Below are 72,089 nucleotides of genomic sequence, written 5' to 3' on the forward strand. Positions count from 1 at the left end.
ATATTGATTTCATGACAACTATCCTCAGGCAAATATTCCTGGATATATACAATGACATGAGTAAACTCCCATTTTAGAATCATTGCCTTCCTTGATCTGACTTATTGCCAAAAGTATAGAAAATCCATGACATTGAGTAAGAGGCCTTTATCAAGTTATAAGTGAGAGAGTTTGGTGTAACAGTGGTTGAACATGCCAAATCAATCCACAACATACTGCCATTCCCCAGCTGTAACCTACATATGCATCAAACCAAAATCCAGTATCATAGCCACATGATAAACATAAAGATGAGGTTAAAAGGGTTGTATCATTTTGCCAGATAGCTTCATCCCCAAAAAGATAAACATTCTTGTTTTGTTTGTGAATATTTGCTGTATTGCCAGGCCTAAACCAACCTCTTAAACTTATCAAATTATTGTCATAGATATGAAAATATTGATTGAAACAGAATAATCCATTCAAGCCTCCATCATCATCCAGGATCACTGTTATTATTCAGATTATTTTATCTTATTTTCCTCTAGAATTTTTTGAAAATCAGCATTTGATCAATAGACTTGTCAAAAGTTTATTTTGATCCTATTGTTTACGCGTGTAATTGCATTTTTATTGAAATTATGACAGGAAAACCCTTAATCAAATTGTGTCTTTGGTATCTAATAATAATATTAACAATAATAATAATTTTACATATGCAATATGTACACAATAATAATGTGCAAACAAACAAGAAAAATAGCAAAAAATGTCAATTTTTTTCTAATACCCTGTATATAAAAACCACATATGACCACAACTCCAAATGTGCAATTGTCACTGCATCTAAACATGAAACATTACAAAAGGTAGAAACATATAATATACAATATGTTCTGAAGCTGCTACTGGTGCAGTTAACTTTGCTTTAGGCTCCCATATACAGTACTGCTTACCCTAATCACCTCATACAAGATGTTACTTACTTTACTTTAAACAAATTAGAGAGTGAAACAGAGACTGATACTGGCTGAAATGTATAGTAAATATTTTATTTTGAACTTTTATGCTGAACTACAAACTGAACTGTGCGATCGCACACAGGGATCTGGTTTACTGTGTGTAAAACTGCACAGATTCTCATGTGTCATCCCACACTTTGCCACTGTCAGGAGAAAAACATAACAAACAACAACGACAACCACACACAAACACACACAAAATAGGATAATTTAGGTTTTGACATACACAATTTTTTAGGATGAAATATCTTCTATATTCATGTCATGCTTTATACACCTTCGTTGTAATATAAATTAATCAAATTAAGTCAGAGAGTAATAATATATGTAGTAGATGTCAAGCAGGACCACAGCAGCAGCCACGATCCATCGGAACCTGTTGGATGAGAGAGCACAGAAACTCCAGGGAAGAAGTTTAGTTAGTAACACGCATGAACTGCATTACTAAGACATGTATGCTTACAGATGGTGAGGGAGAGGGGGAGAGTTTTTAGTAAAAGGAGATGTGACTGCATCTTCAACCAATACTGAGCCTGCATAACCCTGAAAGAGACAGACAGAGAGGGGGGGGGGCACTAACCCCCAGCAGTCTGGTCCTATGACAGCATAACTAAGGGCTGACCTGAAGCAGCCCTAACTATAAGCTCTAAAAAGAAGTAAAGTCTTATGCCTACTCTTAAAAGTGTTGACCATGTCCACCTCCAAAACTCATAATGGACTTTGGAGGTGGACTGCTATCAAGCTCCTCACAGAAGAGCAGCTTGGCAGCTAAAAGCTCCCAATTTACTTTAGTCCAAATACATGAATTCAAACTGAGGTGATAACTATTTATCAACAATATGAATGTCTGTTCCCGTCCAACAAAGTTGTTACTACATACCATATCGAGCAGGGCTTTCACTTGACTTTAACTTCTTCTTTTTCCTGAAAAACACGATATAAACAAAAAGTTAATTAAGAAAGACATGCAAGTTGCATTCAAAAAGGAGCTTATAAACATTTATGTACTATTGAATGGCTCAATATATTATACAATTAGTTTACAAAAACATAAGAACCACTACAATGCTTGTACTGCCAGCATCGAGTGCATGTCAGCAAAGCAACACTGCTTACATTGTGGCTCACATGCAAAACTAACTGAAGCAGATGTTACTGAATGGGAAGGAGCACCTCCACATCAATCACTCCTTCTGAGCATGATGTCAGGAGGACTTTAAAGAACGTAAACATCAGGAAGGCAGCACAACCAGGTCGTATCAGGTGGTATGTTCTTATTTAATGTCCTACTTGGAGCGAAATCCAGACTCAATGGCTGAATTAGCGTAGATTCATCAAATACAAAAGCTTATGGATAGTCAGTCAGGCACAGTTCAAATCCGGGAAGTCCAAAGACGCAAACAAATCTGCACACAGCAGGCTAAATTACTTACATTTACAACTCTCCTGTCTACTATCTCTTCATATTTGAAAATCTTCTGTGTACGTTGTTTTCGGCATTCTGAAAAATAACAAATGAAATATTTACATGAGGTCTGTAAAACTGGAGATAATGCAAAAATTAAGAAAAAGACATCTTAACAAACTTAACGAACCTGTCATGTGTTTCGTACATTTACAATACCATAACGTCTAACCTTTCCTTGTCCTTTTTTTGTTTGGGACATCAGAGGTGTATGCCGTAGAAATTGAGGGAGATGTAGGAAGCGGAGATGGAGAGGAGGATGCAGGAGGAAGCGGAGATGGAGAGGAGGATGCAGGAGGAAGCACAGACGAAGAGGAGGATGCAGGAGGAAGCAGAGATGGAGAGGAGGATGCAGGAGGAAGCAGAGATGAAGAGGAGGATGCAGGAGGCTGACAGAGGGAAGATGTTGGTACAGGCTCTAAATGAAGAATAAATTCCTCGTTTAGAGCCTCTGGGTCTGGGACTGGTCCAGCATCGACACTGTCAGCAGAGGATGGTCCAGCTGCTGGTGTAGAACTTTTAGCAGGAGGTGAAGCTTGTAATTCTGCAAAATTTTAAATACTAAACATTCATTAAAATGGGTTGAAAAAATGTACAGTACACATAAACACATAATTTATGTGTAGCAATAGTTAATATTAGAAATATCGAAAATGTTGTTTTTGGATTGTTTCATATATTTTATGTATATGAAATTTACCCCCCAAAAAAGGAAAAACTGGGTTAAAAAGCAAATATGTTTGTCCACTGAATTATTCATAAAATACATTAAATACCTCTAACTGTCATGAACAGGCTGTGTGCAAACGTAAAACTCAAAGATCACTGCTTTATTGCAGGCTTAACGATGATACAGAATACAACACTACACTGGGAATGATAAACTGAGACACAAGGAAACACAGGGAAACACACACACAGCTCCAGGGATGAGACATTGACGACTAAGCACGGAGAACACGAGGCTTAAATTCAAAGGCAGTAACAAGGAAATGAGACACACAAGGAAGCACGGCTGGGAGCAATCAAACCTGACAAGACTGAGGGAAGCAAAACAGAATACATTAATTTGAGACACTGACCTTCAAAGTTAAACAGTAAGCGCACAGACTGAACACAGACACAGACTCAGGGGAAACACAGAGACATGGGAGCAGGGCAGGCAGAAACACAGAACAGAAGGAGCTCAAAATATAACCAGAACACAACCCCAAAGAACATGAAAAAAAACAAGAATTAACCTTAAGCACAAGATAATAACCAAAACCACAGAGTCACAGACTCAGGACCATGACACTAACATGTAGCTCGAACAAATGAATGTTTTATAGATAAGAGGTTTTGCACATAAACACAGAATATTTTGAATAGATACATTTGAAAAATTAAAGGAGAAAATGTCTCCTTGTTTAGAAGAAATTAAATGTTCAAATAATTCTAAAAAGTTAAGGGTGAACTGGGCTTTATGCCGAAGCAGAGCCAGAGTGATTTATAAGCCAGCTGTCCCATGCAGGTGATATGACCAATGATCAGACATAACATAGAAATTCTCTAACTGAATGTAAATGTCAAATTCATTACATGAAAAGATTATTTATGAAATGCATTAATTATTACACATTAGATTTAATAAATGGTGACAAATATTTGACTGTTAACTACACAAAAAGTAAACATATAAATGTCCAGAAGAGGTCACACCCCTAACTTTAAATGAACCAAGATAAATTATATTTTTGAAATGATTCTATATCAATATTTGAGCTTCATTTGAGGCACATGAATTTATCACAGTGTATGCCTTTAAAATAAACAACAAACAACTTTTTAAGATGTATCACGTTACCTGTTGGGTATTTTAATAACTACGGTTTATAAAATGTAAAACTTTAAACTGTGGAATAACTGAAACAGCCACAGTCATGCAGAGCGCAGAACAGCTTGAACGACGGTCATGTTTGTGGATTTAGTGTCTCAGACTGTTCAGAGGCGTTGGCAGGAGCTGTAAGAACACAAAGATAAAGCTGATATTTTCTATAATGCACAGTGATTGATGATTTCTGTTAGTAAACACACTAGTTTTCTAGCTAAACATGCAATACAGACTCAGGCAAGCAGGAATATGAATAGGGAAGTCACATTATCAAGAAGCATAAATATCACATGCTGTGCAGATTTTGGTGGAACATGAGGGAAAGTACCAAGAAAATAAATTTAACCGCAACAATCACGAGTTTTTGTTTTTAACCGAGAAATGATTGGCAGACACGTGACTAAAGGTCACATGACACAAAATCTCATCACTACTCCTTAAAAACATTAAGCATCACAGGAACACGAAGCTTGTTTTTTTGAAGTGTGCTTTTCATTCTAAATGCCAGCATTAATATGTTCTACGCTCTTCCACATGAGCAAACTCTTTTCCTTGAATGTAGTTCACAGGTAGAGATTTCAATAATTTGTGTTCTGAACAGCTATGAAGATCAGCAGCTCTGTACTTATCTGTTACACTGATGCTTCTCACATCATCAGTCAGGTGTCATATATTAATCTCTCTGTGGCTCTGAGACGTAAACTCTTATATATAAATGGTAAATGGCCTGTATTTATATAGCGCTTTACTAGTCTCTAAGGACCCCAAAGCGCTTTACATATCCAGTCATTCACCCATTCACACACAGATTCACACACTGGTGATGGCGAGCTACGTTGTAGCCACAGCCACCCTGGTAGCGTATACACGTATATGCTACTCTTTCAGGCTGTAGGTGTTTGGAACTAATGTTAAATGTGTCAGTATGGACTAAAACACAAATTCAAAAACTAAATATAATGTTTCTCCAACTGAGGTCACTCACTTTTCTTTCTTTTGTAAGCGACAACCGCCACAGCTGCAATAGCTGCAATGAGGACAATAGCTAGCACAACCGCTGTAGCTATAATGTGAGCGGGCTTCCCTGTTGAACAAAATGTGGAAACACTTTAGTAATCCCACACATTTTTGCTCTGTGTTATAAAGAACAAGTGAGGAATGAATCAGTAAGGACCTCATAGTTATAATAATGCATTGGATTTATATAGCGCTTTTCAAGGCACCCAAAGCGCTTTACAATGACATTATTCATTCACGCTCACATTCACACACTGGTGGAGGCAAGCTACGGTTGTAGCCACAGCTGCCCTGGGGCAGACTGACAGAAGCGAGGCTGCCATATCGCACCATCGGCCCCTCTTTACCCTACTGCCAACACCAGTAGGCGGTAGGGTAAAGTGTCTTGCCCAAGGACACAACGACCAGGGCAGAGAGGCCGGGAATCGAACCGGCGACCTTCCAGTTACAGGTGCCCTTCCCAACCCCCTGAGCCACATACGCCCCATATATAGTTGATGCATCTGACAAAACTAGAGATAACAGAAAACCATTAAAACTCAGTTTATACTCCAATGTACTTAACCCTCCTCTTGTGTTAGGGTCGGCACCGACCCATTTTAAATTTCAAATGCATAAGAAAAACACATACATTTGTTTATTGTATCAAGGCTTTTTGACTTTGTCAGGAACCTCTATTTCTACAAAATAAAACAAAAAAAAATCTTTTCACTAAATTATAAAATGCCCTAGTTGAAATTATGACCTTTGTGTTGTTAGGGTCAGTTTCGACCCAGGTATAATATTATGAGTATAAAGCAATAATTAAAGCCAAAACTGAAATCATAAGTGAACTATCAGCTAAAACACTGACACCAAGCTCCTCTCCTAATCATATGAGCTTTAGGGGATTCTTATTTTGCGTGTTTTTCCCAGTATACCTGCACAAAAACAAAACAAAATAAAGACGGCATGTCAAGACATGTGAGGTGAATTCACTCATTTGAGTGGCCATTTGACTTCCAGAGTGCACATTTACAATTTACAGCATACAAAAATGAGAAGAAGATTTACAGTGAGCCAAGTTCTGGATCATATTGTTGGTGAAAATGAAGGAGAGGACAGAGCAGCACAGCGATTCAGATGGGCAGGTTTCTAAGGAGGAAGACAATGTGGACTATCATCCAGAAGACACAGACACATCTGATCAGAGGTGGAGGTCGCTGGTGCTGAAGCTACTCCTGCTGAAAGATTCAAGTCCAAAAATGGTAAGATCTTTTGGAGCTCAGTACCTCATGAGCAGGGCAGCTGCTGCAAATGTCATCAAAATGACCCCTGGAATCACAAGCTTTGCTCTGACCAAAGTCAGTGACATCAAGAGATGTTTTGAGCAATTTCTGCCATTGCCACTAAAAGGAATCATCATTACTATGATAAACCTTTGAAGGAAAAAAAGTCCATGGCGACATGTGGAAAGATATTGATGAGGAATACCTGGATGTGTTCTTCTTCTTGCTGGAGTGTACAGATGCTGCAATGAGGCCACTGATAGTCTATGGGACGCATCGACAGGCAGAAATATTTTCTGGGCAATGATGTCACTTCACACATTTGATATCATTTTGATTCAAGAGACCTCAGGTTTGACAACAGAGAGACCAGACCGAGGTCTGACAAGCTTGCTCCAATCAGGGATGTCTGGGAGAGATGGGTGCAGCTTCTTCTGCTGATGTTCATCCCAGGACCAGAGGTCACAGTGGATGAACGCCTTGTCCACTTTTCGAGGAAAATGCCCCTTCTGGCAATACAGACCCAGTAAGCCAGGGAAATACGGCAGAAAAATCTGGGCAGCCTGTGATGCAAAAACCAACTATGCCTGGAATGTACAGATTTTCACAGTCAAAGCTGTGAGTGGCACCCCTGAGAAGAACCAGTGAAAATGTGTGGTCCTCAATATGAGCACTGGACTGCAGGATCACAATATCAGTTGTGATATTTTATTTTATTTATTTATTTATTTATTACCAGATATGACCTCGGACAGGAACTTCACAAAGGAAACTTCACAAAGACACAGCTGTATCATCAGGAAGAGATAAAAAGCCCACAATTACCCACGACTATAACCAAAACAAAGGAGGAGTGGACTTTTTCTTTTTTTCAGTTTATATTACAGTTTTTCACAGTTGCTTTGGTGCGTTTCTCAGAACACCATCAACATTTGCACAGCAGTTAGTGCATTTCCCAAAACAATTAGTGCAAACTGCAAAACCTAGTGGATAGCCTGCAAAAGCACGTCACATGCACAGAATTGATTATCCATACCGCAAAAGCAAGTATCCATGTCAATGAAACTGCCAGTGCCATCAAAATGAAAAGTCTTGACACCATCTGTATGAACAAGATAGTCAAATGGCATTGTCATGTTTCCACTATGACAGTTTATAATTTCAGTGTTTCCCATTGCAAAAACAATTGGTGACACCTGAAAATGCTGACGACAGCACTATGGCCTACCTGTACAGCCATCTGAAATGTGCAGTGAAGTCACTGTAGATGTTATGGGAGTCTTGGGAGTAACTGAGACACTGAATACGTACGTTTCACATTTCCATTGTGTAGAAGTGTTTGTAATCCTACAGAATTGTGCAAAAGAAAAATATGCTACAGTTACTTGTTCACTGTAGAATACATGTAAACATAAAATCACCCATTTGGTAGAGCTGTGCACTATTGTGAACAATAAACAGCACATGTAACAGTACAGTAAATCATTCTGGCACATCCAGACGTTCCTGTCTGTCTGGCCACATATTTTCATCTACATCACAACAGATGTTATCCCTCGCAATGCAGCGAGGAAAGTATCTCCTGGAGTGGCAAATCCATCCTCTGCAGGACTCTGCTGTGATGTCATCACAAGCTTTTGTAGATTCAGTATGCACCTTATGCCAATCCTGTCTGTTGGTTTACATTCTATATATACTTGTAGAGTAGGGGATACTGTAACGTGATTCACCTATGACTGGGTGGAAGAGGCTTTTCATTGGTTGCAAGTAAGAGTAACACACACCAATTTTCATTAGTGTGAGATAAGGTTCACCTGAGAAAAGTAATTTATGGAGATTTTCATGGAAACTCCTTAAAAATAGGGTTTTCAAAATGGGTGTACAAATTGTTTGACAAGATGTTCAACAATTTTGAGTGCACTGACACAAGCAATGAAATGAAGACTATTAGTTGTATGGACAATGACTATTCAGCCGGTACAAGTATAAATAATTGTGACATTCATGATCAAAGCAAGGAGATGGTGATGAATAGCAAGTCAAAAGTGACCATTCTTTAGATATTTGTACTTACTCAACTGCTTCATGTCCAAAGGCATTTGCCTTTGGACGAAATGAACATGAAACTGCCACAAGGTTGTGCCAAAACGACTACATGTTGTGGAGGTTGAACTAACTGTTGTGCAAAGTTTAATTCTGTTGTGAGAAATGCACCAAAGCAACTGAGAAAAACTGTAATGTGAACAATAAACAGCACATGTAACAGTACAGTAAATCATTCCGGCACATCCAGACGTTCCTGTCTGTCTGGCCACATATTTTCATCTACATCACAACAGATGTTATCCCTCGCAATGCAGCGAGGAAAGTATCTCCTGGAGTGGCAAATCCATCCTCTGCAGCACCCTGCTGTGATGTCGTCACATGCTGCATCCATGGCTGCTAGCAGGGCCATTTGCTCATGTGGATGCCGGTCATAAACTTTCCACCTCCAGGCAGAGAAAAACTCCTCTATTGGATTAAGGAATGGGGAATATGGAGGGAGATATTCAACCAGAATTCTGTCATGTGCTGCAAACCACTCTCTGACCTGATGGGAGTGGTGAAAACGGACATTATCCCAGACAACAACATACTTGCTGAGTTGGCCTCCACCTCTCTCATTCTCAGGGACTAGGTCCCTGTAAAGAGTGTCTAAAAATGTCAGGAGATGTTGGGTATTGTATGGACCAAGAAGGGGGATATGGGTGAGGACGCCGTTGTCTGAGATGGCTGCACACATGGTAATATTCCCTCCGCGCTGACCAGGGACTTCAGTGGTTGCCCTCTGTCCAATGCGATTTCTTCCACGCCTTCTGCCTTTGGCCAGATTGAAACCTGCCTCATCAACATATATGAATGTGTACAGTGTTTCCCTGGCTTCCAGCTCCAGTACACGCTTCAGAGAGAGACAGAAATGCAATGTCACAATATGCCTGTGTACAGTAACAAACAGTAATGCATGCATTTGGTAAAACACATTGTAGAGTATGTGCTGTGGAATTGCAAGTGTACTGCATGAAACTACGAAGTACTGTAAAACAGTTTGCAGTGCAGAACATAGAAGACCAGCTTTACCTGCACATACTGGTGACGGATCTCCTTCACCCTGTCACTGTTTCGTTCAAATGGCACTTTATACAATTGCTTCATGTGGATTTCATTCTTCTTGAGTACTCTGTCAATTGTTGAAATTGAAACAGATTCAATATTGCCAAATACCATGTAGTTCTCTATGACAGCGCTTTGTATTTCTCTCAGCTTTATTGCATTGTTTGCAATGACCATTGCACAAATGGCTTCTTCTTGCTGTGGGGTAAAAAGGGGCCCTCTTCCGCCTCCGCGAGGTTGTCTGACAATCCTATGTGGTGCAGAGTGGACTTTTCGTGAATTAGCAAATACAGTACAGTAACATGTGATGTGTCTGAGATGGCACAGTACAGTACAGTGAATTACTGTTTGCATACCTGTTTTCCCTACGGAATGTTTGAATGATTGAACTGACAGTAGTTCTTCCAATATTGGGTTGCACCCTTCGACCAGCCTCCTCCATGGTGAGGCCGTGATTGACAACATGGTCCACAATTGTAGCCCTTATTTCATTAGGAATCCGCCTATATCTGCCTCTTCTCCCTCTTCCCCTTCCCCTTCCTCCCCGCATCCTCACCCCTCTTCCACGGTGCTGACCTTCCATTTTGTGTCACAGAAGTGTAGAAATGGTACACACTAGCTCCTGCGCAGTTTATATATGCTTGCCAATTGGGGATTCACAGGATTCATCCATAATTGACAGTGGACAAGTTGTTTGTCATTGTAACAACTGAACTTTCACACGCCTCCTCATGAGTGACAGCTGTAATTCACCTGAGATCAATTGTTCAATTTCGGACCCATTTCCAGGAAAAATGATACAGAAAGGTATAGGATTTGTTTGACAGATGGCCAATATTTGGCATGTGATAACTAGTTCAACAATTTTATGTGTGATGACTCAAGCAATGGATGTATGACTATTAGTTTTATTGGGAACGACTATTCAGCATCCATAGGTATGATTACTTTTGACTGACATGACATAAGCAAATGGGAATGTCAGGAAGCAGCAGGGAAATGTATGGAAGCAACTGATTCATGTCCAAGATCATTTGCAGTTTGTTCAGAGAGGGGAGAAATTGCTACTATGATGTGCACAAATGACTGAGTGTTGTGGAGGTTGAACTAATAGTTATGAGAATTTCAATTCTGATCTGAGAAACGCACCAAAGCGACTGAGAAAAACTGTAATATGATTCACTTGAGGTTAATTTTACAATTTTTTTGTAATTGAAATCGAGGGGTATTGTGACAAAAAAAAGACCCAGAGGCCCACACCAAAGGTATTACAGTTTTTCTCCGTTGCTTTGGTGCATTTCTCACAACAGAATTAAACTTTGCACAACAGTTAGTTCAACCTCCACAACATGTAGTCGTTTTGGCACAACCTTGTGGCGGTTTCATGTTCATTTCGTCCAAAGGCAAATGCCTTTGGACATGAAGCAGTTGAGTAAGTACAAATATCTAAAGAATGGTCACTTTTGACTTGCTATTCATCACCATCTCCTTGCTTTGATCATGAATGTCACAATTATTTATACTTGTACCGGCTGAATAGTCATTGTCCATACAACTAATAGTCTTCATGTCATTGCTTGTGTCAGTGCACTCAAAATTGTTGAACATCTTGTCAAACAATTTGTACACCCATTTTGAAAACCCTATTTTTAAGGAGTTTCCATGAAAATCTCCATAAATTACTTTTCTCAGGTGAACCTTATCTCACACTAATGAAAATTGGTGTGTGTTACTCTTACTTGCAACCAATGAAAAGCCTCTTCTACCCAGTCATAGGTGAATCGCGTTACAGTATCCCCTACTCTACAAGTATATATATAATGTAAACCAACAGACAGGATTGGCATGAGGTGCATACTGAACCTACAAAAGCTTGTGATGACATCACAGCAGAGTCCTGCAGAGGGTGGACTCGACACTCCAGAAGATACTTTCCCCGATGCAACGATAGAGCTGACATTCGCTGTGATGTTGATGCAAATATGTGGGCAGACAGACGGGAGCGTCTAGATATCAATGATTGATATGCAGCAGTGTCTGTTTTTCAGGGTTTTTTTTGTTTCATAACTACTGCAGTGAGTTTATGTTTGCTGTAAAATGTTTGATTTACTGTATTTCCCCAGTTGCACAATGCTGTGCACAGTTTCAATTGAATATTATCAAGAGTGCATATGAAGTGTCTTGAGTTTCCTTTACAATTTATGGTTTTCAGACTTGACATGTCATTGGGAAGCACCTACAAAGAAATCTGTCACAATGAGAACATGTTCAAACCATTTGATTTTGTGACCAAAGGTGCTGGTGTACTGACTTGTAATTGTGACAGCCCAGACACTTTGATTGATATAAGTACTTGCTTTTGAAGCATTGACTCCTTATTTTGAGCAACTGACTTGCTTTTGAACAACTGACTTTTCTTTTTGATGAAGTGACTCACTTTTGCAAGTTATCCACCATGTTTTGCAGTTTGCACTAATTGTTTTGAGAAGAGCCTTAGTAGTGGTGCAGAGATCAATTCTGTTGTGAGAAATGCACCAAAGCAACTGAGAAAAACTGTATTGTTCACATTAGTGCACAGCTCTACCAAATGGGTGATTTTATGTTTACATGTATTCTACAGTGAACAAGTGACTGTAGCATATTTTTCTTTTTCTACAAACACTTCTACACAATGGAAATGTGAAACGTACGTATTCAGTGTCTCAGTTACTCCCAAGACTCCCATAACATCTACAGTGACTTCACTGCACATTTCAGATGGCTGTACAGGTAGGCCATAGTGCTGTCGTCAGCATTTTCAGGTGTCACCAATTGTTTTTGCAATGGGAAACACTGAAATTATAAACTGTCATAGTGGAAACATGACAATGCCATTTGACTATCTTGTTCATACAGATGGTGTCAAGACTTTTCATTTTGATGGCACTGGCAGTTTCATTGACATGGATACTTGCTTTTGCGGTATGGATAATCAATTCTGTGCATGTGACGTGCTTTTGCAGGCTATCCACTAGGTTTTGCAGTTTGCACTAATTGTTTTGGGAAATGCACTAACTGCTGTGCAAATGTTGATGGTGTTCTGAGAAACGCACCAAAGCGACTGAGAAAAACTGTAAAACCAACATTTTCATGGATAAGGAAGCCTAACAAGGTAACAAAGAGAGGAGAAACAAATTGGATGACAACTTATTGTTTTTAGTGTATTTTATAGCTGATTTAATTCACGGGTCAAAACCGACCCGTTAACATAAGAGATGATAACAAAAAGCTAACACAAGAGGAAGGTTAATCTTCTTGTGCACGCTGAAGATAAACCATACTGCATATAGTATTTCATTACTTTTGGCTTGCTTCAGTTATCTACCATTTGTGTTCCATTTTAAGTCATGTTACTGATTTGTTAGTCATTATTCTTTATGAATTGATAATAGAATTGTTTCATTGGATTCGTGAACGCCAGTGTGACAAAGGTAAGCTTATCCAGGATCATCTCAAGGAACTTAAAAATTTAATGTAAAACCCTTACATCATTATCAAGACTTGAAAACACTCAATTGATCGTATATGTTAAAAACAGCTTTTAACAGGAAGAAACCTCCAGCAGAGAACATTAGACAACAGATGTTGAAGATGGAGCTGCCACCAGAAGGAAAATGAAAATTGATGTAGTGAAAGAGGACATGCAAAGGGTTGATATTAAAATAAATAACTTCTCTGTAAAAATGATTCATAACCATTGCAGGATCCAGTCTTAGCTAGGGATGGGTATCGTTTAGGTTTTATCCGATACCGGTGCCAAACCGGTACTTTTGAAACGTTGACGGTGCTTAAACGGTGCTCAAACCGGTCCTTAAAGAATGGAGAACACAAAATTGGTCAGAAAACCTCTCATGTTTAGCTGTTTTTTTGTAAAAAGATAACAATGTAAGCCTTTTCTGCAGCTATAGGGCATATATGGTATCACTCTTGGCTGGAAGCAGTGCTTAAACAATGGAAAAAACACAAAATTGGTCCAAAAACCTCTCATGTTTAGCTGTTTTCCACTTTTTCTTTGGTCATTTTAGCCTTTTTGGCCAGGGTGAAGGGAGTACCTGCCGTCAAACAAGAAGACAGCCGCATGTAACTACGACGGTGTTTGCTAGTTCATCTTACATGCATTAATGTAATAACGTGGTTAGCCTACTCAACGTAAATTACACACGAACAACATTAAGCTACTCACGCAGAGAAGAACAGCTGCTGCTGCCATCATCATCCTCATCATTTCTGCTACACTGGCAGGGCTAGGGGCCAGGACTCTACTCTTCGGGTTTTTGGGGGATGTTGCTAACTCCGGTTCCGATAACAGGCACCACATCCGCAGTAGATGTGCTCGGTGTGAGGTCTCGCAGCAAGCTATCAAACACGGCGCATTTCTCGGCTTTTAAAAAAACGCTATGCGTCGCCAGGTGTTTCATCGGATTCGAGGTGTTACCTCCTTTGACAGTATCACAGTATCATCTTAAAGCACTTGTTGCAGGCTGCTGAGTTTGCATCTTTTGCTGCGAAGTACAGCCAGACTTTTGACCGCTTCGCCTTTTTAATCTGTAGCTCTGCTCTAAAAGAACGTACGTACCTGGGCCCGCCTACTATCCTCGGAAACGTAAAATGATTGGCTAGAATTGGCTCAGGAAAAAAAAAAAGCACCGAAATAATACCGTTTATGTCAGAACCGGTGCCATCATGGCACCGGACACCGGTACCCATCCCTAGTCTTAGCCCAGTTGGTCCTGATCAGTGTTTTGTCCAGTTTGGTGGTGATGTACTTGTTCGCACCAAAGAGCTGAAACACACAGTCGTACCTCTGCCAGTCTTCAGGTGTGACTGATGAAAGTTTCAGATCAATATTCAGCTGGAAGGTCCCATCATTGTTGGGGAGGATCTCTCCAGGATCCACACCTTCATGGAGCTCTTCTCCATCTTTCCTCCAGAACATCAAATCTCTGTCAGGGTAGAAACCTGTAATTTAAAGATAAGGAATCAAATAACAAAGAAAACTGAACCATTTATGCTTTTAAGCCAAAATGTGTCTGAGGTTTTTAAAGCTGAGTATGGAAACAGAATAACCGCACGAGGAGGAGATCGAGGATGAGCAAATAAGACGAAAGAAGTAATTGCTCCAATTGCAAAGTCAAATTGCTGCCCAAACTGCATGAGCTACTGTGCCTAAGTCCAAAGGATCTGATGTACAGAGGATTTCAGTCAACGTTTTGTAGCATGAGTCCACTATGTATTTATTATACGATCAAGATCAAGTCGAAATAAAGCTTGCCAAATTTGTATTAAGGGAAAGGAAAGCAGCTTTGCTACTTCTGTGGCTATTGTTAATTCTGGTTCTTCAACTCAAATAAAAATAATCAACCTCAGAAGCTAAGTACGGTATATTGTTTACAGTGTGAAGAGGCTCATAAATAGATTTTTCTAAAATTAAAGGAAAACCACATAGAGAAAAGCTTTAGCTTTTAACAAAACAAACATATATATCCTTTGAATGTATAAATGTTACATTGATTATGCCAGTTTTTTCAGTGATGTGATAAATAAAGGTTATGCAGAGAGAGTGCCGGAGCACCAACTGAAAGGAGAAAGGAGAAAAGTGTGCTACATCCCACACAATGGTATGTACAATCCCAAAAAGCAAACTTTGATAGTATTTGTGGTATTTGATTGTGGTGCAAGTTTGAAAGGGGTTTCATTCAAGGGTGAGCTGCTCCGGGGATCAGATTTGATGAATTCCTCGTTTGGAAACATTATAAGCCTTACACCTATAGCAGTGATGGCTCAGAGAGAGAGGGATAGATAGATAGATAGATAGATAGATAGATAGATAGATAGATAGATAGATAGATAGATAGATAGATAGATAGATAGATAGATAGATAGATAGATTTCAAACATATTTCAAACATGCAAATATAACTGAAATAACAATCTATATACAACTTCTTTTCCTGTGGTGGAAAAATGGTGACCTGACACAATAGCTTTTTTAATACAGAATGGTTGTCCATTTGTTTGGTACAATATCATCACATAGCTGTGTTTTCAGCAGAAGTGATAGATACCATCACGCACATTTTTTTTTTTTTTTTTTTTTTTTTTTGTGGATGACTGCTTAAAGTCTCTGCCATCAGAGGCAGGGGTCATTGCCTTAGTGAAAGACCTGATAGCTGTATGCCAGGGTTTCAATTAGAGAAATAGATTAGCAACAGCAGGTAAGTGCTGGAATCCACTGATGTGGATAAAAAGCCAAAGAGGTAAAAGAGCTGGATCTTGATAGAGGAAGTCTTCCTGTTGAGAGAACCTTGGGACTGCAGTGGTGTCAAGAAAGAGACAGTTTCAGGTTTAAGATGGCAGTCCAGGAGAGGCCATTCACAGATGGGGTATATTGACAGTCACAAGCTCTGTATGTGATGCTTTTGGATTCTTGGTGCCCTTCGTTTTAACAGCTAGGTTGATGCTGCAAAGCTTGTGTATACTGAATTATAGTTGGGATGATGAAATTCAACAAGTCTACCAGATGCAGTGGACTAGGTGGTTACAAGACCTAGAAAAACCCAGCACATTTAGAGTGGCAAGATGTTTTAAATCTAAAACATCTCATAAGTTCCAGTTACATGATTTTTCTGATGCTTGTGAAGATGGTTATGGCAAAGTTTCATACCTGAGACTACAAAATGATAAGGAAAAGATCCATCTATCTTTTGTCTTAGGGAAGTCATGAGTTGCTCCTTTAAAGCTTCTTCATTGATACAAAGCAGAACCCTGCTGATGTGACATCTCGTGGTGTGAAAGTTGAGCATCTTCTCTCATGTAACAAATGGACACAACCCAGACTTCTGCTACAGGTGGATTAAAGAATATGTACCATTGTTGCAAGAATGACCCTGGTGGTCTGACAAGTTTATGTATTCATAATGTTGCAGCCCTGTCATTACTGTCATTACATTAGAAGAATCAGTGCCATGCCCATATGCTTTTATCTGCACCTGCTCTATTTTGACTCTGAAAAAAAATAAAATAGGTAGATGTCTGTGCTGTCAGAGCAAGATGCATGTACACAAACATTCCAACCACTCACAAAGAGACACACTCAAACAAAAAAAAAATACTTTAACTATTCTTTAGCCTGTCTGTGAAGGTTCTCAGTCATCCAGGTCATCATAGTCTAAGGCTATGCACAAACTTGGAGTAATCAGGACCCTACACCACCGGGCAGAACATATTCCCTTAAAGCCTGAAGGGAAAAACGAAGGAACACACACATGTCAAGGAAGCACTCAAAACATGCGATTATCTTAATTGGGTGTTTATAAAGTCAGCAAAGAGGCACAGAAAAGAAGATCAGACACCAGTGAGGGAGGATAAGACGCAACAACATTGTCAGCCGGTGTATCAGAGAAACTCAGGAGAGTTTTCTCCAAGCACGACATCCCGGTGTACTTCAGACCCAGCAACACACTCAGACAGAAACTGGTTCACCCGAAAGACAAAACTCCAAAACACAAACTTAACAATGTGGTGTATGTCTCAGTTCCTAAAATGCACATGAACAAGAAAGGAGGCTTCAAGTGGAGCTATAATCAAAATGGCCATGGTGAGAGGTGGCCTCTTTTTCGGTTATTTTGTTGTTTCACTTATTTAAGATGATCAGACTTTGTGCTCTTCACTGTTTCTGTGTGTGACTGAAGGTATGATATCTTGTCACATTGCAGAGAGCCACTAAATATACTGCTCAAAAAACTAAACTTAAACTTCAATAACACAATGTAACTCCAAGTGTTCCTTTTATATTTTTGAGCAGTATATATAACATGGCATCTGAGATCAGAAAACATGGCAGTAGCTGGGCTAAAACAACACTGTTTTATAATTTAGTTGTTCTTAGGAAAGTGATATTATCCAAAATTCTGTTCGATTCAGTTCAAATATGATTATTAAGGTTCTAGTAAAAGTGACATAAGACTCTACAGCAGGTGTGTATGATCAAATATGAAGCATGTACAATGATATGTGTACTTTTGAATACTTACAAATGTGTGTACCCAAACCTGAACAAATAATGATAATTAACACACACATTTATAAGTTTAGCTTGACAAATCTCATCCCTGACACTTAAAAAAAACCCTGTGCATAAAAATGTCTATGAATATTCATAGCATAGTTTTCGCTAACTTACAGACCAGGCCAGTGCACAGATCACCTGATTATATCACCTGATTCATTTGAGCTTGGAAGGGATGACAAATATAAGCTGCGTTGAAGTGCTAATGGATATTGGATTTCCCCTGAATACCTGTGTGTTTTGGGTTTTTTTTTGTAAAAAAATTGCCCTTAGAGCTCATCACTTCTCAACTAGATCACATTAAGCTTTTAAATTTAATATTTGATAAAGGGGATCATAGCAGGTCGTTAGTCTGCTCTTGTAGGAGAATGGTGACATGAACATTAATGTGCCAGATACTTCAGAGGATGAGCGACAGTGATGTCTGTTCTCTCATCTAAACACTGACTGGTTTACCAGCACAAGAATGTCCACCCTGTAACAGCAGCTTTTTTAAACATATATTAACTTCCATATACTACTGTGTAGTGTATCTAATTGGTAAACGTACCTGCTCAAGTTGAAGGGGTGACGACTTATTGTATTTATTTAGAAAATGAAACATTCATTCCATTTGTCTTGATGCATGCTTAAAAAATCCAGGTCAGAAAATCCCAGGGAGTTGATTCTGTTCATCTGGACGTAGCGTTCTCAGGGAGAAACATTTCATCACTCATCCAAGTGACTTCTTCACTTGACTGCAGGTTTCCCCAACCTTTAAAGCAGCATAACAACCTTTGATCCTGGCATTTTACCATTCACAGAGTTTGGGAATGGCTGCAATCATTTATCTGTGATTATGACAGTTTGAAAAAAATAATTGTGGCTTATTGTTAGGCAATTATGCAAGTTTCGGTTGTTATTAAACTTTACTATTTATAAGTTTGGGGAAATCTGCAGTCAGCTGAGACTGAAGAAGTCACTTGGACGAGTGATGAAACGTTTCTCCAACTGAGAATGTTATGTCCAGATGAACAGAATCAGCTGTTTGCTTTATTTGAAAAAACAAACAAACATAAGAATACAGATAAAGGCCACTTATGCAGATACACATTTATAAATCATTTTATGTGTTCCTATGCATGTGGACTGGAGCACACATTTATGAGTACTGCTTTTAAACGTTTTAAATGTCTAAAAGCAACTTAAAGAAGTCCAAACTATTTTAATTAAAATAAAATATAGAATTAAAATGAAAAAAACACAAATAAATATATAAAATTAATAGGAACAAAATCTAATTGTAATGTTTCAACCAATTGTTGCCAAGTCCTTGTTCATAGGGGGTCATGTGATTCAGTGCATCTTCAATCTGGAGAATTTGCCAATTGAGCAAGTGAAAATTCTCCAGATCCAAGATGCACTGTCTAAAGACAAGTTCCTTTATCTCACTGAAATGTTACTCTGCAGCTGATTGTGTCTTATTTCAAAACATGGTAGGTGTGTTTTATCATGATTCATATAATACTGATGATGGTTTTTCTGGCTAATCGTTAGGCTAACACACTTACCTCTCATCTTTTCTTTCCTCACAAAACCGATAGATCCACCACTTCTTTGAAGTGTCTTCTGTCTATTTTGGTTCCTGCAACTGGTCCGTCGGGTTATTGTCTCCCCAGAAACACTTCCCTTGTGCTTTTGGAAATCTGTTTTTTCCTATTTCTGTTTTGTTTTTTCCTATTTCCGTTGTAACTGTATGTTTTTGATCATAGCCCAGGGGTGGTCAAGATCAAGATCATGTGACCTCACAAATCAAATCCAGCAAAATAAGGGCTAGTCATTTTCATAGAACTATATAATGAAATAATAAAATGACAAAATTTTATTTCCAAATGAGAGTCTGTTGCTTTCATCCTTCAGATATGTTGGTATCATTTGGAAAATACCACATGCTTTGTACATTTCCAATTTCTCAATAAAACTACACACTTCAGTTCTAACAAACGGTGATCATCACATACATATCCATCAATAAAGTTAGTTTTGCTTTGTAGAAGACTTGTGATACCGCTGCATCGATACCATGACTACATACTGAAGCAAAATAAAATCACAAATGCATGAAATGTACACACAGGAGCTGCATACAGATGTCTGACCATGCACTAATTTACAACAAGTGCAGCAGAATGTGATCATTAACTGTGCCTAATTGATTCACTGGTGTTTTTAACATATGTATTTGAAACACTGAGGTGACAGCAGCAACTGGAGGAAAGTCATACAGAGAGCGGAGTGAAGAACTTCTTAGGACAGTCAGCTTTGTGGATTTAGTCTCTCAGACTGCTCAGAGCCATCGTCAGGAGCTGGAAGATCAAAAGCATACAGTTTACACATATTTTAGCCTTTTCAAGGGTGTAATTTATAGTGATTGATTGAATGGCCCTTGCTTCCCAGCTATGAAAGTGAGAGGGAGATCAGTGCTGTTCAAGTGATCAGATCATGTGCAACAAAAAAGAACAAGTCTGTACTTTGTTTTCAATTAAATAATGCATATTATATCTCTAATAAATGTTCTACATTACTTACAGGATGCAGAACATTTGGCTGAAACAAACTAAAGTAAACCATATCTGTTGTAATTTGTTTTTAATTCGTTGTTTCTTGATTATGCAAATATTTTGTGTCAATTTCCTTTTTAATTTGATTATTTTCTTCTCACCTCATCATTCTACTGCCCTATAATCATTTTACTTGACATGAATTTGAACTAAACTTTAGATTTCTCACATTTTGTATTTATGTAGGTCAAGAATGTCACAGCTGTGACGATGGTGAAAGCTAGAACAATCACTGCAGCACCGATGAAGGTTCCCATGTCAGTGGGCTTTTCTGTTGAACAAAATATGACAAAACTTATAATACTGAACAAAAATGTGTGCAGTTACTAAAGAATAAGTGGAGAGAAAATCAAGGACCTGATAGTTGATGAGTCTGACATCTCTGAATGTCACACAAAGCCATCAAAACATCGTTACTTAAGCATTAGTTAGTCTTGTGCACTCTAAAGTAGTGATACACTATAATGCAAATGGTACTTCATTACTTTAACCCAGTATGAGATCCCAATTTGACTTATGCTATACTTGTAAAGAATTGTCTTTATTGATCAACATGAATGGCATTTAGGAATTAAATTTGACAACTAAACTGTTTAGTTAACAACTTCATAATATCAAACTGCAGTTTTCAAACCCTGCAGGATCCAGTCTTACCCCAGTTGGTCCTGATCGCCGTTTTGTCCAGTTTGGTGATGATGTACTCGTTCACACTAGAGAACTGAAGCACACAGTCATACCTCTGCCAGTCTTCAGGTGTGACTGATGAAAGTTTCAAATCAACACTCAACTGGAAGGTCCCATCATTGTTGGGGAGGATCTCTCCCGGATCCACACCTTCATGGATCTTCTCTCCATCTTTCCTCCAGAACATCATACCTCTGTCAGGATAGAAACCTGTAGCGTGGCAGCTGATGGCAGAGGAGGGAGTCTTCTGGAGGAGAGACACAGAAGGAAGAACTGGAGAGAGACTGGCAGTTGTCACATTCTTTTTTGAATTTTATTTTACTTTTAAAGCAAGAAATCCATATTAATTTTCTATTCTATTATGTTTCATCAGATTCTGTAATCCTACCTGCTGCCTGCAGAAAACTCCTGCCATACTGCAAATACTCCTTTAAAAACTCAGGGCACCAATGACCTAAAAAGTTTTTGTTTAATTTTAATCGATCTTTTTGAGCATCCCATCTCAGTTTGGTGAGGACAGCCTGTGGTTTTGGAGTGATCCATGTCAGTGTCTGCAGGTCTAGTGTTAGAAAATCTTCTCCATCATAACTGTACAGATTGAACCCATTAATCTCACCAGTCTCATCATCCCACTCACAGCCATTCATCCTCTGCATGATATGAACACCTGAAAAGAGAGAAAGTAACAGTAACTGTGGTAAAGCAGTAAGATGTCAGCACAGCATAGTGAAACTGCACCTTTGGGACAAGTCAACATTACAAAAGTAACAAGTGAAACAAATCAGTACCTTCAGTTTGGTTGAAACGTTGCCTCAAAGTCTCAATGGTAGTCTTGAAGAAGTCATGACTGTCCAGAGATTGCAAACTACCACTCCAGGTGCCAAGGATGATCCTCAAAGAATTTAATCCAGTCTTTCTTTAGCTCTGCTCCTCTTTCACTGTTGAAGTCACCTATCTTAACTTCATCAACAAATGCACCAGCCACAAATTCTGGGATACTCTGGACTCAGTAGCGGTTTTAGATACGGGCGACACGGGCGGTTGCCCGGGGCGGCATCGTGGCGGGGGGCGGCATCACGGGCATCGGCAAAAAAAAAAAAATGCTCGTACTCATGCTGCCCCAACGTCAGCCAGTGCATATTGGGAATGGCACAGGCACCGATCGGTTTTCTATCACTTATTTGCTGGGAGTAAGGGCGCCCTCCGTTTGCGAGGTGCGCCTGCTGCTTGCGGCACAGGGAGGAGAGGGCGGGGTGGCGGGGGATTCACTGTCTGGCTGGAACAGCATCTAATAACCAACTTGCAAAATAAAATAAAATAAAGACAAAACAACAACACGAAAATTCTATACGCGAAAAGTGAGCGCGAGAGCCCTCGGTGTGCCTGCTCACTGCTGAAGTCAAAGTAAACTTTATTGTCATCTCCGCTACATACAGTCCGGTATATAGAGAGACGAGGCTCCAGTTACAGCAGTGCAAGTAAACAAACAATATATGTAAGAAGAGTAAGAAAATAAATATACACTTTAAGACTCGGGGTAAAGGGATCAATAACAATTTTAAATTTACACTTTGATGATTTAAAGTCTCACACACAACCCGTCGAAAGGGGAGAGGGGGGGGGGCTGCTGCTTCCAAATAGAGCACATTTCCTTCATAATGTTGTAAATCCAAGCCCATTATGTATTCATGATTTGAATACTGGGTTGTGTGAAATCTCAGAAATAAACGCTAGACAAAGTGAATCTGTGAACTAAGTTGTAGGTCCATTAGGTTATGTTGTGGTGATCCTCGGGTTGGGGGATTTGTGTTCATACTAGAGTGCAACATTAAAACCAATGGAGGAGGGACAAGAAAAGTTCAAAGCCATCAGGTGCTCAGTTTAGAACAAATAGAAGAAGCCAGAGGGAGTGTTCGCCCAGGGCGCCAAACAGGCTAGGACCGCCACTGTCTGGACTCCAGAGGTTTCAGTGGAGAAAAACTTCAGGGAGTGTTTTACTGTAAAATTGGCAGGACAAAATCAGATGACATTTGTATTATATACTTTCTGTACCATTTAAGAAGGTTAAATAAAAACTAAAACTTGGTTCAGATTCATCATTTTAATTAATTAAATTAACACCTTTAAATCTCAATCTTGAGAGAGAGAATGGCCATTCAACAGGGCACTGATAGTAGTCTCTGAAGATGAACAGCACAGTCAATTTTAAATACAGTAAAGCAGATGTAACCAGATGTACCCTTGACCTTCTCCAGAAAATGAGAGATGTTATAACCGTATCTGCTATTACAGTGATTGCCCCTTGTCTCTTCCACCCATCCTCAAGGACACAGAACAAAAGACTTCACACCTGTTGAATTTGCCCCGACTGGGTGTCACCAACTTTCTCAGAGTTGTAACTGTGTGTGTGCAATAAAGTTAAAGCTGAATGCTCTTTCATATGTGCACCTTTTAAATGACCCAAAAGTGATATTGCTAAAACATGTAATGAACACATAAAAGAGAAGAAACATTTTCATCACATTGTGTAAGTTAAAAGGATAAAATAGAAAATAAAAGATCAAGTAACCTGCTTTTAGAATAAGTTAACTATTTTTATTGTAAATAAGCTAACTGTGTGTATAATGTTCTGTACTGATTTAATAACACTCTGCAGTGCTTTCCTTTCAGCTACAGTCCAGTTTGTGAAAAACACAAGGATGTCACAAGAGAGGATACTTTGAACAAAACATCTGTAAAAGCATAGCCACAGCTGCTGATCTAAAATTTCTCTTCTATATGCTTAAATATCTCCCTGTGTCTTTTTGACAAGTTAGGTGTTGTTAGTAAAATGGCGACAGCTCATAGCAAAACTAAAAGACCAAGTCTCTTACAATGCAATTTGCTGTAAGTCAAGAGAAATATTTTTGAATAAAAACTTAAATACACTTTAAATAAAATATCTTACCTGGAGATGCAGCATGAGAACAGAGGAGTAATATGAGCACACACTTCATCTTTTTTTTCCCATTTTCACATTCATTAAAACAAGAAAAACAACAGACAAAAAACAACTGCAAGTGGTTGCATGACTTGTTCAAGTTCTGTTTTCTGTTAGGCTGGGGCGAAGTTGTCTGAGTCAGAATAAATTAAACATTAAACCGACTGTGTGCCTCCAACAGTCTCTCTGTTTTTCCCATGGCATGCACACTGGATTCCACCTGAAAGCATAACAAACAAGACAGGACACAAACTCTGGTTTCAGATACTTTAGAGAGATTTATTTTTTTTATAAATACTACTTCTGCTGCTTCAATTGAGTTGCAAAAGTCAGCTTGGTTAATAAGAAAAAGAAATAAAACTGCAAAAATATAAAACATTATTATTTAGTAAAACTACATCCCCTATCTGCTGCAGGTTTCAGGCAACTGAGTTACAAGTACTTATGCAAAGAAATTATTTAATATGTTTTATTTCTTATAATTATAGCATCAAACTCAAAACCTGCACTGAAATTAGACTGTTTAAATGGCGCTACTTTAGATGAACAACTTAATGATAGAATTATGAGGACACACATTTGCGTTTTGGGGGATTTTTGTGCAAGTGGTTGCTATTAGTCTAAAATGAAGGCAGGCAGGTTACACAAGTCCAATATCTTTTAATGCCAATGTGAATTTAAAGGATGCAAACTGCATGCATAAAATTTTTTGTGTCATTAAATGTGTAATTCAAAGTCAGATTGATATTATGATTGTCACAAATGGTGTAGTTTTACCTAAATTATGATTCTTCCCTAAATGAACTGATTGTGTTTTACTCTACCTGAGCAGTCAAAGCGTTTTATACAACATGCTTCATTCACCCCTTCACACGTTCGATTTCTTTTTATGCAACATTCATATACACTATTCATATGCACTATGCTCTTCACTCAACAGTACCAATGCCACATCAGCTCCACTAAGGTGCTATTGAAGGCTCTTAGGGTTCTGATGATCTTGTACAGTTCCAAGCATTCCAGGATCAATGTGTGAGCCACTGGCTGTATCCCAATTCAGGGTCTGCAGCCTTAAAGGCCGCATTTTAAGGCCGATTAGGTCACAGCGGCGCGCCGAAGGCTGTCCCAATTCAAAGGCTGCTCGAAATGCGGCCTTCATTTCCCTGAATTATAAGGCTGTGGTGATGTAGACTTCGTGGCCCAACATATCCCACAATTCATAGCGCAGCAGTCACTGTGGATAATTTTGCCGCAGAAGCGGAGCGGCCGAAGAGTAAACTGTTAAAAGTAAGTACTGAATATGATGTCACTTATTTATGTGCAAATGTTTAATAATGAAGAACATTAAAACATTACTGTTGGCCACATGTCGGCAAAGTTATGTGACATTAGCGATGTTTGTACTTTCAGCGTTTACTTTGTTTTAAAGCCTTTAAAATATAATAATACAATAGCTGACCTTAATCTTACAGAGAATGTGATAATTTTATGGATAATTAAAGTCAGTCATATATCCACAAACACAACAAGCTGAAAGTCAGTGATGCTGCTCGGTTTGCAGTCCTGAATATCACGGCACAAGCAGGATTCACTGCACTGTTAATGTTAGCTGTGTTATATTGCTGCCTCTGTTCGGTGGTGTCGAGCCAAACGGACTTTAACGTGTGTTTGAACGAGCTGACGGTTCACTCGTTAAGCTGAAAGAAAGATGCTTTAATCACAGGAGTCACACATGTGTCCACTGGACCATCTGCGAACTCTTCTTGTTTAGCACTCGTAATAACACAAACACCAAATGCTCCTTCTCCTGTGCTGTTTTGTAGCAGTGTATACACCTGAGACTGTCACCTGTCTGTCTGTCCTGCACTCTCTCTCTGTTTCTTTCTCTCTGATTGTGGAATAAAAGTATGAACATGTGTTTATAAGTTACACTTGTGTTTGAATCCTGCAGCTTGTCACACATTTGATTTCCATGTGTGACAACTGCAAGTGTCCAGAGTGAGGACAGACTGAGGGACCCACTGCTGCACATCATCTGTGAGGCTTTGCACCCCTGATGATCCACCAGGACAAACTCAGCAGTGTGTGAGGAAGAGGAGGAGGAAGAGCCAGCAGCAGCTGACAGATGGAGAGAATAGACAGACTGTTCCCTGTTTGTGAAGGACTGCTAGGAAAGTTTAACATAACTAATTGTCTGTCCTGAATCAGTCTTATTAGGTAATGTTCAAATAATTTTATCATCCCAGTGTTTTCAGTGTGGGAGAAAGTACTCAGGGCCTTCAAGTTACACACTATGAAAGGCAGCAACAAGTTTAATATTCAGAAACCTAAAGTATGTATCAGCAGCAGAATGGAGCTAAGAATAAATGTTTGTTTCAGTTCTATGAAGCTTTGAGTATTTTGGATTAGTAGTACTGCTGTGTTTGTTGCATCATATTGCTGTAATTGTTTATATGCTTTATATAGTCTGAGGTAAGTTGATCTTTAGTGTTACATCATATTCTATAAGGATGTTATGTGTTTGTATACTTTCTGCCCAGTTTGACCCATTTAGCAGAAGTCAGTCTGTTTAAGGCTCTGATATCTATTCTGTATGACTTAAAGCAGTTATGACATGGTCTGATATTCTCACCAATAAAGGAATATTTAATATATCAGTCTACTCTTTGTTTATCAGAAACAGTTATCACAGCTCGTACATTTTCTTTTTACACATATATGTAAGCATTGAGCCAAATTTAGTAATGCCAACATATTAAACGGACAATATTTGTCTCTTATATATGATACATCTACATATACACTGTCAAAGATACTTGTCTTTGAGTGAAGATTTAAGGTTATAGGACATATAAATAACTGCAACTTGAATCTTTACTGAAGCTCAGTGTTAGACACAGAGTTCACTCACATGAATTTCACTCACATGTGCTGTACCAGTGTACCTGCACATGTGATGTGACAATAGAAGTGATTTGATTTGAGAGTTCAAACTCACTGCTGTAATGATGATTAATATAATATAATAACTATAATATTGGCCATGTCATATTTAGACTGACTTTAGTCTCATGAACAACATTAGCTAATTGTTATTTACTAGCTAATCTTAAATGACTGTTCAGTACAGATATGAAGGCCAACAATCGTGTTTTACAGTCCTGTGGTCTCAGCCTCAGATACTTATTAAATCACACAAAGCTCGTGTAGAAACAAACACACGAACAAAATATGTTCTCCTTCATTTCTGTCAAACAAAGCTGTATGAAACGTTTCCAGCGATTGGTGTTATGGTTGCTAGGCAACCTGGGCAGCGCGATGGAGGCTAGACCGTCCCATTTCACAAGCCTCGCACTTCCAGCCTTAGCGGTCTTTGAGTACACGGCCCTTGAGGATCGTTGAGGCTGCGTACTTTAAGGCTGCAGACCCTGAATTGGGATACAGCCACTGTCATAGGCTTTCTTGTAGTCAGCTTAGGCAGTCTACAGGTTGGTCAGTCTAGTCTACAGTCTCGAGTGACGGCTCTACCTAGCAGGAACTGGTGTTCTACTCCGCTGGTGTTACTGGTTATTCCTGTTTTGGCCCCACTCATGTATTGAGCTGTGTGTCTATTCACCAAATACACTTTATTTACAGCATAAAAATACCCTGATCGGGGAAGAGAATGATTAAAAACAAAACCTAAAGTCCCAAGGGTCCCAATCGGGCTCCGCCACACTTGGTTGTTAAGGGTCCGCTGAGTCCACCAGTGGGAGCCAGGCCAACAAAGTCCTTCGTGGTCTCCTCGCCACACCGCTCCAGCTTCCACTAAGCACAGGAGAGCAGCAGCAGTCACCCTTCTTAATTTACCGAGGCGTCTTTAAGAATTTTAACCACTTGGGAGTTACCACGCGAGGGCAGAGCTCCAAACTCTGCCTGCTGCTGCTCCGTGTCTTAAGTGTTTAACTGGAGTCTCGCTACCACTGTGGAAGAAGTCTGCCGTCAACTGAACGAGAGCCGTCTCTCTCTTTTCCTGTGGCCGTGCCATGCCGGTAATTGCTGCTCTACAGCTCTCACTGCTGTGGCTGCGCCTGCCACCACGCTACTCCGTGGCTCTCTCCTCCTTCCCTGCGTCCAGCTGCGATTCCTTTTTCTGACCTGCCAAACTCTCTTATTGGCCTCTGACTACCAACAAGGGAGGCCTGATTAATTGGTGTTCTCTGTGCCCTCCATGTGTATCTAATTAGTTAGGGAAAGCAGGGGGGGTGAGTCTCTCTGGAAAATTCCCAATAAATACAGTAAAAACATGCAAAAAAAAAAGGGAAAATGCTCTCAACATCAAACACAATAAAGCATGCAACAACTAGGCAAGAAAAATCCTTATTCCCCAGATGACATGTGCAACTCAGCGACTCAACTACCTGCTTACGTTCCAATTACTCCTTCCTCCATGGACTCATAGACCCTTGGACTTTTTCACCCCTTGATTACAAGTAAGCATCCTGGCTAATTCTCACTCTCTGGACACTGGACAATCTCTCAACATCATTCCCTCAAAAGATCATCCAGGACTGCACCTCCTCTGTGGCCCTAACAGTTTCCACCTGCCCCATTTTGCTTCCTCCTCACATCATATAACCCTCTGTGTAAGTAAAAATCAAAGGTAAATTTCTCTATGGTCCTCATTTGGGTTTTGCTCGTTGAGTACATTGTTACTACTAGTTTTGCTGGTTTGTGAGATATGAAGTTGGAAATGGAAATAATACATGAAAATAATATTGTAATCAAGAAAGAGGTCAATTTTGACAAAAAAGTCTTTTATCCGCCTCTCCGTGAATCGCTACCTTATCTTGGTGGAGGGGCTTTGTGTGTCCCAGGGATCCCAGGGGCTATGTTGCCTGGGGGTGTTTGCCCCCTGGTAGGGTCTCCCATGGCAAATTGGTCCTGGGTGAGGGACCAGACAAAGAGCGCCCTGGAGCCAGGCCTGGGGAGGGTGCTCGAGGGTGAGCATCTGGTGGTTGGTCCATAAGGCCCGGTCGGGCACAGTCCGAAAAGGGGACATGGGCCAATCCTCCTGCAGGCCAATCATCTGCAGAAGGCATTGTAGGGGTTGGGTGCGTTGTGTGACGGGCGGCGGCCAGGATTGGAGGCCCTGGCGGACTGAGCCCTGGCTACCAAGACTGGCAATTGGGACATGGTGGGGATGGAGCCTGAGTTAGTGTGTGAGGTTGAGAGGTACAAGCTAGATATAGTCGGGCTCACCTCTAAGCATGGCTTGGGCTCTACAACCAGTCTCCTGGAGAGGGGCTGGACTCTGTCTCAGTCTGGAGTTGCCCCTGGTGAGAGGCGGCGGGCTGGGGTGGTTATTCCAATATCCCCTCGGCTTGCTGCCTGTATGTTGGGGTTCTTCCCGGTGGATGAGAGGGTTTGTTTCCTGCTCCTTATCGTCGGGAACGGGTCCGGGTGTGTTCCAACTACAGGGGAATCACACTGCTGAGCCTCCCTGGGAAAGTCTATGCCAGGGTGCTGGAAATGAGAATTTGTCCGCTAGTCGAACCTCAGATAAAGGAGGAACAATGCGGTTTTCCTCCTGGTCGCGGAATACTGGACCAGCTCTTTATCCTCTCAAGGATACTTGAGAGCGCATGGGAGTTTGCCCAACCAGTCTACATGTGTTTTGTGGACTTGGAGAAGGCATTCGACTGTGTTCCTCGGGGTGTCCTGTGGGAGGTGCTACCTGAGTATGGGGTGTCTGGCCCATTTCTACGGGCTTTCTAGGCTGGTGTCCTGAAATTTTTCAATGCGTCCCTGTTGCAACACACCAGAATACGATTAATAGGTCATTAGCAAGGCTATAGTACTTGACTGCATGCTGAGGTGGCAATTCAGCCATTTGATTTATGTTACAGCAGATCATGCAGCCAAATTCGTCATGCTGAATGATGTTACAGGCAGCATAATGTTTTCCACAGTTTCTCAAGACCCTTTCACGTCTGTCACACATGCTCAGAGTGAACCTCTTCTTATACATGAAATGCACAGGGCGCCAATGGTCGACATGTCAATTTTGGACTAATTGTGCATGCAAATTCATTTTTAACATCCCTCATCAAATCATCTAGAAAAGTCTGAGACTCATAAGATATCATGGAGATACAAACAGAATGTATTCAGCTGTTTGACTACTTGTCATATTTCTGAGTACAAGTGAGATTTTTTTAAAGTTAGCATAGTTTACGGAGAATAATCTTCTCAAGTAAATTAAATTTTTTGGTGCAGACCTAGTTAATGTTTTGAGGATGACATCCTGCCAGTGAACACAGCCTGAAGTGTGGCAAATACTGTTTCAATTTGACTGCAGTAATTCATTAACAACCTAGTTAATAATGAACTCATTACTCATTACTTAGTTACAGTAGACATGGGGTCAATGAGGGGCGACCATGGTTCAGGGGTTGCAAAGCTCATCTAGTAACAGGAAGGTTGCCGGTTCGATTCCCAGCTCTGTCTGTCTTGGTCGTTGTGCCCTTGGGCAAAATAAAACTTACCTCACTTGATTTTGTGCTTAATTTATTCAGCACAATGTTTCCAGTGATTAGGATCACAGAGGAACACGATGGAATTTGGTGCCTTTGTCAAAATGTTCAGTGTCTACATTGTAACTGCAGTTGTTTTAGTTAAATTGTATGTTTTCTATTCCCCTGCTTCTCTATGATTTTTCTGTTTCTTTTGCTTCTTTTGTTTGTATTCTGTTGCATATCTCTTCAACAACCTGGCAGGTCACGATGAGAAAACATGTTGTGATTGTCTAAACCTATGAAGAATTTTAAGTAACTTCTGAATGTCAAATGTAGAAGTATAATAAATAATGTGGCTTCCACCACAGAGGTGTAGAAATACGTTTTTAATTCTGTATATTTTGCAAATCTACAAAACTTCATTTTTTTGACTTAGCAGTGCAGAAATTGTTATGTCGAGTTATTTGTTCCATCACAATCAGATGAAGAGCTGCTGTTGTTTTTGGCTTACGTAAGTGACAGACTGACATGCGAACGCTACCAAATACATCACCTTGTTGTCAGAGGTAACAAATTAGCAACAATAAGTAAAGTATTGAAAAAAAAAAAAGCAGATGTGAATTATATAACAAAAATAGTTTTATTAAATATACATGTGGACATGATATTTGTGTTTTGACACTAAGGCAATTTCACTGGCTGGTTTATAACTGGAGACCATTTTGGGGTAAATTCAGCAGATTTGGCTCTACAATGTAATTGAAGATTTTTCGACTGCTTAAGAGTTAAGCTGGTTTTTGATTTCCAAGAATAAGAGTTTGACCTCTGAGTTATCCCCTTCCTGGTATCAAGAGAAGACTTCCAAGCATTAGCAGGCTAGTAACCATGACAACTGAAGCAGGTATAACATGGACAAAACACAGGTAAGAATGAAAGTGCCTTTTTAAAATATTAATAAAAATGATATGTACAAACAAATTTTGACATATATGTACATATGTTAAAAGAAGGAAGAAGGAAAATGTTACTTCAACAATAGTGTGAATGAATACTGTTGTATATTCTGTTTGCGATAGTTAAAGGGAAAAGAAAGCAAATGAAATACAAAGAATAAAAGTTAGAGTAGATTAACAATTCCAGAAACACTGCTCAAGTATATCTGATATAGTCTGCAGGAAGTTGGACCAATGAAGCACGTATATCAGCAACTAAATGTTCTCATTGTACAACTGATGTTTTCAATTTTGTTTCTTGAATCAGCTGTAAGACTTCAGACCCAAAAAGAGGAACTGAGCACACAGCTGCTCTTGCCTGCTGATGGACTGATAGAAGAGGAGTCTTCATCAAACATCTTTCTGATTTTCTTTAGAAAAAAATAATGATTAGATGATGGAGGTCAGCTGTGACACCACACCCTGAACCAGCTACTCCACCTCTCCCCTGCAGCTGAGACAAAAAAGACACCTCAGTACATACCCCCATCGTCCTACTTAGGTCGAGGAGGCATCCCTGTTCCTCAAGCCTTTGGAGCACCTTGAATTAAAAAGGCTGGAGAGTTCTGTGGTGCTGCCTCCCACCAAGCCGCCTGAGTTCCCCGTCAAGCTGAGGAGAAACAGATAAGGGAAGCACAACAACATCAGGTGCTGTAACCAGTGGAGAAGGTAGAGACCCATCATCCCGTCCATCATGGGGAACAGGAGATCCTTTGCTAAAAAGTTGATGACTTGGTGTCCCTTACCCAGCATCAGGGGGCTTGTAGAGAGAGCAGCTTTATTATCCTGTGTGAGAAGTGGCTACCATAGTAACTCTGGACAAACACATAAACATGGACAGTTTTTATCTACTTCAGGCTGACACAACAACGACAGCGGGAAGAATAGACAGTATTCTGGCTGTGTTGATGAATGATAATACAACTCTGTACACCTGCATATCAAAGAGATTCTCTGTGATAAGGATATTGAGCTGCTAGCATGACGCAGCTGAATTAAAAAAATAGCAACTACTTTTAATGTGATCAATCAGTTTTTAACATCATCGGCCATGGCTCCTATTAGCAGTGACACTGTGTCGTTGGAAAGTGGCACTAAGTTCAAATGTTTGGCAGCCTCCTCCCTGCATGTTAACTCTTTAACTAATGGTAGACACAGCTGTTTGCCAGTTGTGTTTGACTTACCAGCTTTTGGGAGACTGGCTTTGGCTACAGCACAAAAGTAAAACGCTGACTGTAGCTGCCTCAGAAAAAAGTTTGGTTTGTCTTTCAGCATCGTGTACTTGGTTATAAGATGTCGTCTGAGATGTGAATGTTTCATGCATTCAATACTGACAAGATCACTGCATAATAATTTAATATATTTTTAATAATATATATTAATATTAAAAGTATATAAATGTTATGTTATTTAATCTTAAAAAGATCATGAAGACTTCCTGCATACCACTAGAGGGAGCCCATGTATCGCTACAGTTTGAGAATGACTGATCAAGACAAAATGTCAAAATCTTGCATGTTTGTTAAAACGAGAAAAGGAAAAAAATGTAAAATTGAAAGACATGATTAGTTTCTTATATTCACTTAGTGCACTGAAATGTAAAGAGCAACATTACCTCTGGGAAATCAAATATAAAAATTACTTAAAACTAACTATAATACAAACTAAAAGAAGTTTTTCCAGTGGAAAAAGTCATGACAGAAGGATTGCTAAATGATACAGTGCATTGTCCACAGTGGATGTATCTCAGTGTCATTTTTGTTTGTTGAGATTCCATCAGTGATTATGGTGCATTAGTTTACATCTCTCTGGTGTCTGTATTTGAATTTCTCTTTTGAATCACAGCATCAGTGTATGTCCACCAGGAAGAAGGATAAAATCAATACCGCAGGTGTTAACAGATTTTTAGAAATATAAAAGTGCATAAAAAATTAGCAGTGTGATAAAAAGCTGTTACTATCAGCATGTCACAAGAATATTTTTCAGTAAACAGTGACTTGCTCATGTTACCAACTTGGCTCAGCATTGGCAACAAAAAAGAAGACTCCACAGACACAGCTTAGCTTGCTCAATTAGTTTATGTTACAAACAATTCAATAACGGTGGCCTGAGTAAAGATAACCATTGGTGGAGAAATGCTCTGCACTGTAAACTGTACACAAATGCACAACATATTGTAAGAAGATGCCTGTAAGAAACAAGATTACCAAGGTTAGCAAACAGCCTCTAAAAGAAAAAAAAACCCATTAATACCCTAAACTAGCGCTGCAGGTACCAAAACAGCACCACCAGGCCATCACACACAATTTTATACACCGAACAGTTCATCTCTTACACTTAGACTCATTTACAGCTTTATGTCTTATGTTTTTATTCTTGATACAGAACCATGGGGGGATGTGTTTTTGCTAATTAGCGCTGATGCTCATTTAGCAAACACAATATTGAATCTTTATTAATGTGAATGCTGATTAAGCAGTTACATGTACAGTCTTCTTGTCCAAATCTTTGTCTATCTACTATGAATGCTCAATTAGTAATTACATTGCTTATTCCACATACAGAAACTCTTTTGGTATTACAATATTTTAGAATAAGTGGCCCCCTTACCTTCATTTTTCGTATCTATTATTTTGTATGTATTATATTATCTATTATAAAAAAAAGTATGCTCTTATGATTATTCTTTTATAATATAAGCGATTAAAGACTGAAATCCCCTTAACTTCTTCAGTATACTTTAATTTAGAGACAAAATTATAATTTTAAATGGCTCCCAAGACTTTGAACTAACAAGATTGTATTCAGGATTTTCACCGTACACACTTTTGCCAATTTCAAGGCAGGGAAGGTATCATTCTTTTGTTTTCTTCAGTTTCATTTTAGATTTCACACTTTTTATCCAGTCAGTTTCAGTGTTTTTAACGGGTGTGTATTCCATGCTGCTGGGGGTCAGAGTGAAGACATCAACTGTCAAAGTGGATATGCTTAAAGATTCGTCTGAAAATTTTACTTCAAGTAATTCTAATTAGATCCTCTCTGACTGGATGAGTATTGAAATCATTTGATGTGAGTGAACTGGATTCAACTTATCTAAACCAATTTAATCTGTCTGTTGTTGCTATTGTCATCATGCAGTATAGGAAAACAAGGAATCACATTTTCAAAGTCCTCAAAACAGTTACTGGAGCTAAAAACAATCATATCATTTTTATAGTGAAGAGTCAAACAATTTTAAATCACACAGTAAGCACAACTACAGTAACCACCTTTTCATGACAGTTTTGAGTCTTTGGATACAAACTTTTTGCAGGACAGCAAGTTAATCCATGTCGGCAGTTTCAACAAGTTAAAGTAAGATTTCAGCAGTAGAGATCAACAGTAACTGTGGTGTAAATGATAACCCTGTGACTGCGACTGTTATTTTCATTTTCATTTTAACAGACTTGTTAAAATGAAAATGGTGGGGTCAGCTGGTGACCGTTAAATGATTTGAAGTTGATCTTTTCTGACTCGATGATTAGAACTGAAACCTAGAACTGAACTTTACAGGCATAGTTAAAAAAGGTATATTAAGGTTATGCTAAAAGTTATCATTTCAAAACTCTTTCAGTTAAATTCAACTTTGATGTCATTACTTCCCTCTCTGTGAGTCTCTCTCTCTTTGAAAGAAACACACACAGAGCAGCTCAGAGTGAACTTTGTTTTTCACTTAAAGTTTATTAATGAAAAGAGCCTTATAGCATAGAAGCATTTTTACAGCACGAAAAGGAAATATAGTTTTGGAGAGTAAATAACAGATAATACAGAGTGTTAAAGGAATGAAATGCAGTTAAGCTGTGTTATTATGATAAAGGAATTATAGCATTTTTTTATATTGTTAATAATATTGAAAATATTGTTTTTTGACTGCTTTGTTTGTTTTAGGTAAAAGTTAAAAAAAAAAGTAAAATTATGGAACTACACATACACATTTGTAACACTCTTGAAAAATACCATATGTATCAAAGGAGTTTGCAAAGAAAAGCGTCTGGACTTCTTTAAGTTGCTTGAAGACGTTTCACCTCTCATCCGAGAAGCTTCTTCAGTTCTAAGGTCAAATGGCCGGATATGATTCATCGGCCATTTGACCTTAGAACTGAAGAAGCTTCTCGGATGAGAGGTGAAAGGTCTTCAAGCAACTTAAAGAAGTCCAGACACTTTTCTTTGCAAACTCCTTTGACTACAATAACCTGGATGACTGAGAACCTTCACAGACATACCATATGTATCACATATTCCATATGTAATCACATAACATCGCAATCTGGTGTTCTAGTACACGTTTCAGCACATAGTGCCCAGCTGTCAAAGAGTTCTTCTGGTTTATGTGTGAAAGACATAGAGAAAGAAGAAAAATGTCATCAAAACTGAATAGGAAGTGTTTCTAAGTGTTTAATTATTCACGTATTAGATGAAAAGATTATTTGTGTAGTGAATTACTTATTATGCAAAAGATTTAATAAACGGGGGAAATACATAAACATTTCAGAAGAGGTTACAAACCTAAATGTAAATGAACCAAGATAAATTATGTTTTTGAAGAGATTCTATATCAATCTTTGAGCTTCATCTGAGGCATATTTTTTGCAGTGTATGGCGTTAAAATAAACAACAAATAAAAAACAAAAAGCTTCTATAAGATGTTATTATGTTACCTGCTGGGAATTTCAATCATCAGTGCATATAACATGTAAAACGTCAAGCTGTGGAAGAACTGAAACAGCCAGACTAAAGTCTTACAGAGAGTGGAGCACAGAACAGCTTGAGTGTCGGTCACGTTTGTGGATTTAGTCTCTCAGACTGTTCAGAGACATTGTCAGGAGCTGTAAGAACAAAAAGATTAAAGTAAAATTTTCTATAATGTACAGTGAATGTTGATTTCTGTTAGTAAACACGCTCCAACTCTCTAGATAAACATGCAACAAAGAGTCAGGCAAGCAGAAAAATTAATAGGGAAGTCACATTCATCAAGCAGCCATGTATACAACAGCATAAAATACAATAACACAACACAATAAAAACAAGTGTTCCTGTGATCTTTAATGTTTTGAGAGAGTAGTGATGAGATTTTAAGCGTGATTTACGTTCTAAATGCGAGCAGTAGTATGTTCTACACTGTTCCACATGAGCAAACTCTTTTCCTCAAATGTAGTTCACAGGTAGTCAGTTCAAATGTTCGTGTTCTGCACATCTATGAAGATCAGCTGCTCTGTAATTAGCTATTACACTGATGCTTCTCACATCATCAGTCAACTGTCATATAATAATTTCACTTTGGCTCTGAGACTTATTTCAGACTGAGTGTTTCAGTTTAATGTGAAATTTGTCAGTATTGATTAAAACACAAATTCAAAAATTAAAATCAACATTTCCCCAACAGATCTCTCACCTTTCTTTCTTTTGTAAGTGACAAACACCACAGCTGCCCCAACTGCAACAGCTGCAATGAGGACAATAGCTAGAACAACCACTGTGGCTCTGATGTCAGTGGGCTTCTCTGTTGAACAAAACATGGAGACACTTTATTATACAGAGGACAAATGAATGGGATTACTAAAGAACACGTGAGGAACGACTCAATAAGGACCAGATAGTTGATGCAGCTGACATCTCTGATTAAAACAAGAGGCGACACAAAACAATTAATACTCAGTTAATACGCCAACATTAGACATTCGTCTTGTGAAAACTGAAGATAAAAAACACTAAATATAGTATTTCATTACGTTTTGCTTACTTCAGTTCTCTGCCATTTATGTTCCCTTTTCAGTGAAGCATCTTACTGATTTGTTATTAATTAGTTCTTGATCAGCTGCTAAAAGTATTGTTTGATTGGATTGGTGAATGTAAATGTGGCAAAGGTCAGCTTATCCAACATCGCCTCAAGGAACTTAATAATTTAATGTAAAGCCTTTATACCATTATAAAAACATTATAACATATGATAGTATATGTAATTCTATTTGTGAAAAACATAACTGTAAAGTTGTTAAAGATAGACCAGTCAGTCAAGAGGAAAAGAGAAAGACCACAGAGAGGATTCGTGGATGTAGTAAAAGAGTACATGCAGAGGGTTGGTGTGACAGAGTGGTCACCTTTTTGAAATGAACAACTACTCTGTAAAAATGATTCATAACCGTTGCAGGATCCAGTCTTACCCCAGTTGGTCCTGATTGCTGCTTTGTCCAGTTTAGTGACGATGTCCTTGTTTACACCAGAGAGCTGAAACACACAGTCGTACCTCTGCCAGTCTTCAGGTGTGACTGAAAGTTTCAAATCAACACTCATCTGGAAGGTCCCATCATTGTTGGGGAGGCTCTCTGTGTGATGCACACCATCATGGATCTCCTCTCCATCTTTCCTCCAGAACATCACGGCTCTGTCTGGGTAGAAACCTGTAGCGTGGCAGCTGACTGGAGAGGAGGAAGACTTCTGGAGGAGAGACACTGAAGGTAGGACTGAAAAGAGATAGGAAGTTGCTACATTGTCTTTAAATTGCAACATAAATTTTCTATTTTTTTCTACATCAGATTCTGTAATTCTACCTGCTGTCTGCAAAAAGCTCATCCCATACTGCAAATACTTCTTTAAAAGCTCAGGGCATTTATGGATGAAAAGTTCTTTATTGTGTTCTAATCGAGTTTTTTCAGTATCCCATCTGAGTTTGGTGATGACAGCCTGTGGCTTTGCAGTGATCCATGTCAGTTTCTGCAGGTCCAATGCTATAAAATCTTCTCCATCATAACCGTACTGAATGAACCCAGTAACCTCTCCAGTGTCATCATCCCATTCACAGCCATTCATACTCTGCAAAATATGAACACCTGTAAAAAGACATAGTGACAATAACTGCAGGAAACCAGTAAGATGTCAGCATTACAGACACAAAAACAGAGGGACATACAGTTACTGGCCCAAAAATCAGTCTATTAACATGTGGACACTGTGGAAGGTTCACATTTTTTCTCTGCTTCTTTCACTGTTCTTATTTGTTATTTTCCCATTTTTCTAAGTAAAGTAGCAGATCTCATTATCATACATTGCAATCTAATTTTAAAAAAAAAAACCTTTGTTTTCTATTTTAAACCAAATCAGGATACATTAAAAGTATTTTCAGCAGTAACAGGTCAGACAAATCCATACCTCCAGTTTGGTTGAAACGTTGCCTTAAACTCCAAATGTAATGTTTGAAAACCTCATTGGTGTGCAAAGATTGATCAGCGTACCACTGCAGGTGCTGAGGATCATCGTTCATGAGCTTTTTAATCCATTCTGTTTTGGGTTCTGCTCTTCTTGTGCTGCTATCATAGTAACCTCCCTGAACTCCATCAAAAAGGGCAACAGCCACAAACTCAGGGATGCTCTGGACTCCAGTTGTTTGAGTGAAGAAATACTGCAAGGAGTGTTTTACTGTAACAATGATGAGGCTTTGAATTAGATGGCTTTACTGTTATATAGACGCATTTCTTTAACTACTCTCAGCATTATATTTAAAGATTTACATATTTTGTCATTAACTTCTAAAAAAATCCTTTCCAAAATAAAAGTTTAACTGATATCACAGATAATATGCTAATTCTGTTTGATTTACATCTTCAATGAAACCTGAATGCACTTGTCACTTAGAACTAAAGAGAAATTAACATTCTCAACAGAGAGAATGAGAAAAAACTGCTTTCTCAGCAGCATCTCAAACTAACCAGTTACTGTATTGTTGGTGGAGCCTAAAGTAACTCTCCCTGGGTTTATAATGGTGGGAGTAAGGGCAACAAAGCAGTTCTTCTAATTGTTCACCGTGCAACCAATAAGACAGGATTTTTATGTATAAATGTAAAAAGCTTAGTGTTTAGTCTTTAAACAAATGTCCAATTTCCATCTTCCACTCTCTATAGTCCAGATGTTGCATCCACAGGAAGAAGCCAAAACTGCTAACAAGTATTTCTTACAGCATAACAAGTTCAAAGACCTTGCTAAAATAATTTATATCCAGTTCATGGAAATGTACATGTGTAGCTGTACAAATTATCCATCCATCCAAATATCTAGTAAAGTTTAAATGGGCACCTGGGATAGGCTCCAGTTCAAATGCTACCCTAAACTGGATAAAGAGAAGAAAATGGATGGGTGGGAAAACAGCAGTGCTCTGACTGGAATTGTACAAACCACAAGTCAACATTTTACCCACCTGTCAGCTGTTTAAGACCTTCAGATAGTTTTGGAAATATACACATAGATGATATGTTCAGTATATTGTAACATTGTGGCATCATAAAGTACAAAATAAGCAAATGTGTTTTATCATTCCATTCAAACTGGCTGCTGAAGGCTTGCACTTACCCTCATATTAACTTATTTCATTAAGAATTGATTGTTTATTAAGTAACCAGGTTAGCATGATTTCCACACAAACAATATCCTTCAATCTTCAGGGTACATTCTCTAAACGCTATTTTTTTAGAAGGGTCCTTGAACGTTTTGACCTTTTTTTTTTTTTTTTTTTACCTGTCCCGTTTGGTTCTTTTGCCATCAGAATTATTGTCTAAAGGCGAAGAAAGATGCCCAACGGATTTACTTTACCAAATGGACCATCCCAGCCTTGCCGTAATGGTCCATTTGATTCAACTTTTTATTGTTTATTTTATTTTCACTTGCTGAATACGGGACAGACTTGACTGGAGGAGAGAATGTGGAGAAAGAAAGAGGGAAAGAAAAAAACCTGAGAAGAGGGACGGGGAAAAAGGGCAAAAAACAAAAACCAACAGAATAAGCAGACAAAAAATACATATATCGATCACCTGGATCACCTGTTGAGAAAGAAAAAAAGAAAGCAAGCAGAAGAAAACGAGAGTAATAAACAAGATCACAATGATATATGAGAATATGACAGTAAATACTAAATATTAAACATTATTGTGCAGCACGTGAGATCGACAGCGCACAGTGTGCTTTGAGGTAGGAGCCAAAAAGGGTGTAATTTGTGTGTGTGATCACCCGTGTGTACACCTGTGAGCATGAACGCGCTTGTTTTTAAAAGGTTCCTTCATGTAATGATCTGCTAGAGGGTGTGGGGGGCCACTGCCCCGACCTCCAGGGCATGAAGCAGGTATGGAGGAGATCAAGACTCCAGACATCCAGAGGCCCCCAGAACACAAGAGACCAAGGAAGACCAACAGAGGGGCAGCCGCGCCACTGTCCCAGAAAGAGCTGAGGAGAGTCCCAGATGAGGGGTCACTCAGCAGCCGCGGAGCAGAAGCCAGGGGGGGTTGCAGTGACGTGCCCGTGAGCTCCGCCGGCAGCCAGCTGTGCCTGAGTGGCCGAGCCCCGGGCCGTGAGGCCGAGGGCACCCCATCCCCAAAGTGGCCCGAGCGAGCCCCAGGCCCCAGGCCCCAATAAGCAGCCGCCAAGGAGTGAGCCGGTGGGTACCTGGGCGCCCACCCCCGGAGACAGAGAACCACCAACGCACCGATGTCTGAGGGCGTCCGCCACCGGCAGGGGAAGTGGTGGGGGGAGATGGGCCTCCAAACCTTGGAGGGCCTGAGATGTCCTCAGAGAGGTGGCGTCTGATACCCAACCTGACATATAGACACAGACAAACAGGCACACACAGATACAAACATCTATTCCCACCCTCATGCTCTCATATACAATTGCTCAACACTCACCCAACGTGGAGACAGACATAGAGAGACGCTGTACACACAATCACACTCCCCAAGCGTACTCTAAGCCCCGAGTCTACGTACCCTTGCCCCTGGAGGGGGAAAACTGCACCCAGACTCAGGTGGTGTAACCCTTTTCCCTGCGGTGGGGAGAAGCAGACCGCCCCGACTCCGCAGCAGCAGGGAGGCCCCATGCACCAGACCCCAGTCGGACGGCCAACTCCTCCTCCTAGCCCCCCTGCTCCAGCAGGCCGCAGAGAACGGGGGTGTAGGAAGACTCCAAACCTCCCTCCACCCGCTCATATGTACTGTTGATGTATGTGTGTTCTAAGGTGCAATTAAAACCCAGGAGGGCATGGAGCCACCTGCCAGAGCAGCAGGTAAGCATATAGCCCCTCCTGCTAGCCCTCAATGTCTACATGTATTTAAAATTGAGAGGTGGGCAACGACGCCAGGGGTGAGGTGTACACCCTGATGGTAGTTTGGAATCCGTGTAGCGTGCCCACCTCCAAGATCCTATATGTATGTGTAATGAGAGTGTGAGTAATGTGAATGTCTAAGTTGTGGGATAAAATTGAGGCAGAGGCAGCCAGAAGGGGACAGAGGGGGGGGGATGTCTCCTCTGCACCCTGGTGACACACCCCTACCCCAAGGCCCTGCATGTGTGGGTGATTGTGGTGGAGCGGGAAGAGGGAGGCCGCTGGAGATGGGGAGGGAAGGAAGGGAGGGGCAAGTGACCCCTCCCTGGGGCCAGCTCCCCCGCTGACCCCAGTAGGCACCCCCATGCTCTGCAACCCGCCAGGGAAAGGGGGCCCAGGCCCATCCGGACCGGGGCCCAGTGCAGCAGCGCCCCCCGGCCCCACAGAGCCCGGGACAATTCACCCGACCCCCCCACAGAGAAAACTGCACCCACCCCATCATCCACTCATCTTCCAGACTACACAAGACAATAGACGCCCAGGCTGAGATCTTCCTCCACCACTCCTGTATCTCCCCCTCCTGCAGAGAGAGTTCCTGAAGAGAGGAAAGCTCCTGCAAGATGTGACAACCTCCCCCACCAGTTGAAGAGCCCCCCAGGTGGCTCGATGCACCGGCGGCACCCCGCGCCAGGGCCGGGCCCCCATACACCCACCCGCCCACAACCTCGGCAACACACCAACCAGGACCCAAGCCCCTGAGGCCCGGCCAGGGCCCCAGCCCAGAGACGGAGCGCCCCCAGAACCTCACGCCCATCCCGGACGTTTTGACCTTAAGAGAACCTTTTGGGAACATTATCTTATTATCTTAAAAGCCCCTAAACATTCAATTTCTGTAAGGTTAGCTAGACAACTTAGCTATTTGTGGAGTAGGTTAATGATATGAGTGAAGGTGCCCCCCCCCCCACACACCTTCTTCAAATCAAACAACGTCAAACATTTGTGCTAAGTTTGTGCTGCAAAATTTTTTCTTTGTGCTGCTTTTGTTTTAAAGATATTAATAAAAGTTTTTTAGAGGTCAGCCAAGGTCAACCAGCACCCCAACATTAATGAAAACAGATAAATTGGGTGTTAATCGACTCTTCTAGGTTTCTGGTGGTTTGTGATGAACTTGCTATTGTTTTGAAGTTACTGTATTAAACTTGAGAGCTTCAAAAGGTTCTAAGTATGTAACTTGACAGTTCAGTGTATTCACTTTTTCTAACAGGAAGCATGCCTACATTGTTCTGATAGTTTTGTATTTTGCAAATATTTTTTTTCTCTGACAGAATGCATAGTATATTTTAACTATTATAAGTGAACCTATTTTTTTTTTTTACTTTTAAAAAGTGTGATCATGATAAATATGCATACTGGTTTATGTTTCACAGCCTTTTTACTGTAAAGAAAGGGGCTGGTTGGCCTTGGGTGACCTATGTCTATGTGCTGTTATCTCCACCTGCTTCTGCTCATAATCATCACAAGGCCTGAGACCAGTCAGCTAAAACTTTCATTGAAACAGCCAATTTTGACTTATACAACTCAGAAAACCTTGGACAACAACATCAGTAGCGTCAGAATAACTTTTAATATTTACATTTATTTTACAGTCTGTGGGAAAACAGGAAATAATAGACCTTTATCATTGCAGGCATTTTGATTTTTATCTCAGTTGCTTTAACTATCCCAGTACTCTCACTTACTCGGCAAACTCTCCTGTTCCTGTGTTTATATGTTTAAAACAAACACACACACACACACACACACACACACACACACACACACACACACACACACACACACATTTCCACCACTCACAAAGACAACAGAAAACCTACTTTCTGTTCTTCAGCCTGTGTGGAAGTGAAAGAGTGGGGTTTATTTTGATTCCGGAGAGAGCGGTTTCCCTGTTGTTTTGTTGGCCATGGCCACAAGTAGCCTGTGTTACTGTTCTTAATAAACAGCCGGTAAAAGGAATATCGATTGTCTCTGTTTTCTGTAGGAGGAATGCTACAATATACACAAATAATAATGACAGAGAAAGGAGGGTCCGCCCTCTGAATATGTAATCATGGATTCGGATTACACCTGTTAGCTACTCAAACTGCCCACTCAAGCGCAATTTGAGTGGGCGTTGAGGAATGATCCACAAACTACAGCCTATTCTGAGGACAAGAAAACTGATATATTATTATTATTATTTACAAAAGAAAAAGTATAAAGCATGTATTTAAAGACTGGCGGTCCCAGTTAGCTGCTGAAAACGGCTTGTATAATATTCAGAGGATATGACATTATTTTTTTTATCAACATATGAATGTGAAATAGTGATGTTAAACATGTTTGCGCAACTAAAGTTCCCAGTGTAGCGACTGCCAGAGTTGCTACCGAGGACCAACCGGGCATTACAATGAAAACTATTGGCGACTGTCAAACCCTTGAGTCGCCGAGCAGCTGAATATGGGATTAATGTTGATGCACACGCTCTCTAAACGTAAGACAAACTTTCAATTTAACCTCCTAAGACCCGAACTCTTCCAAGACATGCATTTTTAATTTCTCTTTGATATTTGGGCTGATTGGGGCCCGATGAATGTAAAAACAAAGAATTTCCAGTTTTGTTTTTTTTTGTTTTTTTTACCTTTTTTTTTGTTTTTAAGAAAAATGAGAGCCACAAATGATGATATTCATTTAAAATTTTGATAGAACAGTAGCAGTATAATGTCCTCGTAAGTGGATATCAGGCCCACGTAGAGCAAAATTTAGTATTTTGGTCAAAATAACCAAAAATGTGATGTCCACATATGTGGACGGCAGGTCCTAGGAGGTTAAGACGGCTTTATTTGTTATGAAAATCCTTAAAATCCATCCAAAAACAACAGTAATCGAAATAACCAGGGTTGAGCGGTCAGTAAAAGTCGACTTCCCCCATCATCCACTCATTCAGAAAAAATCCCTCGGGAAGCAAACAGGAAGCAATCAATACTACTAACACTATCACCACGTGGCCCAACCATAAGATATCAAAGAATCCTGGCTGCTCTTTTTATTATTAACAATAAATAGCACAATAAAACATTAAAATTACAGCGAGAGAGAGAGAGAGAGAGAGAGAGAGAGAGAGAAAGAGACGGATCCGTTTAAATTTAATCTATATTGCTCATCGTTCATCTGACCTCTATTCCGTCTGAAACAATGTCAACATTGGTCTGTCGACATCGTTATTTACTTTTTTTTTCTTTTCAAAAGTTGATTTGTGGTCTGTGATTTATAGAAGCAAATGTAAAACATACAACTGTTGACGGTCTCACTCTCTACTCTCATTACTGAAGACAGACCTGGTGCAAGTATCCAAAGAAAATATGAAGAATGTGGACGTAATCTTACCTGATGATGAAAAGTGACACAAGAAAAGCAACAATAATAACCTTCCCATTGTAACTTTATTTGGATTATAGGACCAAAGCAGTGGGCTATTGTTCTAATTTAGCTCAGGGTTTCATTTACGTGACAGAGGTAGCGTTGATTTATGATATCAAAGTGCATGTGAAACATCACATCCTATCCTGCCCAGATAGCAAGGAAACATTGAAACAATGTTGAGTCAATATCAGGCGATGTCATTGAACCAACGTTGAGATCTGACGTTGACCCAACGTCACTCTTGCACCCATTTTTAATGTTGAAACAACGTCAGGTTTTGATGTTGAATCAATGTTGAAACCTGACATTGATTCGATGTTATATTTTCTAACACTGTTGACATTGAAACAATGTCAGATTCTGATATTGAAACACTGTTGAGCTATGGTGTTGATTTTCCACCTCTTTCGCACAGTTGCTTTTTATTGAAAAAAAACAAAAAAACAAAAAAGGTCAATAGACATGTATCATTTGCAAAATACTTTATTAAAAGACAAAGTTTCCTATTTACATTTCTATGTTTCACGTCACTTTTTATTATTTACTCCGGGATGGGGATGGATGATGTGCGTCCTGCGTGCCACCCGTACGATCTGGAGCGTATCTGAGCCATTTCTGGACTGCTTGAGCAAAGACCAACTCAGACATAGAGTTCGCCCCTACCTGCTGTGCCAGGCCATCTAGGACAAAAATAGACACACACACAAAAAAACAAAGACAAAAAAAGGGAATTAGAGCACATGAATAAGCTCTTGTTAATTGTCTTCAGCAGGGAGAAAGTATGTAAACTCCTAGGCTAATAAACATGAAAGTCACCAGGCGGAAATCAGCAAACTGCCGCATTTGATTCCCAAAGAGCTATAAGCTGAAAATGTGATATGTCTTAGCATGGTGTGCCGTGTATCCTTTAAAAAAAAGAAAAAAAGAAAACATGGGGTCCTCAGGCTGTACAAAGTGTACAACCCGAGGACAAAACAAGCCGAAGACCAAAGACTCCATCTCCAGATTAACCGGACATGAAAGTCTTGTTATTAAGAAAGACAAAGTAATATAGCAAAAAACAGACATAGGAAATGTGAAATGCACCCAGCACATCAATTGATCCCTTTATTGTTCACTTTAGGCTCATAAAACTACAATAAATGTTAAAACTTACCAAATATGCATCTGCACAGTGCTGTCTCTTTAAATGCCCTTTTTTGCTTTGTCTGGTCCTTGGTATTTTTTCCCCTGTCCAGTTGAGTACAGAGGCCAGCTCCTTTGTAATGGCATAAACCATTATACGGCGGACTCGCACCTCCAGTGTGGTCCAGCAGCACCAATCAACGCAAAGCGTCTCACCTATAGACACATTTTAAGAGATGGAATTAGCGTGTCCCATGTCTTAAATGTGTATGCAAGTGCTTGTGTGTTTACTTCATGTAATTGATGATAGAAACATGTCATTTGGTTTTCCCTAAAGCCTGATTTTCAAGTCATACAAAGAATAAACCAAAGTATTGGCAGTACAATGTATTTCTATTCTCTTTTGTTGGATATTCATTTGTTAGTTCTTGTAACTGCTAAAAGTGTTTACTAGTTTTTGCCTGTCACATATATTTGTTATACCATGTAAACTGTGAAATTCCAAGATTTTCAAACTTGCCTTGTAATAGTGGCCTCACAGAGTCTCTGGAATCTACAGAAAAAAAAATCACAACAAGATGACATTCAGGAGTATAAACTGGTGTTTTGAAGATAAGAGTACAATGACATTGTGATGCAGCTTTAAAGCTTTTTTAAAAGCATACCATCTATAGGGAAGACATCAGACTCTGCATGCTGGGGAGATCGCAAAGCTGTGTCGGTTTGTGCCGGAGTGGCGAAAGGTGCCGGAAGCTGGGTGGGGCATTATGATGGTTGCTATCAGTGGGCTGGGGGGCAGACTGCGGAGTGATGAGGGCTGTTTAGAAAAAGATAATTTTTTAAGTATTTAAGAATACAGACAACTTGTCAAAAAAGTTTCCTTGTGTCAGACACAGATATGTACACAGACACTAGACAGTATTTTATTACCTGGTATTTTCACTCGAGGGGCCTGGGGAAACCGTTTTTTTGTAGGCTGCTCATCCTCTGAGTCCGTATATGTGTATAGGGGATTTGGTCTAAAGAAAATAAATTAAAAACGGTCTTAAGTAATTGTAAATATGCTTTTGGCATATTGTTTCCTAAAGTTAGTTTGATTTCTAACAACACACACAGGAAACAGAGACGTGCAAGAAGGTACAGTATACAATGAATTTTTGAAGTGCACAAGTGTACACGGCTTTGCATTTTTAAAAAGTTTACAAACTTCCACTTTTTGGACTATATTATGTGGCGATATTGCAGTATGCAAGCACCACAGATATGTATAAAAGACAAGATCATAAATTCTTAACAATCAAAGATATGTTTGTGAATAAAAAGGTTTTACTTGTGCTTTCTTTTAAGACTGGTCTGGGTTTCTTCTTCGGACTGAAGGTCAGACGTATCACAGCGTTCACGTGGATATCTCTGAAGACTGCGTTCTGCTTCGTGAAATGTGCCTGGAAATACAAACACAATGTACGGCCAGACATACATTACATGTGGACAAAAGGTGCAAACGCATAGAAAAATCAGCGGTTTCAAAAATACGCTGGTACGTGTGGACGTAGCCTTATTCATTATTCAAGGCACAAACGGAAAGTCATGTACGCGTGCAACGTAAAGTTAGGTGAGCGTGCAACGTACAGTCACGTGGGCATGCTGCGTGAGCATTCAAACTGAGTCTAAAGTTTTCGTGTGCGAATTGAAGCGAGTGCTCTCCAATCATCAAAAGTAACAAAGTCATTGAACACGTTTATACAGTTAACTTTACGTTTATCAATCATATATCACAGATTTAGAATTTTTTGTAGTACTAAGCAACTACAGAGCGAAAGTCTGGGTCAAGCGCCGAGGTGACGGCAAGAACAAAGGAAACCTCGAAGCGTTAAAGCTAGCTTTGTAAGGGAATATAACGAAGAAATTATGAAACGAAAATGTTTTCTTTGTTGATATACTTTGTTCGCAGTGCAATTTATTTGTTGCCGGATTGTAAGAAGTATAGACACAATTTCGGGCTCCCACATTTTGTGGGAGCAACGTAAATAACTGTAAAAAACTTGTTAATGTACAACATTAACGAGTTTTTTACTGTTATTCAAATGCAAATATGGAAATAACGAGTAGGAAAAAAAAATCATTCATTCTTACCTTATACTAATCGTGGTGCAGGCCAGTGCAGTGCATGAACTGATGCCTTCTCCGGTCAATTCCGCTGAGAGTAAATCAAATGTCCCGCTCTACTGTAGAAGACAATACCTGGGGGGATGTACCAATGTGAGAGGGGTGCTGTGGAATAGTCCAAGTGATCGCTGCTTTAATTTCCCGGTCAACTATACATAAATTGCACGTAGACACGATTTTTTAAAGCTGGTGAACTAGACCAAGTCATTGATAACAAATGAACAATAAATCTACTTTCTCTGGTACTTTATACCCGATCAGTTGCAATGCAATTTAATGCTCAACTACAAATCGATGGTTTTTGATGGTGACCGGAGCCGAATGATCGTCAACTATAAATAGACGTTTTCTCGACGTTGTTGTTGTCACCTGGTCGACTATAAATAGATCAAATATCAATCACAAAAAAACAACGGTGAATCAACATCGTTACAACGTCTCTATAGTAAGACCGTCGGTTTACCACAGTATTTCAATGTTGTTACAACATTGGCATTTCAACCCCGACCATATACGACGGTTCGGATGAAAAATCAACATAGATTCAATGTCGTCTTGCTATCTGGGTGGAGACTGCGGTCAAGAGCCGCCCACAACTCCGCTTACAAAACACTATTAAAATGAAAGCTTTATGTTAAAGTATCAAAACTATTTTTTTCATCAGCTTTATTACTTTGCAGGTAGTTTTTTTTTGTACTTGATTTTGACTTATCAAAATAATAATACCCGAGTAGATACAACCCCGATTTAAAACAAATGCTTTCTTAAACCTGATAAAGGTCTATTATTTCCTGTTTTAAAACATAATGCAGTGATATATTATACTCAAAATAGAAGAACATTAAATATGTTAAATGCATATTTAACAGACATTTTTGTCTTTTATGAAGTATATTAGTTTTAAATGTAATTGCAGCTACATTGAATCATACAGCCCATTGAGAAATTCACTTAAGCAACACATGATTATTTTTTAATTTTTTAATTATTTATTTAGTTTGTATGATGTAAACATTGATCTTATTAAGTCTGATTAAAATATGACATCAATTTAAGATGAAGGTTTGCACATGTACTCTGAGTTACCCAGAAGAAGAATGCACTGAGAATTTAATGTGAACTATCAGGGGTTAATTTTAATGAATTGGGAAATGCAACAATAACACAACAATGACAAGAAAATTGTGACCAACTACTGGAAGAATCTGGTGATTTTCTTTCTCTTTTTTTATTGAGGATACAGACTATGGACAATCAAAGGACAGTACATACCACAAGAAAACAGAAGTGAAAAATCCTGTTCCTGTTCTAAGTAGCTTTGGAGACCTGCAGCTCTTTACTCATCCATGTCATAGATGCAGATATTAAAGATAGAAGACATGATCATGTCCTGTACGATCTTCAGTCTACTGTTATACAGTCATTTCACTGTAGCTCTGAGACTTAGACTTATTTCAAACTGTGTGTGTTTGGACCTATGCTAAATTCCTCAGTATGGATTAAAACAGAAACTAAATAAACTAAATACAGTGTTTCCCCATTTGAGATTTCACGACTTCCTTAATTTTGAAATAAACAAATGCCACACCTGCAATGTGAGGAACAAATCAGAAAGCACCTGATAGTTGATGGACATGCATCTGTGATTACAATCACATAACCTTAACGTTAAAGTTCCATAAATGCATACCTTTGACTAACAACAAAGTTATAAATGTGTTTGGGGTTTTTTCCACGTTATATCAGTTGCACGGAAGTAGCTGTCAACGCAAGTAATCCGGGCGCTGCAGCTTTAAGCGGCTGCGCGCGCTCCCGCGGAGGGCAATCACTTTCTGGCAGACACGGTGACGCACTGGGCAACTGTCGCCGATATCAAAAACCGCCACTGATACCAAGTACGTTACCTTCTTGTCCTGCGCCATCCACAACTTACTCACATACTCAAGTAATGTTACTCGAGTATTACTATTTGAGTTGTATTATACTTGATTAGTTGGGAGAAGTATCGAGACAAGTTCTGAAAAATGCACCGACTTCCCAGATAAACAGATGTCACCATTGGAAGTCACCAAGAAACTGCAGTAATGAATATTCACTTCATTGCGGCGTTCTCCCTCTTAAGTCTTGTAGTATCTCCAGGTAAGCTCGTATTTTATGTAATTTTTAAAAACTGTCTCTTGGAATTGAAACTGTGAGTTTTACACGGAGAGGACATCTAACTACTTTCACTTTCAGTAGTGGTAATTACAAAAAATCGTCGGCGTAAACTGCAAAATTTAAAATACCTGCATACACAAATGCTTGTTATTTCATAGAATTAAAAACATTTATGCAATGACAATAATATTGATATATATTTAATTCACACACTAGAATGGTTCTCAGGAGAAAACAAAACTGACACTTTATACATTTACAGTAAAGTTAAAAACAAGCTTTTCGTATCAGAATCATCTTTCACTGAGCACAGCAATAAGTGACTAATACCACTTCGAGATGAGATCAGACGAGAACGGGAGACATGCTTTTTTAGCAGAATATTTATGTGTGTGTGTGTGTGTGTGTGTGTGTGTGTGTGTGTGTGTGTGTGTGTGTGTGTATTTCTGATTTCTTGAACGAGAAAATATAGTGAAATTACTTTTAGATATTTAAAATAAATACTATTCTTAAAACAGGAAAAATATTGCAGTCTTGTTTTTCTTAAGCAAAATGGAAATAAACATATAAAACAACCTCAAATCTATATTATTTTTATTTATTTATTTCATGCAGTGAAACACTCCCTGAAGTTCATTTTCACTGAATCATCTGGAGTCCAAGACTTTGTGGGTGTCCTGTGGGCTGATGAAACTGAGCTGGTGCACTGCAATACCAACCTTAACAAAGCAGAACCAAAACCAAGCTGGCTTAAAGATTTCATGAAAAGCAATCAAGAACACAACGACTTGTACACTCAAGAGTGTCTTCATAGTCAACATTTTTTTAAAGACACATTAAATGTATTGAGAAGGAGTTGCAGCCAAACTGAAGGTATTGTTGTAAAGCTAAAATGTTCAGAAGCTTTTGCTTTGCCCAAGCAGAACAAGCTTGGTTTGATATCTTCTTTCTTTCTTCCTTCTGTCCCTCAGGTGTTCACACTCTTCAGAGAATGTATGGATGTGAATGGGACAATGAGACTGAAGAGGTCAAAAGTTTTGATCGATATGGTTATGATGGAGAAGACCTTATGGAATTTAACCAGGAGACACAGACATGGCTCATTTCAACTCCTTGTGCTAGCATTGTCAAACACAAGTTAGACAATCAGCAAATTAGAATAGCAGATATTAACCATTACCTCACAAATGTGTGTTCTAAATGGCTGAAACAGTATCTGGACTATGGAAAATATTTTCTACAACGAACAGGTAGGTTTCCATCACATAACACTGTTTTGGGGAAACAATATCTACAGGGCCTATTCCTTTCATTTCAAATGAAAGGAATAAAGGAATATATATGCAAAACACAAAGCTGTTCTCTATTAAGGTATAATGCCTTATTTTGGTCTCTTTAGACTGGCCCTCAGTGTCTCTCCTCCAGAAGACTCCCTCCTCTCCAGTCAGCTGCCACGCTACAGGTTTCTATCCTGACCGAGCTGTGATGTTCTGGAGGAAAGATGGAAAAAGACTTTATCAATTCACGGACCGTGAACAGATATACCCTAATCAGGACAGGACGTTCCAAATTAATGTAGTCCTAAAACTTTTATCAGTCACACCTGAGGACTGGTCAAGGTATGACTGTGTGTTTCAGCTTTCTGCTGTCAAAGAAGACATCATCATCAAACTGGACCAAAAAGTGATCAAGAGCAACAGAGGTAAGAGTGAAGCCCAAAGTATTGGATTTAGTGTGTGTGTTCAGGACCAGATCCTGGGAAAGTAATAACTTTAAACCTAAGAAATCTACATGCTTCATGTTTTCATTATAAATCCTTGGCAAAGTAGACCAGCAGACAAATAGAAAAGCATTTTTTTGTGTGGTAGTGTGGATGTAATAACTGTTATTCATCTATACAGATACACAACTTTGGATTGATGGATGTCTTGTCTTTCCAGATTATTTAATCTGTACAAGTCCCGAAGAGAACAATGATTATTACCTTGAAGTTTTCGTGGGGTTTTTTTTTGTTCTGCTCATCATAGTCCTTGTTTTCATCGTGTACAAGATTACAGGTGATGTGTATATGTATATGGTATTTTCATTAAACGATTATAAAATTTTATTGATTCAGTTTACCACCCAAAAACAGTTCATCTAAATCCAAAGCATTAATGATTTTGTGAAAGAAAAGTTAAAAGAACAAACATATATTAAAATATTAAAGAGAGTTAGATTTAATTTGTTGTTCAGTTGTTGGTTTAACCTTTTATATCTAAGGTTTAAGATCATGGTTTGAGTTTGTTTGCCATCTACAATCATTTATAGAATCTTCATCAGTTTAAAATACCCCAAATTAAAATTATTTCAACAGAAAAACTTTAATGATGAATCAGATATGAATTGAACCAAACCTGTGGTGACTATCTGCAGTATATAAAATTTGATGTCAAGACTTAAGTCATTATATATTTTTGAAGACTGGATATGGTGATTAACACTTTGTTTGTTCTTTTGTTTGTGTCTGCGATTCCAGTTGACGAAAGCAATCAAAAGAGTAAGCATGAGTTACATAATTTGTTGAGTAAAAACTTTCTTTATTTTTCCAGAAGACTTGGAGACTTTGAAGTATTCCCCCATTGCTGCACTGGTTCTTGCTCTCATCCTTTGTTGTTTAACTGGAGTTCACTTTTATAAAACGAATACTGGTAAGCAAACAAAACATTTAACTCAAATCTTCACATTATATACATTATATAAATACAACCTCAGGTCAGTACAAAAATTAACATTTGGTTGTTCAATGTGAGATGAACAACACAACATGACATATGTCAGTTCAATTCAACTCTTTTCATATAGCACCAAGTCACAACAACACTCAGCCCGCTTTATGTTGTAAGTCAGAGACCTCAAAATAATACAGAGGAAACCCCTAAAATCTGTCGACAACCTATGAATAAGCATTTGGTGGCATTGGGAAGAAAAAAAACACATTTTTGACAGGAAGAACCAAACTCAGGAAGGGGCAGTTATCTGCTGCAACCAGTTGAGGGTGGGGACAAACAGAGGGAAACGGGCCAGAAGACACATTATGGAAGACAGCCAGAGTTTTATCTGTCCTAAGCACTGAAAACCTAAGTTCTGCTGTTTTACCCTTTTTAATGAGAAGAGACTATCTCCTGGTAATCCTTTAAAACTATTTGTTCGGTCTTTTTCTAATTGTTTTGTTATCAGCTTTAACATTAGAATGGTAACTGAGGCCTGTAAAGCAAAAAAATCTTTCTTGTTTGTTTTTGTGTGAACATGGCACAGTGTCATGATCCTGGGTTTTCAACCAGCGTTTTCCATTCTTACAATTTCTGTCTGTTCTCTGTTTTAACTAATTTAGGCTTGGTTTAATATTATGCTTTTGCTTTGGCTGCTTTCTCCTTTGTGTTTGTTTCTAGTTCCCCTTAGAGTGACAATTTGTGTTTTGATCTCTATTCTTAATACCATGATTAGCTGGGTTGTGTTCTTGACTTCTGGTTTGTATTAATTCCTTATTACAGTTATCAGCAGTTCTCTGTTCCCATTGTCAAATCATCGTCGTACCTGTTTGTGTTTCCGTTTTTTGTTATTTCCCATTTTATTTTTTTAGTCTTTGTTCCCTGTGTGCTTTAATTTTTCCATGTCTTGTCCTCCTTAATTGTTGTCAGCTGTTTTCCCTCCTATTGGCCATCTGCTTGTTGTCCTATGACTCTATTTATTCTCTCTGTCTCCAACTGTTCATTGTGGTTTTGTACTGTTTGTTGGTCTTTGCGTTGCTCCATGCTATTTTTTGGATTATTGAACTTACGTTTCCTACAGCATTATCTGTTTGCTGCCACAACTACAATATAAGTTAGTTTCAGTTAAGTTAATGGTTTTCCTTGTCTGCATCTTGGTCTACTCCACAACCTTACACACCATTTGCCCTTCTAGTGAATCTGCTAGAACGTCCACACATTGCAAAGCTTGGCAATGGTTTCCCACAATACATTGAATGAACAGAATAAAATGATTGACAATGAATGTTCCAGACCAGCAATCTGAAAAAAATGTTCTGCTTTGATAGGTGTTCACACTTACTTATAATCAGTTAATCACATGTATTTAATTAGCAGCATCTGGCTGTTACTTACTATCTTAACTCCTATTAAAGCAGTAAGGGTGTACTTAGATTTTCACAGGACTGCTTCTGCATTTTTGTTAAATAATGACATGGTATAATAATGTATGTCATGTATTTTTTGCCTACCTGATGTTTACATTATATTCTGATATGTAGTCTTATAAGGGTTATGTTGACAGAAGTTATACTTTTGTTTAACTATAACTGAACATAATGTTGTTCAGGCTGGATCGTCATTTCCTGTGTATTTCAGTACTTTGACACAACAAGGGAAAAGTGTTAAGATTACAATCAAAGTGGAAACAGTATTAGAATAAATGTTTTTATAAACCTCCAAGTGTGGTAAGAGAGAGTTCAACAAGGGGACAGAGACATTAATTTTTTGTGTTTCAGATTTCTCCGTAATTCTTCGATCTGGTAAGTAAACCATATTCTGTTATTCTTTCTTATGTGATCTATGCTATTAATGTGAAGATTTTTAAAAGTCTTTGTGATAACCATTCGTTCTTCTGGTAGATTATGCGTTGAAATGGAGGGAGCCGTTACCTGGAATACAATGGAGACCCTGAAACAGGACGTAATTATAAGACCTGGACTTTACATTATTGAAGCATTAATGCATTTGGTTTTTTATTTACTACTGATTGATTTGCACACTGATATTTTTTCGCTGACTTGTTGAATGGACATTTTATGGCTCACTACTTGAATGCAAACACAAGGCTGGTTTGTATATTATTTCAGTGCAAACTGTGTTTCGAATTTATATTTGTACTGTGGATTCATAACTGTGTAGACTCACAAATGATCACGGTTAGCACTGGCCAACCGTGGGGATGTGAGGAAGGAGGACCCAACAGTGCATTTATTTACAGTGGTGTAAATAATCCACAGAATAATAAGTCCCCGTGTGTTCCCTTGACTCCCTTGTCGTGTCTTCCACCCACAAGTCCGTGCTCCGTGCTCTTCCACTCCTGTGTGTCCCGGCACCCCGTGCTCACTGCTCTTGTGTTCCACGCTCCTTCCTGGATAAAATAACAAAGAAGCAACCGTCAGGACACTCAACCACTGCAGGCATGCACTCACTTAACTTGGCTCACAAAGACCACTGACGTGGAGTCTCACACAACAATCCCACGCCGAGGAGCACTCGGCCACACTCTTAAGTAGCTCCCCAACGAGGCTTCATTAGCTGCAGGTGTGTGTGATCATCCGCTTCAGGTGTGGCCAGCCTCCAGATGGTAAATGGTCTGTATTTGTATAGCGCTTTTCTAGTCCTTAAGGACCCCAAAGCACTTTACACAACCAGTCATCCACCAATTCACACACACATTCACACACTGGTGATGGCAAGCTACATTGTAGCCACAGCCACCCTGGGGCGCACTGACAGAGGTGAGGCTGCCGGACACTGGCGCCACCAGGCCCTCTGACCACCACCAGTAGGCAACGGGTGAAGTGTCTTGCCCAAGGACACAACGACAGAGACTGTCCGAGCCGGGGCTCAAACCGGCAACCTTCCGATTACAAGGCAAACTCCCAACTCTTGAGCCACGATCGCCCCAGATGGGACACACCTACCAGGCCTGCCTGAAACCCAGTGCTCAGCCACACTCACAGACACACCCACTTGCCTATACGTACAAGCACAGAGAACACAAGAACAGCAGCACAGTGCAGCAAACATACATCATATATCAGTCCATAACTGCTCATGGACCCTGGGTCGCTCACATCCATGTCCCTGACACAAATAAAACTATAGGGATGATTGAGTAGTAAGTAATGTTAGAGCAGAAATGGAAATGGGTTTATGGCTGTCATTTCTTCAAAGCTTGATTTGTTTAAAAAAAACAGTTTTCATCCTAAGTCTAAGAGATGGCAGCAGAGACTCTGTAAATCTTTTGGCTGCTCCCTTTAGGGCTCACAGCAGATTTTTGTCAGTGCGACTTGTCATACAGTCCCGATCAAAAGTTTAAAGACCAGTTGAAAAACGGCAAAAAAAATCATATTTTGCATGATTAGATCTTCACAAGGTTCCAAGTCGAGCTTCAACATGCAACAAGAAGAAATGAGAGTGAGACAAAACATTTTTTGAGCATGCAATTTATTGAAAACAACACTTAAACTGAAACAGGCTGTTTTACAGCTGATCAGAAGTTTAGGACCACACCTGCAAAAAACCCCATAAACTCCCCAAAACAGAAATCAAAGTTCCAAACATGAACTCAATAATGAGTATCTCCACCGTTATTGTTAATCACTTCAAAAATTCATTGAGGCATACTTGATGTAAGCGTTTCCATGAGGTGAGTGGGAACATTACTCCAAGTGGTGAAGACGGCCACACGAAGGCAACCTACTGTCTGGAACTGTTGTGTCTGATATGTTCTAGCCTTTTTAAAGGTATAATACGAAGTGATTATCTTTTTGTGTTTACAAACACTGCCCCGCTCAACAAGTGAGCAGTGTCTGTCAAACCAGTTAGAAGATAAATATAGAGAAGCAGCATTAGCAAAAAGCCATGAATAATACATAATTATCAGAAATGACATGAAGTGACAAAGTAAATATAACATTTTTTTAATCTGTCTAACTTATAAACTTTGTATGTTTTATCTATATTATATATGTGGGGTGTGATTTATGGGATTTGGACAGCTGCATTCAAAAAGAACATATTTCTTCTTCACACCCTAAATGCCAAATTCTATAACCTGTTTGTGTGTTTTGATTTTTGAGCTGGCTGTATATATTTTTAAAAAGTGCAAATTTGGGAGTATGGATTAAAACACAAATTCAAAAAATAAACTCTGCATTTCCACAACTGAGATCTCACCTTTCTTCTTTGGTAACGACTGCCACAGCTGCCACGGCTGCCACGATTACCACAACTGCAATGGAAACGATAACTAGAAAAACGATTTCAGCTCCAATGTCAGTGGGATTCTCTGTTGAATAGAATATGGAAGGACTTTAATAATAAATTTGCGCTGTTACTTAAGAATAAGTGAAGAACAAATCAGTAAGGACCTGGTAGTTGATGCATCTTATATCTCTGATTGAAATAATAAGATTTATCAGTTCCACAGTTGGTACCTCATTACGTTTTGCTCACTTCAGGTTATCTATCATGTGTCCCCACTTCAGTGAACCATCTTATTGAGTTGTTAGTAGTAGAGATTTGATTAGTAAATGTGGTAAAATTGGTAAAAGGTCAACATATCTAATATTGTCTCAAGCAACTTACACCAGCGCCTGTACCACCTAAGACAACTGAGGAAGTTCAGGGTCTCTCCAAAGATCCTCAGGATTTTCTATACAGGCACTGTGGAGAGCATCCTCACACAGAACATCACATCGTGGTTTGGGAACAGCTGTGTTAAGGACCAAAAAGCTCACCAGAGAGTGATCCGTACAGCAGAACGCTGCTGCAGGATTGCTCTCCCCCTGCTTCAGGACACCTACACCAGGAGATGCCGGACTAGAGCAGCGCAGATACTGAAGGACCCGTCCCATCCTGGCAACAAACTGTTCCAACTTCTACAATCCGGTAGAAGGTTCCGCATCATCTGGGCAAGGACAGAGAGACTCAAGAGGAGCTTCTATCCCCAAGCCATCCGGGCCCTAAACCACCCCCCCACCCCACACACACACACACACCCGCCCTCTCACATCATCTATAATTGACTGAGACAGGACTCTCCTCCAGACACTCTAAACCCACCGGCACAATGTACATTTCAAATTCCTTTAATTTTAAATATGTTTATATTGTCTATTCTGTAAAATAGTCAGATTGTCTATTCTTATTTAATTCACTTAATGTACAGAATTCACCTGCTTGCTGCTACTACTGCACATTCACCTAATGTATATACTATATATATAATGTTCTTCCTCTACCCCCCCACCTCCCCATTTTTGCACATGTCGAGGAGCGTGTCAGGCTACATTTCACTGTGTGTTATACTTGTATAACTATGCATGTGACAAATAAAGAACCTTGAACCTTGAACCATTATAGAAAGAAATCATCAATCAATTAATACTCTGTGTGAAAGCACTTTGCAAAACTGAGCAGAAAAAAGAAAAGTTGACAGGAAGAAACAGAATCAGGGCCATGACATGCTTATCTGCCACAGCGAGCTGGGAGAAAGTTTCGAGTGAAAAGATGATCATGGAGACACAGCAAGCAACATAACACATAACACAGGAAGAGATAATTGGGCGGTCAGGTCTACAGACCTGGAACATGAAGTCACAGAGTCAGAGACAAATGCACAAAGGAGAGTAATTTGTGTTTGCTGTCTTTTGTACACAAGACAAAAAGTTTATTCCATTCATTTCAAGGGTTTTGATGTTAATATTATTATATGTATTATAACAACTTGTATTGATGAATGATTACAATGCTTGGTGAGAATCTTGTTGTCCTCTTCTAAATAAATAATTCTAGTGATTATGTGGAACTACTGAGTGCCAACTCAGTATGATGCTTTACGTTAATAGTAGTATTAATAACTACTGTGTAAAAATGCTCCAGTCTTACTCATATTGGTCCTGATCACTGCTCAGTCCAGTTTGGTGATGATGTCATTGTTCACACTATAGAACTGAAACACACAGTGGTACCTCTCCCAGTCTTCAGGTGTGACTGATGAAACATTCAGATCAACACTCGTCTGAAAGGTCCCATCATTGTTGGGAAGGATCTCTCCCAGATCCACACCTTCATGAATCTCCTCTTCATCTTTCCTCCAGAACATCACGGCTCTGTCAGGATAGAAACCTGTAGCGTGGCAGCTGACTGGAGAGGAGGAAGACTTCTGAAGGAGAGACACTGAAGGAAGAACTGGAGAGAGACAGGCAGTCGTTAGATTCTCGTTTGAATTTGACTCCGCTTTAAAAAGCCATACATTTTCTCTTTTACAACCAGTGGCGGTCCTAGCCCCCCCCCCCCCTCCCACACACAATTGTACATTAACATAGAACTGAATTTCACAAGAGAAACATACGCACACACAGATATGAAGAGAGAGAGAGTATGCGTTGTATGCAAACGGCTACCAAACAGCCATCATAATTCCTCATACAATGAGAACAGGACAAATCAACAATTGACAATGACTAATTAATATTAAAATCTGTAACATAATGTATTGTTTGGAGTTTAGTCTTTTACTGTTACTATTATTACCATTTCTTCTTGGAGCAACTGTAACCCACATAATTTCCTTAGGAATTAATAAAGTCTTCTGATTCTGATTGTTTCAGGATGACCTGCCATTATCCAATGACACATCTGCTTACCTGTATCTTTTGCTCATTTCTCCTCCTCTTCTTTTCTCTTTTTTTCTAAACTGAGCACCTGATCGTTTTGAACCCAGGATTCAAATCATGAATACATAATGGGCTTGGATTTACAACATTATGAATGAAATGTGCTCTACTTGGAAGCAGCAGGTCTCCCTCTCCTTTCCACGGGTTGTGTGTGAGACTTTAAATCATCAAAATATAAAATATAAATTTTAAATTGTTATTGATCCCTTTACCCCGAGTCCTAAAGTGTATATTTATTTTCTTACTCTTCTTATATTTATTGTTTTTTTACTTGCACTGCTGTAACTGGAGCCTCGTCGTCTCGTCTCTCCATATACTGGACTGTATGTAGCGGAGATGACAATAAAGTTTACTTTGAATTCAGCAGCGAGCAGGCGCACCGAGGAAAAACAAATTATTGCAAATTATAAGTCTGTATCATAATGTCTGCTGTTTTCGTGTTTGTTGGTTTGTTTTAATTTTCTTTTATTTTGCGAGTTGGTTATTAGATGCTGCTCCAGCCAGCCAGAGAATCCCCCGCCGCCCCGCCCTCTCCTCCCTGTGCTGCAAGCAGCAGGCGCACCTCGCAAACGAAGGGCGCCCTTACTCCCAGCAAATGGGCGATAGAAAACCGATCGGTGCCTGTGACATCCCCAGTGTGCGCTGGCATGACGTCGTGAGAACGGGTTGTCGCGCAGCATGAGTACCAGCAATTTTTTTTTTTTTTTTTTTTTTTTACCGATGCCCGTTATCATCATCATCGTTTATTTGTATAACACTTTAAGAACACACCAGGCAGACCAAAGTGCTGAACAACACAGATCAAAACAACTACCAAATTAAAAATACCATTAAATCATTACATACAATAAAATAAATAAGAAGGTGTTAGTTTCCTACAGAGTTAAAAGCCAGGGAATAAAAATAGGTTTTCAATCTGGACTTAAAGACCTGCACTGATGACGCTTGTCTAATTTGGAGGGGAAGGTTATTCCAGAGCATCGGAGCCGCAATTGAAAACGCTCGGTCTCCTCTGCATTTCAGCCGCGACTTAGGGACCGACAGCAACAGCTGCTCAGCGGAACGGAGCGAGCGAGGAGGAACATGTGGCTTCAGCAAATCAGATAAGTAGACAGGAGCCAGACCATTTAAAGATTTAAAAACCAATAAAAGGACTTTAAAACGAACCCTAAATTCAATGGGAAGCCAATGTAAGTAAGCCAGAACCGGAGTGATGTGATCCAATTTCCTACTACCGGTTAAAAATCGTCCCGCCGCATTTTGCACTAACTGCAGGCGTGACAAGGCGTTATGCAGCCCCCCACCACGATGCCGCCTCGGGCAACCGCCCGTGTCGCCCGTATCTAAAACCGCTACTGGTTAGAAATGCTATTATTACTTTAGGATTAGTTTAACACAAAGTCAGAGCTGACCCGGGAGAACTGCTGTGAGTCAAAGTGCGCAGCATAAAGGTCCTTTCACATCAGACGCAGCATGTGCTGCTAATGCTAACTGCTAACTAAAAGCCAAGGATCCAGAATTTGTTGAGCTGGCTGCTGAGCTCTGTGGGGTTTTGTAGCAGCTCTACCTGTACTAGATGCACCTGCTCCTTGTCATTTCTATCTCTGACTTTATGTCCTCTACAAGAGTTTCTGGGGGGGGGGTTGCTGGTTCTTCAAATGTTCAATAAAAAACATGTATGCTAATTCATAACGAAGAAAGCTTTGTAACTATCCCCACTAGTGACTAGTGATCCCCACTGTCATTTCCACAACACTGTGCGGCCTCTTTTATCTATTTTTCTTAAATATATATTTCCTGGGGGTGAAATTCCCCTAGGTGGCGTTGTCGTTTTTACTATTTCTTTTATAACCCTGCCGACCACTTGGTGACAGTCTGATGAGTCCAAATTTGCTTTTGTTCCACTCGCTGTGTTTTTGTGTGACACAGAAAAGGTGAATGGATGGTCTCTACATGCATAGCTCCCACCTCCAAGCATGGAGGAGGAGGCGTGCTGGTGACACTGTCGGGGATTTATTCAAAATTGAAGGCACACTGAAACAGCATGGCTACCACAGCATCCTGCAGCGACACACTGTCCCATCCAGTTTGCTTTTAGTTGGACCATGATTTATTTTTCAACAGGACAGTGACCCCAAACACACCTTCAGGCTGTGTAAGGGCTATTTGACTGAGAAGGAGAGTGATGGAGTCCTGTCTCCACAGTCATGAGATGGTTTGGGATGAGATGGACCACAGAGTGAAGGCAAAAGGCGCCAACAAGTGGCTCAGCATCTCAAGCTCAAGCTCAGCATCTCTGGGAACTCCATTTCAGGTGATGACCTCATGAAGCCCATTGAGAGAATCCCAAGAGTGTGCAAAGCAGTAATCGAAGCAAAGGATGGCTATTTTGGAGAAAATGTAAAACACATTTTGAGTTATTTCACACTTTTTTTTTATTACATATTTCCCAGATTTTGTAGCCGATGCTTTACCTAACGAAGTAGAGATGGCTTACCGTGACAAGAAAATGTAGCTCAGGCAAGACTGGATGAGCACCGTATTAGGCGATCATTGGAACAGCAGCACACAGAACTGTAAACAGATCTTTAAATCCTAAAGTAACAAGTTTAAGAAATGCTTTAACCACACTGGAGGTATGTCAGAAAAAATGTTTTTCCTGGCTTGATGTCAAACAGTTGTAGCTATACAGGTTTTTACAGAAGCACAAAGTGACAATCTGCTCACATATTAAAGAATGCTTTCTCTGTTTTAATCTCTAATGGATGAGTGCTCTGGGATATCATTGTACTTTACTCCTTTACTCTACTAGTCTCTAGGTTGTCCACGTAGTTCAGCAGAGGGATGGTTGTGAATGGGATGATGACCGGGGACATTATTGGTTATTAACACTACGGTTATGATGGAGAAGACTTTATATCTTTGGACCTGAAGACTCTAACATGGATTACTCCAGTGCCACAGACTGTTGTCACAAACCCACACAGCAAACAGGTCTGGCCCAGATTTTTTTCAGATTTGCCAGTAGTTATTAACCCACTAAACACACAATATTGAACAATGAAATCCTATCTTGATCATATAAAGACAAATCTTTTATTTTCATCCTCTCAGTCTCTCTGTATCGCCAGTTCTTTCCTCAGTGGCTCTTCTCCAGAAGACTCCTTCCGCTCCAGTGAGCTGCCACACTACAGTTTTCTAGCCGAACAGGGTCGTGATGTTTTGGAGGAAAGATGGAGAAGGAGAGATCATCACGAACCATGACGGGACCTTCCAGACGAGTGTCGATCTGAATGTTTCATCGGTCACAGCTGAAGACTGGAGGAGATAAAACTGTGTTCCAGCTCTCTAATGACAGCATCATCACCAAACCTGACAAAGGAATGATCAGAACAAACCGAGGTGAGTCTAAAACTAGATTTAGCAGTCTTTAATTAGTCACAAGTGTTACAATGAGGTCTCATTGTAGTTTATGATAATAATCATTTTTGGCTCCAAAATCAGCATTTATTTTAATTTCTCACCCTGGTCTCAGAATTTTCAAGCAAATCAAATTCTTTAGTAATTTGAAAAAGAGTATCATGAATATCTTTAGAGAGGACCAGAGGAGTGTCTTCACCAACACTGTGTTTCTGTCTTTGCAGCTCTTCACGACACAACTGAAGGCAAATGGAAACTATAGCCTGTATGCCAATAATTAATAGATGCTGAGATACAAACTGTGTACACTTCTTGTTAAACAACTTTCATAGTTTATTTGTCAAACTTACATGTCGTGTTTGGATATTATATATCTACTTTTTAGCTTTTTTATGGACATCTTATCACCACTCACACATCACAAACACAATCTTCTAATATCTGTTTACGTCCCACCGTCATCTTTGAAGAAGGAAACTGTAAATGGCTAAAGAGTCAGCATTCACCTGTAATGAGTCATTCACATGTGAACAATGACTCAGTGGGGATGTTTCCGTCGGCTGCCTCTGGCTTGATTCCAGCTTTGCTACATTTTTAAAACAGCATCCATTTGTTTTCTATTGAACAACGACATCTACAGATTTTTTAGAAATTTACTTCAAACGTGTAATTTTCACTTTTGGACTTTTGGAATCACTGTTTTCTGATGTTTAGGTACACTGAAATTTTAAACTTGCTGTGTGGATTTCTTATACTTCTTTTTTACTGACTTCCTGATTGTATTTTTAAATCTTATCTTGTTCTAATATGATACATAATCAACTGGTGAAAACAGATTTCATGAACAGAAACACATACACACTAAATGTGCGAGGATGAATGAAACCTGTAACAAACGCATGCATACCAACAGTTTTCATTTCGGTGAATCCTCAGGCTCAGTGTGTGTTTTTCCATGTTACCACCAGAGGGCAACACAAATCGACATCTCTGCCATAAGGAAAGTCCCAACAGAGGAAACAGGCTGCCAGTGTGTTTCCACACCTCTGGCTTTTCAGAGGGTTTATTTTTTTAAGGAAAACCTTAAATTTGGCAGTGAGATTATACCTATCAGAGGAAAGGTAGCTTCAGTCTTGTCATTGTCAGAATAATGATCCAGTAAAATAATAAGCAGCTATTCATCTACAGTGGCTTGCAAAAGTATTCGGCCCCCTTGAACTTTTCCACATTTTGTCACATTACAGCCACAAACATGAATCAATTTTATTGAAAGACCAATACAAAGTGGTGTACACGTGAGAAGTGGAACGAAAATCATACATGATTCCAAACATTTTTTACAAACAAATAACTGCAAAGTTCAAAAGTTCAGATCAACACTCATCTGAAAGTTAGGTTTCAAAAGCAGTAATGATTTGACAAACATTGCTAGGTTCGATTCACTCAAGAATGCATTTGTGTACAAAAATTCTCATCGCTATTTGAAAAGGTTGGAAGTCACAAATATGCATTATCATGTGTGTTATAGTGTATCATCATAATACAACTCAATTGGCACTTGGTGGTCAAAACAGAAGCTCTTGTGATCTTGTTTGTATAATTATGACTGGATTCTTTGTAAAGTTACATTCAGTGCCATCCTGCATTAATAAGAGTGCGATTTCACCGTGTTGAACTGCTCTGGTCTCTTAACAAAGGGTGCAAATATTTTCTAACTTCATGCATAATTTGATGTAAATGGCAATAATTCAACAGTGACCCCCAGGTTCTTGCAAAGTGGTAATTATTTTAACAGGATTAATCTATATAAAAGTATAAACTTAAATATAGTGTTACATCTTTAGTACTTAGAAACAACTTCCTTGATGCTCCCCGAAGGGAGGGAGCATGTAATCTCTTCTGTTTGTCTGTCTGGTCACACCAAATGTGAAAATCAGTAAAAACTTTATGTTACGCACAATTTTGATGGATCGTGTTCATGTTACCCCTGAAAACAGGGGGAAAGAATCACGAGAGTGACTTTGACTTGCTTCTCTCATGCAGTTGTTTATTGCAATGAAATGAACATAAATATTTCACATCCTGTACTGCTCAATGTCACAGAGTAGAAGGAAAAGCTAAATAATAAACCAAATACTAAAGTGGTTACTAAACATATATCGGAACGTTTCCTCACCAAATGGATAATAATAGCAACATTTCTAGCTCCTGCCGTTATATAATACAAAACTGAGGCTCAAAACTGCCGTGACTATGTGCACAAAACAAACTGTAATTGTAAAGCTTACAAAACAATGAAGAGTTACATCTTGATGCATGCTCAATCATCCAGGTAAGTAAATTTCCAAAAGTTGATTCTGTTCATCTGGGGATAAGGGAATAATCTCAGGGAATCATCTCAGGTTTTTACAGCTTATAGAAAGATTTCAGCCAATTCAGCATGTTGTAATGAAGACATCAAACAACAGCAGTAAAGTTTTAGTATAACCCTTGCCATCCGTGGGGCGCTGCATTCTCCGAGTCCTCCTGTTTGTTCAGTGTTTTTTGGAAAGAAATGTTAGCCAGGGCACCTGAAGTGCAGAAGCACTCAGAGAGCACAACTCCTGCTGAAGGATGTGGCCTTGACCTAGACACAGTTTTTACAAAATTACATCAGCTTAAGCTGTCATTGCTGTCAACCATCACACAAAATTTGAACATGAGATCTTGAAAACTGTGGATGCTAGGCTGAAAACAAACAGAAGAGAAACAAGTTTATCCAATCACAAACCACCACCAAACATAAAGTTTACCAAACATAAAGAGTCCAGAAATGCACATCGCAGATAACACTGATGTTCTGCTGCTGGTTGATGGTGTTGGCAGCGGAGGATATTACCCCACAGCGTCCCTGATTGTTATCCGTAACTACTATGTTGCTGACCATGTCCACTCCTTTATGACCAGCGTGTCAACATGTTGTCCTTCCAGCAGGATAACACGTCACAAAGTGAGTTCATGAGTAAATGAGTCTATAATGCCCTCTGCAGTGACAGGCTCTCAGTCTAATAGAGAACCTTTTGAGATGTGGTGGGAAGGGAGACATGACAGTCAGCCTTGTTGATTTAGTTGCTCTGACAGCTCAGATCCTTTGTCAGGAGCTGAAAAGAAAAATCAAAAACCTTCAGTCTGGATTGATTTTTATCTGTTGGTAAAATGCTCCGCAGCTCAATAAGTAAAAATGAAAACCTCTCAATTTTTCAGTTCAAGTGAGGCAGAGCAATTGAGCTAGACTAAAAATAAGAAAGAGAAACTGCATCAGCAAGAATTCATTAATAAAAAATAATTATCTTTTTCACTCTAAGGCACAAACAGACATGGGTCATGCATGCGAAGGTTAACCTGTCACCATGTTTTGCTGCAAATCATAAAAAAGTTACAATTTTTTTTTTACATAGTGACAGGTACACTGTAAAATCTAATTAGTTCCCTTAAAAAAATATGCAAAGTCGTTGCCTCAAAAACGTTTACTTAAGAAAATCAACTCAGAGCAACTTTTTCATTCAGAGTATAGGTTTGGATATCTTTTTTTCCATTAATGAATAAAACAATTTAAAAACTGCAATTTTCTTTTACTCAGATTATCTTGGTCTAATATTAAACATTTGATTAAAACCAGAGTGTTTGATGCATCTCAGTATTAAACAGATCTGTATGATAATAAAGGGATCTGAAGCAAATGTCTTGAAAAAGCATGGGAATAAATCCATTGGTAATATTATTAAAATCCTTGTTTTAAATCCAGAGTGCATGTCACAAAGTGAGACAAGGAAGGGGAACTTACAAGATGTAGGCCGTCTGTCTGAAATTTAAAAAAAAAAAGAAAGAAAAAAAAGCAAATGAGTTTTTAACATTTCGAAGTGCCTGAAAATCTCATGTTTTCCTCACATAAATTCAGAAAGAACCATGTCTAATGTAAAAAGTACAACAGAAATATTCTAACTGAGCATTTCCCATCTGGTACTGGCTGATTAGTGAACTCAGTTTCTTTGAATCTCTCACCTTTCTTCTTTTTCCAAACAGCAAATCCAGCGGCAGCAATGAGAATGAGAACAGCAAAAACAAGGACTGCAGCGATGGTGTTGAACAGCATGTCAGAGGACGTCTCTGCTCAGTAAAGAAAAGCAAATGAAAATAAACGTATAGGATCAAATGTGCTGTTAAAGTAGTTTAAAACAAAAGTATGTCGATCCATCCTATCACATTCATCTGATTTATGTAATAACATAGATAACAATATCACATTGGTGAGGGAAAGCAAGTATGCTTAAATGTCAGTATGCAACTATTGCAACTGTTGTGATTTGACGCTAGAATCGAATTAAGTTAGAATATTATTATTAACAAAAGACAGAAAATTATTATATTTTACAATCATTGAAAAAAATAGAAAGATTGTTTTCCTCTGTTAGGATCTCCATTAGTTATTCCTACAGTAACAGTTATTCTTCTTTGTGTCCAAAAAATAAAAGTACAAAACAATCAAAAACATTATAGACAATCCACAAATTGAGCAAAAAAAATGTTTCTCTCACCTTCATCAGTGTTAAATATTTTTTTGCCCCAGTTTGTGCTGATCTGAGTTTTATTCAGTTTGATAACAATGATGTCCTCACCACCAGAGAGCTGAAACACACAGTCGTAACTTCCCCAGTCTTCAGGTGTGACTGATGAAACATTCAGATCAACACTCATCTGAAAGGTCTCGTCATTGTTTGGGAGAATCTCTCCAGGATTCACACCTTCATGGATCTCCTCTCCATCTTTCCTCCAGAACATGACGGCTCTGTTAGGATAGAAACCTGTAGCATGGCAGCTGACTGGAGAGGAGGGAGTCCTCTGGAGGAGAGACACTGAGGGAAGAACTGGAAGAAGGAAAGGAATTAAACCAAAACCTAATATTCAAAACAGAGTCGTTAGAGCCAAACAATCATCATCTTAAGTCATGTCAAGTTTATCTGTGTAGCACTGTTCAGACAGAAGGTAATTCAGAGTTCTTTAGAGAGGGGAGGATAAATACAAGAGACATTTAAAACATCTAATGTATATGATGATATAACACATACAGCTTTTCATCACCAGCTTCCAGCAGCTGCATGAGGCTACAATATGACATCTTTTAGACTAAAAATAACCTGAAACACTCTGAGATATAGCAATGAAACTGTGAACACAAGAATACTTAATGAATAATCATGAGTTTCAGTTCATGTCAATAATAATCTTTCAACCACAAACATAATAAATTTTATCTTAATCCATCCATCAATTTTAACATCACCAGAAGCCGAATTCACCACCAGGTGGAGCTAAAAGAGAAGCTGCAAAATGGCTCATCCACTGTTTGGAAACCACTGATGAACTACAGCATCACTGCATTACAATCTTTCACTGAACAAGTTGACCTGCTGACTGTAAATTTTACTCACAAAAACATTAAATTACTGTATAAATGTTCTCAGTCAAAAGTAAAAGGGAGGTTATTAAATGGTACTGTTTAAACTTCCTGTTTCATTTTGACAATTCATTTTGACTTTTCTTGAGACATTTCACTAATTTCCTCATCTTGTCTGTCCTCTTGTCTGTTATTCAGAAATCAGTCTCAGTACATCATGCTGGAGGATGTCTCAGTTCCTAAAATGCATATGAACAAGAAAGGAGGCTGGAAGAGGAGCTATAATCAAAATGACCACGGTGAGAGATGGCCTCTTCTTTTTTGTTTCAATTATTTAAGATGATCAGACTTTCTGCCCTTCACTGACTCTGTGTGTGATTGAAGGTATGATATCTTGTCACATTGCAGAGAGGCCCTAAATATGTATATAAGATGTTTTTGATCCAAAACCTAAAACTGCAGTTATCAGGAAAACGTCATATCAGTTTTCATACCTTCTAAATCATTAAATTTCAAATCTACTTAAACGTTTTTGCCATTTTCTCTTTCAATGATAACTATTTTTCAAAAGATAATACAAAGTAAAACAAACACTACTGCATCAGGTCATGTGATTCTACCTGTTCTCTGCAGAGAGCTGTTGCCACTCTCCACATACATCTTCAGCCACTCTGGACAAATCTTAGTGAGGATTTTTTCACGGTCTTTCATTCTGGTTGTGTCAGCATCCCAACTCTGTTTGATAATGTCAGCCTCTGGTTTCAGTGCGATCCACTTCAGCGTCTTTAGATCCAATTTAAGAAAGTCTTCTCCATCATATCCGTACTGTAAAAGTCCAGTAATCTCTCCGGTGTTTTCATCCCATTCACAGCCTTCTATCATCTGTAAAATGTGGACAGCTGAGGCGAGAGAGAAAACAGAGGTTGCAGCAAACATCTGAAACTCAAAGGCTATAAACTCTAAGAAGCACAATAAAGACATAATGCAAGACATAAAACAGAGACATGATCTATAATTTTTAAAGGTAAAATCTTAACATTGTTAATACATGACTAAAATTGAGAACAATTATTTTTATGAATTATTTTATTCTTTTTAGGGCACACTAGTGAGGTTTGATGATTACAAAAATAAAATAACTAATTTTGCTAACAATCTTTTACATTAATCAGTTTTGTTTATGCATATACATGATTTATGATAATTTGGCAAATCAAATAACAGAAAACACTGCACCTCTACTTTGGTTTAACTGCTGCTTCAAACTAGAAATCCATAATCTGAACAGATTTGGCCGATCCACAAAACAATAGTCAGTGAGCGACTCCAACATCTGAGGGTTGGTATCTAATAATTTCTTCGCCCAGTCCTGTCTTGCTTCCAGTATCTTGTTGCTGCTGTCACAGTAGTAAGCCATCTGAATGCCATCAATTACTGGGAAACCCACAAACTCGGATATGTTTGGGTTTCCAGAGGAACCAGTGTCAAAACTAACCAATGAATGTTTCACTGTGGGACAAAAATGTTTATAACTTTAGTAAACAAGTAAATAAAATATATAAACATTAATCCGAAATAAGATTAATTCAGTATGAATCAGACTCCACAGCAGGTGTGTGTGATCAATTATGAAGCATGTACAATGATATATGTGTACTTTTGAGTACAAATGTGTGTACCCAAACCTGAACATATTAATGAAAATTAATGTGCACATTTATGTTTAGCTTCACAAATCTGATCATTGACACTTTCAAAAACTTCCCTGTCCATAAAAAAGTCTATGAATATTTGTGGCCTTCTTTTTGCTAACTTACAGAGCATTAAATGCCAGTGCACAGATCACCTGATTATATCACCTGATTTATTTGGGAGGGATGACAAATGTAAGCTGCGTTCAAGTGCTGGATTTCCCCCAGATTCCTGTGTTTTATATTTATTTAGAAAATAAAAGATTTATTCTATTTGTCTTGATGCATGCTCAAAAACCCAGGTCAGAAAATCCCAGAGTTGATTCTGTTCATCTGGATGTAGCGTTCTCAGAGAAAAATGTTTCATCACTCATCCAAGTGACTTCTGCTGACTGCAGGTTTCCCCAACCTTAAAAGCAACATAAAAACCTTCGATCCTGACCTTTTACCATTTACAGAATTTGGGAATGTCTGCAATCATTTATGTGTGATCATGACAGTCTGAAAAAAATAATTGTGGCTTATTGTTAGGAAACAGTGCGAGTTTCGGTTGTTATGCAACTTTACTATTTATAAAGTTGGGGGAATCTGGAGTCAGCTGAGACTGAAGAAGTCACTGGATGAGTGATGAAATATTTCTCTGACTGAAAACGCTAAGTCCAGATGAACAGAATCAGCTGTTTCATTTGAAAAAACAAACAAACATAAAAAATCCAGATAAGGCCAAATATTCCAGATGTCCACCACATTAACACACACATTTGTAAAACATTGTATGTGTTCAGATTCCTTTGTATGTGGACTGGAGCACACATTTATGAGCACTGAAAACCGCACAGAAATATTAATACTCATTTGTAAATCTTAGTTAACACTTGTGTATGACATCAGATACATTTGTAACCCTGCTGAGACTAATTTAACACTTTACAAATAGGACAGTTTAATGAGGAAACACTTCACAAAATGTCATTTCTCATTATACAACTTCGACCACTGCAAATTAACAATACATTACACATACTATACAAAGAGCGTGTGTTACATTTCTTCAGAGCCCACTGGTAAGCATAAGGAGGAGCAAACAATATGACAACTCATAAAAAAAAGTTTGTCTTCTGCAATTAGCCACATTCAAGCTGTAATAATAAAGTAAACTACTTTTAATATTTAACGTATGATCTTACCCGGACATACCACATTAGAGCAGAGGAGTAATAGATACACAGGTTTCATGTTGCTTTTGCGTTGCTGTGTTTATCGTGAGAGTCTGGTTTTTTCTGCCTTCAAACTGGGTAAAGCCAGCCCCCACAGGAAACTACCTGATTTCAAAATAAAAGCTACTTTCTGAGGGTTGTGATTTTGGCATTAAAGGTCTGTAATAAGTTAGTCCGTAATAAATTAT

At 39.1% G+C, this 72,089-nt stretch overlaps 3 protein-coding genes, 1 long non-coding RNA gene and 1 pseudogene across 8 annotated transcripts; 1 reads left to right on the top strand and 4 right to left on the bottom strand.

The window, feature by feature from the left end:
- Positions 1-5,316: 5,316 nt before the first annotated feature.
- LOC135933677 (major histocompatibility complex class I-related gene protein-like) lies at positions 5,317-29,226 on the bottom strand (annotated as a pseudogene).
- A 7,223-nt stretch (positions 29,227-36,449) lies between these two features.
- LOC135932112 (major histocompatibility complex class I-related gene protein-like) lies at positions 36,450-45,226 on the bottom strand. The gene is made up of 6 exons (XM_065469578.1): positions 45,178-45,226; positions 38,820-39,086; positions 38,222-38,500; positions 37,835-38,134; positions 37,066-37,173; positions 36,450-36,499 (listed from the first exon to the last, which is right to left on the bottom strand). The coding sequence occupies exons 1-6, from the start codon at positions 45,224-45,226 to the stop codon at positions 36,450-36,452; spliced, it is 1,053 nt and encodes a 350-aa protein (XP_065325650.1).
- A 139-nt stretch (positions 45,227-45,365) lies between these two features.
- Positions 45,366-47,771, bottom strand: LOC135932713 (uncharacterized). Its single transcript, XR_010573603.1, has 6 exons — positions 47,669-47,771; positions 47,269-47,357; positions 47,004-47,155; positions 46,859-46,891; positions 46,370-46,554; positions 45,366-45,893 (listed from the first exon to the last, which is right to left on the bottom strand). It is a non-coding gene; the product is annotated as an uncharacterized LOC135932713 (long non-coding RNA).
- Positions 47,772-50,362: 2,591 nt separating this feature from the next.
- Positions 50,363-55,423, top strand: LOC135932716 (major histocompatibility complex class I-related gene protein-like). 4 transcript variants are annotated; one of them, XM_065470304.1, is made up of 9 exons: positions 50,363-50,643; positions 51,277-51,534; positions 51,633-51,911; positions 52,061-52,363; positions 52,602-52,718; positions 53,180-53,200; positions 53,253-53,351; positions 55,190-55,213; positions 55,313-55,423. In XM_065470304.1, the coding sequence occupies exons 1-9, from the start codon at positions 50,589-50,591 to the stop codon at positions 55,363-55,365; spliced, it is 1,209 nt and encodes a 402-aa protein (XP_065326376.1). In that variant the 5' UTR covers positions 50,363-50,588; the 3' UTR covers positions 55,366-55,423. The 4 variants fall into 4 exon arrangements, with proteins under 4 accessions (XP_065326376.1, XP_065326377.1, XP_065326379.1 ...); XM_065470305.1 differs by having other exon boundaries at positions 53,256-53,351; XM_065470307.1 differs by lacking the exon at positions 53,180-53,200 and having other exon boundaries at positions 53,256-53,351.
- A 9,936-nt stretch (positions 55,424-65,359) lies between these two features.
- On the bottom strand, positions 65,360-71,965 carry LOC135932718 (major histocompatibility complex class I-related gene protein-like). Of its 2 annotated transcripts, XM_065470308.1 has the most exons (7): positions 71,872-71,930; positions 70,230-70,502; positions 69,614-69,892; positions 68,134-68,463; positions 67,601-67,705; positions 67,383-67,400; positions 65,360-66,699 (listed from the first exon to the last, which is right to left on the bottom strand). In XM_065470308.1, the coding sequence occupies exons 1-7, from the start codon at positions 71,918-71,920 to the stop codon at positions 66,650-66,652; spliced, it is 1,104 nt and encodes a 367-aa protein (XP_065326380.1). In that variant the 5' UTR covers positions 71,921-71,930; the 3' UTR covers positions 65,360-66,649. The 2 variants fall into 2 exon arrangements, with proteins under 2 accessions (XP_065326380.1, XP_065326381.1); XM_065470309.1 differs by lacking the exon at positions 70,230-70,502 and having other exon boundaries at positions 71,872-71,965.
- Between the last annotated feature and the right edge of the window lie 124 nt (positions 71,966-72,089).

Source organism: Pelmatolapia mariae, linkage group LG22 (genome assembly GCF_036321145.2).
Source record: "Pelmatolapia mariae isolate MD_Pm_ZW linkage group LG22, Pm_UMD_F_2, whole genome shotgun sequence".
Lineage (NCBI taxonomy): Eukaryota > Metazoa > Chordata > Actinopteri > Cichliformes > Cichlidae > Pelmatolapia > Pelmatolapia mariae.

Excerpts from the sequence above, each read along its gene's own strand:
- LOC135932716 (XM_065470304.1), top strand. The coding sequence starts at position 50,589 with ATGAATATTCACTTCATTGCGGCGTTCTCCCTCTTAAGTCTTGTAGTA. Across the intron at positions 52,364-52,601 it reads AGTGATCAAGAGCAACAGAG|ATTATTTAATCTGTACAAGT; the intron begins GTAAGAGTGAAG and ends TTGTCTTTCCAG. Across the intron at positions 52,719-53,179 it reads CATCGTGTACAAGATTACAG|TTGACGAAAGCAATCAAAAG; the intron begins GTGATGTGTATA and ends CTGCGATTCCAG.
- LOC135932112 (XM_065469578.1), bottom strand. The coding sequence starts at position 45,226 with ATGGGAAGGTTATTATTGTTGCTTTTCTTGTGTCACTTTTCATCATCA. Across the intron at positions 39,087-45,177 it reads GTGTCACTTTTCATCATCAG|TAAAACACTCCTTGCAGTAT; the intron begins GTAAGATTACGT and ends TCATTGTTACAG. Across the intron at positions 38,135-38,221 it reads GAGCTTTTTGCAGACAGCAG|TCCTACCTTCAGTGTCTCTC; the intron begins GTAGAATTACAG and ends ATCTCTTTTCAG.
- LOC135932718 (XM_065470308.1), bottom strand. The coding sequence starts at position 71,920 with ATGAAACCTGTGTATCTATTACTCCTCTGCTCTAATGTGGTATGTCCG. Across the intron at positions 70,503-71,871 it reads CTCTAATGTGGTATGTCCGG|TGAAACATTCATTGGTTAGT; the intron begins GTAAGATCATAC and ends TTTGTCCCACAG. Across the intron at positions 67,706-68,133 it reads AATATTTAACACTGATGAAG|AGACGTCCTCTGACATGCTG; the intron begins GTGAGAGAAACA and ends TTTACTGAGCAG.